Below are 72,089 nucleotides of genomic sequence, written 5' to 3' on the forward strand. Positions count from 1 at the left end.
AGGCTTCATAGAGGGCTGTAACAAAAAAAAAAAAGGAGACAAGGTTGCAACAACTCCTGTCATGGGAGTACAGGTTTCTCTCCTGTTTTGATTTAGAGCTCCATCAGCAGAGAGTTGGAGAGAAACATCTGCCCGCATTCAAAGATCAAGTTTATTTAACGTATCGCTTTCACTGTAAAATATAGAATAAAACTGTGAATAGCAGGATTTACAGAGGGATGGAGGCATGGCCAGATGCAAGTCTGGAGTGTAGGCGTGAACCAAAAGCGCTCTAAAACAAGCGATCACGTAATTGTGAGCGTCCTGAGACAGTAAAGCTCCTTCCAGAAAACCTCAGTTAAATGTGTGCAGAAATAATTCATAAACCGGGCAAATAGTAAACCCCTCCACACCATATGTGACATCGCTGGGAAAAGCAAAACACACAACACTATTCTCCAGCAGGCTACTCAGCAATGGCTGTGCACAACGCAGGCAGCCATCCTGTAAATATTTCCGAGCAGAAAAACATAACAGCGGAGCGAACACTCAATTGTTTTCCCTGCTTATCTCTCTGGGACAGTATCCTGCTTTTTTGAAGGCAGGGCTTTCGGTGACACACAGCTTCCTTCTCAACCTTCTCAACAGCGGTGACTTCACTTCCCAAATTTAGAGGAAAGAAAAAACTCAATCCGGTAAAAGTGTCTTTCTCTCCGCTACATACCGGGGACTGGAATTAATTCAGGAGCGTGTCATGTTTGGGATATTGTCGGGGTCCGCTGAAAATTGCGCAAAATGGACGGAACTATTAAGGTAAGGGTGGAGAACGGGGTGTATGAGTTTTGTGGGAGACTGCTTTTTCGGAGTTGCGCCTCCTTTTTTTAAGCAATGGGTTGAAATGCCCCTCTGTGTCGGTCTGTGAGCTGGGACCTCCAATCTGGCGACGATGAGCGGCTTTTTTCTCTCGGTCTGAAAGCGGTAACCAGATTTCTTTCTTTTCTTCTTTCTTTCAAAGTATCCCTCTTCCTTTTTTTTTTTTTTTTTTTTTTTTCCAAAAAGCTGCCCGGCTGTGAGGATACGCTATTGTGGATTCAAGGCTAAATCAGAATCACGTTTTGGATTTTGGGGGGACCAAGCGCACAGATTACGCACGTTTGGAAAGGCACAAAGGAGTGATTAATTGTTTCAGACAACACAGTGTAGACTGTACTTCCATCTATGTAGAAGCAAATCCGTGAGTTCAACGACTTGGTTGAGTCTGGTCAGCGGAGATTGAGCAATAGCCATGACTGGATACGATGTGTCGACCTGCGCAACAGCGGTGTGGCACATCGCCCGGCTCAGTCCGAAGATCCTGTCGCGGGTCAAAAACACTATGATGGTTTGGTATTTATAAAAGAAATAATCTTTCTCTGTGTGTGTTTCTGTTGGTGGTTGTAACTGCTGAGCCTCCGCTGCCGAACGGAAAGTTTTGTCAAAGTGCAAGGAAAGCTGTCATTTGGTAACTTCGCGCGGTAACTGCACAGTTTGCAACACTTTTCAACCGCAAAGCTTCACAACGATATCTTGGGCTTGCTCTTTATATAGTTACACAACTATTTTTGAAACGGTATGCTGGTAGTGGCAGAACGCTGGTCTACATTAACATCGGCTACTGGCCCCCCGACAGTCAAATTCCAGATGCATTATGGCAGCCACCAGATGTTGGATGGCAAGTCCCTATTAGTTCACCCTGTGATGCGTTCAGTCTGTGTCCTCCGGTTAACAAGTGTAAGCTCACAAGAATGCAGCATCTGTATTTGCTCTTATTGTTGCTGAAAAGTGATGCGATTTGTTTTCTTTTGGAAACTTTAAGTAGCTGGTTTGTGGCGGCTGGGTGTGGTGTGAGTTTTGGAAGCGTGTAAACGTTGGCCAGACAAAAATGTGGAGTTACATATAGTCTCTGACATCCCGTCGTTCATCGCTGTGATTGTTTTGTTTCGCATTTGGGGATGAATGCCATGCTGCATTCATCTGAATGCTGAGAGCTATGAATGTCTCAGCCTGGATTTATTTTTTGTAACAAAGCAACAAGTTGTGACAATTAACGTAATCGTAATTGGATCCTTGGGTATAAATGACTGGCTGCTAGCTGCATTCATGCTCGCTAAAAGAAAGGAAGGACTCTCTAGCCATGAGAGCTTCCTGCTCCACACAATCTTTTCCTGACAGGTTTCCTCTTCCTCCTTAAACAAAAGACAGGAATGCCCCCCACCCCCCACCCCCCACCCCTCTGGGTGGCTCCTGCTAGAAGGCTGTGTGTGAACGCCAAACAGATACACGTGTAGTCTGGATGTGGAGCTATTGCATATATCCAGTCTGCTCCAGACTCGTCGTGACGCATTTACGGGAGATAGACTTGGCTGATGTAAACAGAGCAGAGGTGGCTCCCAGCAGGTGTCACACTCACACAATGCTTATAATGGTGCTTCACAGCTGAGCTATGATTTATTTGCTGCTTTTCTTCCTCTTTGTTCGGGGCACTGCAAAAATAGAACCCTATTTTTAAATAGTTTTCGAGACTAAAATGTGTTTATTTCAGAAGTTTTTTGAGCTTTTTGTGATCCTGGTTTTACACACAGTCTTCAGGAGACGTTCATGAGAGTGTCACACATTTCACGAATTATCTTCTGATGTTGTGAGGCTGACAGAAACCTGAGTCTAACCGCCTTCAGCTCTAACTGGCAGTATGTGTGTGTTCCTCGCAGATACTGGAAAGAAAACAGCAATTTGGCACTGCTCTGTCATCCTTTCAGCTTCTCCTCTGAGAGTGCTCTATTTTTAAGAAAACCACTGCAATCTTGATAGGCGCACACCACTTGCCAATCATGGCTCAAATTGCGCAGGCTGATATGTCAGTGTAAATATAACGTGCAACAGTCATAATAGTTCACAAAACCCTTATCGGGCCATAATGAGACATTCCCTCACTCTTTTAGGCTTTATCATTCACAGACGAGCTGCTGTGCTCTGCTCAGATAGTGGGCTTTGCTGCCAGTGTTCAGACAATGATGGATCCACTGATGAAATCACTGGAAAATCTAATTCTGGCAGATGGTTAAATGCTCTGGAGAGGTTCAGCTATTTAAAAAAAAAAAAAAAAAAAAAAAAAAAAAAAAAAAAAAAAATTATCCACCCATTAACCTAAGGAGTAGTATTTTATGAAACCCCAAATCGTTTGTTTTGTATTTGTCATGTGCCAAAGACCATTTTCAAACTGCAAAAAGGAAACAATATGAAACTATAAATCAAGAGGAAGTTTGACTTGATAATCTAATTCACCGCGCTGTTAAAACACAATACATACAGAGAGCATTTACACCAGTGTTAAAGATGAGTGAAACTACTATACGAAGATTTGTGGGGTAGTGGGTGAGACAGCTTCTCACCCACTACCCCACAAATCTTCGTATTCATACTTTAACTTTACTTGTTTAAAAACAGTTCGTAGTGAGGCATCATGACGGAGGACACTACAGTGCAAATTTCAAGATTTTTACCAACGCAGTGAACATCACAAATATTCGATCAGATTTATATAAAGTACCTGCAGTTGTTTCAGACATCAGTTTTTCACTGTAGTGAAGAAAAGCACGACATGGGCGGATGTCAGTCAATAGGAAAATATACAACGATCAGCCACAGCAATAAAAAAAACTGGAGGGGAAGAAAGAAGTTCAACAGCCCAGCAATACATTTTCCCTTCATGGAGATCATAATATTCAGTTGTTGTTAAATCTGATTGAGAGGTGTTGATTTATTTGAATCGTCCTTTTGGAGACTGTAATCTATGATGTTGTTGAACTACTCTGGGCTATACTGAGCGGTGTTCCTAATATTTTGTCAACCCAATTCATTTAAATGGGAAGAACAAAATATTTGGAACAACTCTTTGAACACAGTTCAATAGTACCATAAATTACAGTCACCAAAATTACCATTAAAATAAATCAACACCTCTCAATCAGATTGAATTACAATTGAACATTATAATCCTTATGAAGGGAGGATTTATTGCTGGGGTGTTGCATTATTCTTTCTGCTTCCCCGGTCAGTGGTTTTAATGATTTGGCTGATCGATGTATGATCCATATTTCCAGTCTGAATATGAGCAAAATATTTTTAGTCTTACCGATGTTTCATGTTTCAGAAGTCAGAAGTCAGAAGATTTACAACAAACGCACAGAATCACTAACCCTTCTTTTTTTTTTTTTTTTACATATATTGATTCAAAGTACAAACATGGATTTTGTTTGTGTTTATAATAAAGAAAGCAGCTACAACTGACAAAAAAGATATTCAGATCATGAATACTGAAGTTAAAGAGACGGTGGCACGCTGTATTATTCAACTCAGTGTTAAAGTGGAGCTGGTGAGGGAACATTTCTGCCACTTAGTCGCTGTAGTGTTTACGTGTTCATCTACCATATATATGTAATAAATATCCAGCCGCACCCTTGAAAGTGTCTGCTACCAAAAAAATACATTTATCATTCAAATAAGGATGAGTGAAAACTTTCCACTCGCATGAAACGTCCCTGAAAGGAATTGTACTTAAGTTATGTGAGATCAGGAGGATTTCACTTTCATAAAAGCAACATTTTAGAGAATGCATGTTGGAAATATTGATCAGTGAATATCAAGTAGCATTTTCCCCCTGAAGCAGATATGTGGCATGTTGGAATGAAATGTCCTCCGGGATTAGACACGTCTCCGTCTAAGCTGTGCCATCAGATCCTATCATATCCAGATGTGCATCGGACTCGAGCCTAATCCTCCGAGCCATATGACTCTAATGATTTCACTTAACTTTTTGACTTGTTGTTTTTTGTATTTGTTTGTTGTACTGTTTTTTGCAATGATGTATGGAACAATTAAGACAAAGGCTGACCCATCAAGTCATTGTTAAGCAGAGTACACATTCTGTGCTAAAAGTTAATGACTGGCACAGATCTGAGCTGGTGACATCGCCTGACTCAAACACTAAGCGGTGACATCTGCATGTTAAAATGTGACCCATCAACGGCACACTGTAATCCATGTTCCACTTCCAAGACATTACACGAGGAGCATGTTGAAACCACGCAATATATTGGCCGGGCCCCGAGTTTCTGCGTTTGTTTTCTTTAATAAACTTACATTGCTCCAGCTGAGCCACAGCAGAGGGGTCAGTGTAGTCGTGACCCGTCCTGCTTCTGTTGAGTCTTCAGCTGTGGAGGGAAGCTGCACGCGCAGACAAGGCAGAAACACTAGTGCCCGACAGGGGATTTTGGGGGCCAGTGAAATTACAGATACTGATCATAAGAGAAAATTATTACATCCCAGGAATCAGGGACGTTTAGATTATTAGAATAATGTTAATTGGCAGCGAGAAGCCATTTTTGTTTGTTCAATTTGCGAACCAATGGGTCATTTCTGGTAGCCGTATGTATTGGGTGTAAATTAGGATGCCTGTAGCACCGTATCGTACAACTCCACTGCTGCGGGCATGATTGAAGTTAGCCTATCATCAACAGGAAGCTACAGTTACTACGTGGGCTGAACACACAAACTACTGAGGATGCCAGACTGCGATATGACCCATAACTGCACATAATTACTGTAAACACAAATACACAAGAGATTGCAATTTGACATCACAAGTTTCTGGGTAGTGTCAAATGAGAAACTTGAGCTGTATTTGCTCATGTTTATGAGAGTTAGATGATAAATCGAGTTCACTGATATCTATGAGTTATACCTATTGCTAGAAGACGGTTAGTTAATAGGTATCCAGAGTAAGTAAGTGGCCAAACTGTCTAAAGATTAAAAAAAAAAAAAACACACGCCTATCAAAGCCTTTAAAGATGACTAATGCAAGAGCTCTAAAGGTGCTCAGTGGCATTTTAGATGTTCTGTATTTTCAGACAGACTTAGAATAGCTATTTGCAAACTTTATCCTGAACCGGTGATTCCCAAACTGTGGTAGGCCAGGCTCCGCCTGGTACGTAACAGTGTTGCTGCAAACGCGATACTAACACGGTTCCCCCTAGTGGACCGACGGGTGTAATACGAACACTGGGGCATGATATTGGACTGAATCCTCAGTCATTGATTTTAGCAAGTGGAATGTCTACAAAAGCTAAAATAAAAAAAATAAAAAAACAGCTCTTTCTATTCCTGCCGCTGTTCATTTTGAGATTTTATTTTAGTGTTCAGATTAATGAAACAGTAGCCTAATATTGTTGATATTTAGCCCTCTGGGGCTGTCGCATATTGAGGGAATTTTACTTTAAGAAAGAAGTAGTTGGTATCTGCAGGGGAAGTTGGTTTGGTGAATAGAGGTACATGGTATGAAAAGTTTAGGAGCCTCTGTTTTAAGATAAGCTGCTGGTTGTAGGTTCAGGTTTATTGTACATATATGAGCGCAGTATTGACCTTCTAATCTAAATCTCAGTAAGAAAAGCAAATAAGCGTATTTCCTAAAATGTTTAACTAACCCTGTAATGTTTGCATTAATTATGATTACAATGTCATTTTACAATTTTGCTCATATTTGTAACATGACTCGAGAAAGACATACCAAATATTTGTTCCTTTCACCTGCAGGAGGCGCTATCAGTGGTGAGTGAAGACCAGTCCTTATTTGAGCCTCCATACGCTGCTGCTGCCCCTCTCCCCAAAACAGACATGACTGCATCTGGCACACAGGACTACGGCCAGACCCACAAAATAAACCCCTTACCCCCACAGCAGGAGTGGATCAACCAGCCAGTGCGGGTCAACGTCAAGAGAGAATATGAACACATGAACGGATCCAGGTATGACGTGACAACCACTTCCTGCCTCTCACAGTCTTTAGTGCTCTGTGAGATGAGTTGTTTTTTTTTTTGTTTTTTTTTTTAAATCAATCTTTATTAGACATGTTAAAGAGTTGCTGCTGTCGTCATTTGTCACCCGACAAGTCGTTTCTTGACCGCAACAAACCTTCACTCTTGTTTCTAATCTTTGATATGCTTGGCCCGGGCAAGTGAAGGGCTTAAATATGAATGCCAAAGTCAATGGCTAGAAAGGAAAGCCAACAACACCCAATTTATCTGCTGATAATATTTTTACAACATTGTGTGTATGTGTGTGTTCGTGCAGCAGGGAGTCTCCAGTGGACTGCAGTGTGGGTAAATGTAATAAGTTGGTGGGGGGTAACGACACGTCTCAGATGACCTATGGAAACTACATGGATGAGAAGAACGCTCCTCCACCCAACATGACCACCAATGAGCGGAGAGTCATTGTACCTGCAGGTAAGAAAGTGGTTTTCACCACCATCAATGTGATAAATAATATAGATTATGTCTGCATTCATAAAGTAGCCTCTCTGTACAGTATATTCACTGCATTATTATACTATATATTACCCTTTTAGTATAATTTTACCAATACCGTAAATGTTTTATGAGTCCTATTTTTGGTGTAATGAGGTAAAGTATTGTTCCAGCGTTTTACATCACTCACGGGGGGCCCGACTTGCATGGAGGTAGAGATGTTTGTTCGTCTGCCAGCCCTATTTATTTCCTCCCTCGTTTCCACAAATTCAGTCTGTCAGTAGATTAAATAATACTGTTCACGGTAGAACAAGTGCAGCTTTAGGGTTAAAGCCTTTCGAAAAGTAATTTCTTTGTTGATTACGCAGAAGCCACAAAGCCAGAGAGAATGACTGTATTTTCCCAAAAATGACCACATGTAATTCATTTAATAGAAATTGAATGGAGCCTGGGTAAATGTTCCATTTTAAAGGCTATTCAAGTGCTAAACTGACGCAAAAGGTCACTCATCTATTAGCTTAATAGGAGCTCCACACGAATGCCACTCCTTAACCACTAGTGGTAAGTTTGGGGTATGGTTTCCAAATTGGCTGTGCAGCATATCAGACTTGGGTCAAGCAATATTGACTGTGTAAGCTTCAGCTTACATTGTTGCCATATGGGACAATGCAAAATATCTTTACAATCTTTACAATCACAGGTATGGATTTACAATAAATGAAATACCTAAAAACTTCATTTAAGGCATCCCACACTGGCAAACTGTTCATGTAGTTAAAAAAGTAAGAACGATATACTGTACTGACTATCTGAACCAGATACTGATCCTAAATTTATCTCCCACCCCCTTTACCTTGGTGAGATATGAGACTTTCCCAGCTGTTTTCCCTGATTGTCAACAACTATGCTTTTCGCAGTAAATAAACTTCCTCTCTCTTCTTGTCTTCCTGCAGACCCGTCACTGTGGTCCCAGGACCACGTGCGCCAGTGGCTCGAGTGGGCCATCAAGGAATACGGCCTGCTGGAGATCGACATGGCAATGTTTCAAAACACAGACGGCAAAGAGCTCTGCAAGATGAGCAAGGACGACTTCCTCCGGCTCACCACCATGTACAACGCAGAAGTGCTTCTCTCTCATCTCAATTACCTCAGGGAAAGTAAGTATGCTTTGTGCAAATTTAAGTATAAAGGTAAAGATAAGAGGCCAATCCATAGACTGGATATAAACATGAACGTAACCTCCAGGTCAGTAAAGTGAAGCCAGTGTGGAATTACCTTAAAGTGCAATACCAATGAGGGCCACTAGGGGCTGGTTCCAAAAGACCTCTGGCTCCAACAGGCTCCCATTAAAAAAAGCATCAACTTCTCTCATGAAATACAAAGCCAGTAAAAAAAAAAAAAATTCAGCAATGTCATCATCATGATGTCATTAACTAAATCAGCGTTCTGATGATCCTTCTAAAAATAATTCCATAATTATGAGTAAAATAAAGGTATGTTTGGGGGCGTGCCTGGTTTGACTGACATTCCAGCGTGGCAGTCAGGTTTCCCGTATAGGTGGGCGGTCGTAGTGTTGTTGGTGAGATGCACCCCTCGCTCCTCCCCAGCTCATCCAAATGTGGTCACTTCTGACTCCAAAAAACTAGGATGGCGACAGAGAAAATGGCAGACTGGAGATTTTAGTTTACAAACTAATGGGTGGCATCACGGCGGGTTATCACAAGGGCAAAGCTAATGAAACAACAGACTGTAATCAATTAACTGGTCACTGGAACAAACTTTAGAGTCCAGAAAAAAAGGTTTGAGAACTGATAGAAAACAGAACAGAACATTATAGATAAATTGAAGACTGGTGATTTTGCTGCACTGTGCTCGCCCTGCTGTTTGTGCTTCAGTTGAAATCTGCACCAGCATTTATCTTTGCCAAAAAATGGAAGTCAAAACCAACTTTAAGTCAAGGCACAAGCCTCTTTTCCAATATTTTTCTCTACTTTTGGATGGGGAGAGTGAAAAAGACCCTGTTTGCCAGACCTAGGAAAACATCATGACACTTTTTTTTTTAGTCGCCACGGTATTTTCATATTACCAACAATAAACAATGAGACTGCTTTTACTGGAAACTCATTTATCCGTAATGGGTACCCTGTCTTAAGCCGAGCTGTGGAAACCGAGTGGGTTTCTCCCCTCTCTCAAGATAACCATCAACTACGTCCCCCACTACACTTTGCAGTGCCTTATTCCACATGGTCCACAGAAAGATGAAGCCCAGGTGCATTGCCTCGGGAATCACGCTAGGCCTGCATGTCCAGCACAGCAAAAGAAAGTTGATCTGCAATTTGCAATGGAGGCCACTAAATTTGAGCCTCTTACCTTTGAAGAATACCTCGGTGTAATCCTGCTTCATATGTTTCCGTGAAGAAACGAAGCCAATTTTCTGAGGCAGTATGCAAATTACATTTTAATGTAAGATGTAACATCTGGTGTGGCTATGGTTTGAATACACAGTGTCTAGTTCAGAGACTGGGTATGTCCACTGTTCACTGTTAAAAAAAAATCTATGTAATTGTTGTGCGTGCAGAGAACAGTTTGTCCCATCTTTGAATACTTTGGATTCTGTACTTCTGAAGAGTGAGAGTTTCTTCAGCTGCATAATATCATGACAGCACGTTGGGTGGAGTGACTGATGGCTCAACTAAATTTAACATTACTCTAAAAAAAAAAATGAAAAAAACTGCGATGGCCCTCAATGTGATGTAATGGGAACTGTATTTTGTGGGTGTCAACAGTTTTCTCTACGCACTGCGTCTGGGCAGCGAGAGATGCTTGTCATGAGTATAACAGCTTCATTGTGCAGCGCTGCAGCGGGTGGATCTGTCTGACCGCCACTGGGCACACTCCGCAGAGCAGTTTTCATTATGGCCACTGGGTGCGGGACTTAGCCACGGCTTAGGCGTGCTGCACCGCGACTCTGCCCATTGCTGCCCTTTTTTTTTTTATTTAGACCTTGTGTATTTTGGAGACAGAAGAGATGGTTTTGGGAATCCTTTGCACTTACCAGTTGAAATTGCTTTGGATTTGTTCCCAAAAATCAAAAACATGAATAGTGAAGAGTGACCTGTTTTGGGGTCAGCTCTCTGGGACGCAAGCAGTGTGCATTATTGACACGGGGAGCCTAATGGCAAGAGAAGCCATGGAAGTAATTGGACGTCTACAGAAGACTGAGAAGGAGGACCAGGAGGAGGGTTGAGGCTTTATGCACACCCTGTAGAGCTGACGATTTGGAAACTAAAGCCATTCTCACATCTCCCCTCTCAGCACAAACAAACACAATCATAGACGAGGAGTACCCCCGTACAGAAAATAGACCTCTGGCTTCACTCGTAAGAGCTGGAGCTGGGGCGAGCATCAAGAATCCAGAAAAAGGGAGAGAAAGGAAAAAACTGAGCCAAGCTCTGGAAGTATTAGTGACGACAGGTCACGTGATGTCCTCCTCCAACCCCATTCACTATTTGTTCCTGTGTTACCCCCCCATCCTCTGCCAAAAAAAAAAAATGAATGGGCCACGGGGTACTGCAATCATTTCATACACATCTGTGTGCACCATGTGTGCGTTTGTCTCTGTTTATTGAACCTCTGATTAACATTCCTCACAGTCATTAAGCCTTGTATGTACACTTGGCAAAGGGCAGGGACACACTTCCCCACCCTACAGCCATACCATAACAAAACATTCCTGCCACGTCATGCACAGAAATATCGCTCAGACACCCACACTGGTGCAACCGCGGGCACAACCTGAACATCTGTCTGCCTGCCAAGCTGCTCGCAGTAACAAGGGTAGTTGCCCGTGCATTATTTTGGCCTCATTGTTGGTCACTTATCCAGATTTTTATAAGTGATGGCCGCCCACACCCCAATGTGCTTTCAATTTGGGGTGCAATTTGAGAATTTGTTCAAATTAGTCTGTCAAGGGAGGGGACCGCGGACTGTTTGCTTTATCGCACCCATGTAGGTCGGTTTGATACCACATGTGCTGGAAACGGAGCCGAGCAACAAACCACAGACAACGAGAGGCTGTATCTTCTGACACTCAGAGATGCAAGAAGAGAGAGGGGAGACGGCAGCGATGAGAGGAGGGAGTGAGGAGGGAACGTAACAAGACAGAGAACTGAGATCAAACATGCTGCAGATCTAAAGAAACGTATAGAAATTGAAGGGAGAAATATATCCTTGACAGTAGTTATTTGAGGACAAACGCACAAAGGTGTGAGCAAGAGAAGCTGTTATAGAAAGGAAGTGTGAAAATGTAAAAAAAAAAAACACAATTGGGGGCTGAACTATTTCTTAGAAGTGAGTGTGGAAACGGTCCGAGATGGTTATGATTGAGTGCCGCTGGAGAATAGCAATAGTTCTGTTTCCCAGCTGTCGCCATTGCTTGTGTGTGTCTGGATGGATTTACAATGAGGGAGTCAAGAGAAAGAGAGAGAGAGAGAGAGGCAGTGTGTGATAAGTCTGGGCTTCTGCACTGCCGCTGCTGCTCTCTCCAGAGTGGGGGACATTCTCGAGCCCTCAATAGTTTATACAGACCATAAACATCTGGGCTCGCAGGCTGAGTAGGGAAAAAGGAGGTCTGGAGAGCTCTCTCGTTCTCTCTCGCTCTCTCTCGCTCTCTCTCTCTCTCTTCTTTCTCCCCTCACAACATTTTTATTGAGCTCCCCTTGCATTAGTTCTTTCTATTGGCAGATTATCACTGGTGCATAGGGGCTCAACGGCCTGGCCCCGCGCCCTTTACTGCTAGCTGTCTGCTGTTAGCCACCATTACAGAGCAGTCTGTGGCTGCTCACTTGACTTCTGGGGTTCAAACACAAAGTGCTACAGGAATTTATGTACACATCACATTAGCATAAGTGGACGTGGGTAATAAGCAGTTGGTATTCATGTAAACACTGAAATGAGCTCAGCTGTAATTGAAGCGAGATACTTGCAACCCGATAGGCAATTCTGCATAACTTGGGTTACAGAGATGTATTAACAGTAATGGCGACATTTTTTTATGAAAATGTGTTCTTTCAACAATAATTGTGTATGGAAATTACATGGTTACGGGAAGATTGTGGTCATGGCAAATTAACTATAGGTAAAGGTCGGTATACTCCAACAGAAGTTCTTGTCGGGTGATTGACGGTCTCTGAGACCCTGTCTCCGAACACCTTTTCAGTCAGATGTGGGCATTCAACTTTCCAAATGGAAAATTCAAAATTCACACCCACTTCATGCGGCTATTGGTCAGATGTGTGAAGGTGAGAAAGGAAGCAGGGTTCATTGATTCGTTATAACTAGTTTTGGCACATTTTACAACGATACAGTAAAAGCCGTCCAGGGGAGTCCGCATGAATTTGTGCACCGTAATGCAATAAACACTTCATGTGGCATGTGTCGTAATGACGACACAGTCAGTTCTCATTCCCAGAATGTTAGCTACTCCTGTTTTGTCCAAGCTGTTGGCGTGATGGAGGAGGAAGAGTGATCAAGTCCAAATTAGGAGGTGGTCAAGGCTGGTTGGATGGAACAAAGACAGAACTTTCCCACCGGAGACTGGCGTTCGAGGGTACGAAAAAGTAAACGTTAGCATGGATTGTTTTAAGCAACACAAATAAGTTAAATACATCATATATTTAACTTACCCCAAAACAGTAACTTACACTGGGTACGTATGTTATTTGCATAAAAATGACTTATTTTAAGCCTAAACATAGCTACGTGATTTTTGGTGCCGAGACCTAAGGCGTCTCTGACACAGCAGCAGGCTGTGACAAAACAGCAGTATTTAAGGCCCTGGAAGGAGAACAGGTTGGACGACGCATCATCACAACACTTTCTTTTGAAGCGTACCCCAATCTTTAAGGGCAAGGTTAAGGCGGTCTTAGTTTTGGTCTTTGGAAGCCCCTTGAAAACAATGTTAACTGTTCGTAGGAAAAGGCATGCAATATCAGCCTCAAGTGCACACACTTTGTCAATCCATCCATCCACCAGATCCTCCAGATCAAAGAATTTGTTGAGCTGTAACAACATCTCTCAGTTTAGGCATTTAAACAAACAGCCTGTTTTACCATTTCTCTGCATGATGAAGGCAGCCTTGTGCAACACAGGATTTGGAAGGAAGTAGTGTGTCCAAAACTACTTCCCTTTGAGTTTAGTCTGAAAACTCTGTTAGCCCTAACATTTATTCAGCCATTCTGAAGGGCAGACCAATCAGAGACTAGCGATACATACAACCAGGGTTGCATGCAATGAAGTTGAAGTCAAGTTTTTTTTCTAAACATAGTCGCAGCGGCGTTAGAGTTTTGGCGCAATGCTGATTGGTCAGTTCCAAAATTATGGCCATTAGGATGCAACGACTGGAAAGAATTCTCTATTGAGGCTGGCGCATATATTCAGGCAGTGAATTTGGGTCTGGAACCACCAGGCTCGTGTCCTTTATGTGGGAAGGTAAAAAGTAAAGTAACGGTCACAATGTGGGACATATGTGTAGGACATTTGGATTTCATATGCAAGTTTGTGCCCAGTCGTAAAACACAGATCTTTTTTTTATCTTACCATTGGGCAGTAAAACAGCACTCAGTAATGCGTTATATATATATATATATATATGAAAACAATGTGTAATGTATTACAGTAGTAAAAAAAGAAATTCAGTCGTGTCCTCCTCTTACTAACCTTTAGTTGCTCCGTGTCTTACCAGTTTCAAATTGGTTTTGTCTTCCTTCAGTTGGCAGACTCGTTGGATGTGAGTTAGCTGGACGAAGGTGTGGGGAGGAAGTTCGCTCTGGGTTTTCACAGTCGCTACCTGTGAACGAAGAGCAAAGCTTGAGCTGCAGTGAAGAGAACAGTAGAGCTGAGTTTGTCGTGCTGTTGCTGAAAAGCTAGAAAATCTGTGGAAAAAGTGGATTTAAGTCCTGGTTTTATCAGGGGCGCTTCTGGAATTTATCAAGTAATATGTTTACTTTTTTCAGTATGAAGTGACTTGCCCAACATGGCTGACAAACAATGCCTTTTTGACAGCTTGGTCATCAGCTGAGAAAACACTCACATGGATAACTTTGGTTGCCTGGCTCTGCTCGCCTATTGTTGACAGCTTCAGTCTTCACAGTGATTATAGTGTGGAAACCCTGTTTGCATGAATATTCCCTCAGATGCTCTGAAGGGCGGCCGAATCAGCAGCCAGTGGAGGCGGCTAAGTGAGAATGTTGAGGTCAAGCGCTTGTTTCGAAATATAGTGCCGATGGTCGAGCTAGATGAAGAGATATGACCTGTTGTACCAAATATCTTAGCAAATATCGAGGAAATGAAGCTGGAGCCAATGTCTAAAATGGTGCATCGGTCATTTACCGACCATGATGCTGCACTTTGCTCACAATGTGGGAGGTTCTCTGTTGTTTACAGCTTGGTAAGTTTTGGTGCACAACATACATGGTATGGTGGTCAATGTCGATTGGTTGAAGGCTCCTCCAACAGATTCTAAATCTACCCGAGCTCTACGCCCATTAGGAAGCAAGGCCTGGAAACAATCCTCAATGAAGCGTGACCAGACTCGTATATTCACATCGTGACCCTGGGACTGGAAAGAACAGGCTATAATTTCGTAGGCAATGACAAATGTTTTGTTTTGAGAACTTTCAGAAACTTTGTGTACAATGCAAGGCTGGCAGCGGGACTTCTAATGCAGCCTTATCCTGTAGCGCTGAAAGGATGACTGGAGTCCATTTGCCCCACTTTAGGTGGCTAGATGCCCAAAACTGGGTGACTTGGACCCTCAGTTTGTTGACAAAGCTCAAACCACATGTTTGAGGCAATGGTATCACATAGCTCTGCAGAATAAACAGCAGAGCCCACTAGAATTCTATCACAATGCTGAACAAAATATCCATCAATATTACGGGCACGTCAAATTGGAGGACGGGGCTTTTGAAAGAGCCACCAGTCATAGGAAGGAGAGAAAAGAAAATTGTTTGTGGATGTTATGTAATCGAACAGACTCCGAGCAGATGTGACTGGAGATGGAAAGAGAGAGTGAGGGTCTTAAAGGCTGAACACTGGCCAGTCCTCCCACTGTGCTGTCAGATTACCGGGACATGTTTGTTTTCCGAGAGAGGAAGAGGCCGTCCAAATAAATAGGCAGCGCAGCCAAGGCTCCCTCCACCAAACTGTCAGCTGTGGTGTCTCTCTCCCTCCCTCTCTTTCCCTCCCTCCCTCACCCCTACGCTCTCACTCACTCTCACTCTCTCCCTGTACAGCAGCCCTGAATTTCTCTGTGGGATGGTTTGAGGTTTTCTCAGCAATGCTGCCTGTTTGCCTGTCTGGGTCAGCCCACATATGTGGCACACAGTAGGAAAAGGGTTAACAGCCCCTTCCTCCTTCCCTCAGTCCCCGTCTGTTCATCTTTCCCTCACACTTTCTACCCTCATTGCAAAGACTTGGTGGCTCGCTTGCCCCCGTGCGCTTACACTCTGTGTGTGGAATTATTTTTGTATGGGGGGCTGCGTTTGATTGCTGTGCAGGGACCCTTCCTCATACAATGGCTCCCCTGTTCTGAGGCCCCCAGCTTTCTAAACTAGACCCAGAGCCTTGGGGGTGCCATGGAGTAGGTTGATCCAGGAGGGGTGGGGTGTTGGGGAGGTTAGAGTACATTTGTGTAGCACCCCACACTCCCCCCACCAGCAACCCCCTAAAAAAAACAGACCCCTAGTTTGCCACCATGGGCCCCAACCGCAGCAGCAGCAGCACAGCTAGTTAGGTAAGGATCCTGCATCAAGTCTCAAGAAAACATCACTAACTTGCCGGGTTTTTCTTTCCATTTGTGTTTGAGGTTGTCTTTCAGGTTGCTCCATTCAAAAAAGATATCCTCCCTACACTCAGCAGCCGTCTCAGTGCTAAATCTTCCCTTCACTCTCCATGTAACTGCTCTTGTGTTTTCTCTGTGCATTTTTGGGTCTGTTTTTCCACTCGCTGATTTATGCCTGGGGGCAGCTAAAATTAAGAGAGCATTTTGGTGCCGCCCAGGGTGCCTGTGTAAGTGGAGGAATGCAGTGCCGAGTTCTGCTCCATAAGGTGAAATGAATAGGCAGCCATATGAGGACTCTCGCCTCCCTGTCTTTTCGCCTTATTTCAGGAGTAGCACTTGCAGTTGTAATACTGACAGGCTACATTTTCCCTCCATTTATAGGACTGACAGGGTGTTAGATTTAATCTATTTAGAACTATATGTCATGAATTATTTTCCATTTGAGATTATTTTTTGAAAGACAAAACAGTTACACAAGTCAAGAAATGAGAAGGGCTATACAGTATTGTGCTGTTTGACAGTAATGAGCTGAACCTTCTACTGCCACCTGCTGGCCATTGTTAAACCCCTTAAGCTTTTTTGTCACAGTGTGGGGGACGCTGGGGTTTCTATGCAATTTCCTGAACAGCAAATGTATTATGATCAACAAACAAATTCCACATAAACACGTCGATGATCTGCAAGATCAAGTATTATGAACCAAACACTAAAAGCCATGCTGAACTGTCTCTGAAAAAGTTGTATGTATACTAATTATCACTTGGTGCTTTTATGTAAACAAATGTTGATTTGTGTTTTTTTATGTACTTGTTTTTGGGTGTCTTTCTTTCCCACCTTAATTCATTAAAGAACATGAAGATCTAACTGTGCTCCGTTTTTTTGTGTCTTTGCAGGTAGCTCATCATTATCCTACAATGCACCATCTCACACAGACCCGTCCCCACGCCTGGCTATCAAAGAGGGTAGGAACACCTATCATTTATCCTACCATCTGTCTGTTTGGGTGTATATTTGATATCAATGCTGTATACTGAGGTGAGAATGCTACTACTAAAGACAAAGGGAAGGCAAAAAAAACAACAACAAAAAACTCAATATGTGCAAGCTTCAGACATGAAAATAAAAACAAATACACACATAGTGCACACACACTTGAAAATACAGACCGCTCATAAGCATATGCAGTTGCCGATTGCCACTGACAAAGCTCTGGGCAGGTGCACCTTTTGTGTTGTTAAAACGGTAGCTGCCAGAGCAGACCGCAGTATTGAGGAGTGCTACCTGAATGCTGGGACAACACACAGCACCTCTGAGGGCCAGTAACAAAAGCAGAGTGCTGATGAGTTCTTTCCATAGCAGCAGGGGCATGAACAGAGTGCAAATGTGATTACAGGAAAGACAGTATGTGAATGAGGCTATTTATGGGAAAGACAGGCATCACAGACAGGTGCTGAAGCAACAATTTGGATGGTAAACATGGAAGAAGAGGCTGATTGGCTGCTTCATCTGGTGTGCAGAGAAAAGGAGCGTGTGTGTTTGTGAGTCTCTACTGAGTGAATTAATGGCAGAGGGGATGACAGAAGGTTAAAGTGAGACTAACCATAAAACATGTGATGGAGAGGCTGGCTTTGATGTTGCTTGTAATTTTGGACTCTTACACATTTTGTATATATACAAATATAAATTTCATCTCATGTAGTTGAGCTGTTTCCATGAGATTGCTATATCAGTTTATAAAATACTATTCAATCAAACATTCAATCATGAAAGCTGAATATGGGCTGGCAAAATATTCATCTTAACACACAATTCCATGTGACATTCATTCCATTTTTTTAAAAAAAACAAGAACAAAAATTGGTCACTTATTTTGATCTAAAATCCTTTTTTGTTATTTTTTCTGTTCATTTGTATTATTCTGTAAGTATTTGTTATGTGTTATTTAACTTGGTATGAACTTTCTCATAAAGCTAGATTACCTGAAATAAATAGAAACAAAAGACATTAGCTCAGCTTACTGGGAGATTTATTGTGTTTGTAGAGATTTTAGGGGCGAATATATGACCGAAGAAACTATTGAGATGAGCTTTTGCTTCGTGTTACCAGGTGAGCTGCTTGGTGATTGTGTTTTATGAAAGTTACAAGCTACAATTAATTTATTCAATCAGCATTTACATTAAGATATCTGTCATGAAGTAGGAAAGCAGCCGTCAAATGAGAACTGTGTTGGTCATGTTGCACTATTCTGTAAAAAAAAGTTTTCTTATTGCTGCATATTGGACGATATATGCTGCTACTACTGATACATCTTTGTTTGGCTGATAACGGGCGATACAATCAGCCAACTGATAAATTGGTTGAGCTTGAATTGAAATTCTTATGAAAGCCACACTGAGTTTCTAGGAACAATACCCACTGCAGCTCAGGATGACTGTCCCTTTCCTCTGGATACCTTTTCACTCTACAAACATTATTTTGTGCTGACACAACTTGAATAGGCTGCGTATCTGTAAAAGAAAAAGAAAAAAAAGCGCCACATCCTTTACATCGGCTATACAGTGTCACCACCAGAGACGGGACAAAGGACTGCAATAACAGTGATAGCCTCGCTCACAGGATGAGGGGCCCTATCAAGACAGCGGCAGAGGAAATACTAGATCTGATAAGTGTCAGAGAATGCCCTCTGCCTCTCTCTATCTGCCCCAGTGGTAAGAGTTACCAGGGCCATGTACTTGTTCTCGCCCAACCTCAAACTAATAGACCAATGGGCAGGCCAGATAAGATTCTGCTCGGTCACCCCCGACCCCCGGTCTTCCTGGTTCTCAGCGCCAGGTGTTTGGACTGGCAGGAAAAGAGGGTCACTCCCTTCAACAGCATTTCCCTTTCGCAAGAGGTGATTTCTATTATGGGCTCCTGAAACACCAACTCTGCCTCGAGTTGTGTCCTCTGTACAGTCTAAAGCTGAGAAAAGGCTTTTATCTCCAACATAATAACTTGCCATGTTATCAGATGTATGCTCACCCAATGAAAACTAGTTACTTTAATGCAATGCAATTTAACAGCCACATTAAATATAACCAAAATGTTACTTCCATGCAGTTTGAAGTGAAAAGTGAAGAAGAAAAAACTTCAATACTGGAGTTGTGAGTTTGTGACTCAACAGTAAAAGGTGTCTTGCTTCAGGAGAAGCCTTTATCAGCCTTCACTCAGATCAGCACTGCCAGATGTTCAAGTTCATATATTGCCTTCTGAGAACAGTCAAATACCATCCAGGCTCTTTGGGGTAGAGTAAGCACTAGCATACAGCAGGAGACAACCCTTAATCTGCTCCAGACTCTGTGGTGTAAAATGCAATGTTATGAATAAAAGAGAGCATATAAAACACGGAATGCAGCAGCTATGAAAGGGTATGTGTCTGTCTGTGTGTGTGTGGTGTGTGGGTGTGTGTGTGTGTGCGTGCGTGTGTGTGTTCCTGCACATCTTGGGGAAGCATGTATTACAGAATGCTTCTCCATTTGGAGGGTGTACTGTGTTATTCACGAGAATAAAAGTTTAGGGCAGTTCTTGTGTTGGGCAGTGTATGTATATCATATTGTGTGTGGGTGTTGCATTTAAACATCCTAGTTCTGGTTGAAGGCTTCTTTATCTGTTCCTTTTTCTCATTTTTGGTTTATGTCCCGTTTCTACTGCTGCCATGAAATTTTGAAGCTTTATAGTTTGCTGCAAGGATGCTCAGATTCTCGCCCTGCTTCTCACTGAATGAGGAAATAATGTATTTATTTTACTGCTAAGTCAAAGACCTTTATATATGTACAAACTGTCAAACATTTATGATTTTTCACTTTCAAAAGACAGTCAAAGAAAGATGAAATTCTTTCTTAAGAAGGTGAGCTAACAAAGGTGCTAAGGTGTTGTCTCCAGTTTTTTCCCCGATGGCTGTTTGTCCTGTCTCCTCGCTGTGTCTAACTCCTGTACTCTGCCATCATTCTCCTCCCCTTATGGCTCCTTCCTCACACAGATGGCTTTTAAAGCACCTGTATTATGGGTATTAAAAAAAGTTTACCCTGTCTGGGTCTCTCCCCTTGGCTCAGACTCTGGGTTAAAAACAGTCCACGGGCTCCACTCTCTCCTTCACCTCTCTTTCTCAGTCTGTCTCACCCTCTCTCTGCTCAGTTGCTCAGTTTCTCTCTCCCACTCTAGTCTCCTCTACTTCTTTTCTTCTTCACTCTTCTTCGGCTTCTTCTTCGTCTCTCGCTCTCTCCCTCTCTGTCTAGCACGTCGGGCCTTGTTTTGACTAACTGGTCCTGCAGTTGAAGTCTCCCAGGAGCGTGCACCACACCCCAGACCAGAGTGGAAACTGGCTCAAGTCTCAGTCAGAGCGAGGCCTGGAAAAATGAAGGCTGGAGGGGGGGGGGGTGAGGGGGTGGAGGGTGGTGGCGGCTCTGTGTGCACAAATTCGGGTCTGTGTTTGCGTGGTTGGCTTCCACGGCCGTACCCCCCACTCCCCGACCACTTAGGCATTGTACATTGTACGTTGCTGCTTCTTCCTTCTTCTGCACTTTCACTTCCACTTCCCTACCTTTCACTCAATCAAAAATGAAGGGACTGTTTTGGGCGAAGAGTTTGAATCGTGCACGTGTCTTGAGAATTTTGGGCTTTCTTATGTCCTCATTCTTGCTTGCATGTGGCTAAAGGGAAAATCGCTTTTTAATACTACCAACCACTCAGGGCGTCTTAAATGAGCCCATATAATAGGGTATCTCCTCCTGCCCATACCAGACAGTAGCTGGGTTTGCTGACATTGTTTTCTTTTCAAATTCCAAAGTTGTGTTTTGTCTGACTCTGACTTTTTTTTTTTTCATTATTTTTCTCTCTTTACTTTTTTCTTTCTCCTTCTGCATGCACTTACTCACTCTGTCTACATATCTGTCTCCTTCTCAGTCTCTCTCTCTCTGTGATTCTCTCTCTCTATCTCCCCCTCATTCGTCTCTGCTCCCCCCCCCCCACCATGTCCCTAACCCTTAGATGGAGGTAGCCCCGTTGTGTTTTTTTCAGGGTGGTGGAGAGTGGATGGTTGGGGGTGGGAGGGGGGGGACTGGCGGTGAGTAGAGGGGAAAAAAGGGCCAGTAAAACAAAGAGAGGTTGTCTGCAGGCGAAGCAGGCAGGAAACGCAAGTCTCCCAGGACTCTCCCCCAGTCACTGCTCCTTGGCTATCCTGCCGGCCCACACCAGATTGAACCTGACAGCCCCGCTGAGCCACGGCAGCCCGCTTGTTATTTGTCCCTCCTCTGCCTCTTTTTCTTTCTCTCGATTACGCGTCTCTTTTCTTTTATACGTTTGATCATATTCTAATTTATTCTTTTTTAGTTGGGAGCCCGCATCCTTCATTTTACTTTTTTCATGCTGTCACCGATACAGCCTGCCACTTTTTCTTCATTCACTCAATTCCTCTACTGATTCAGGGACCAGGAAAAAAAACCTCTCTCTTGCCTGCAGATAGGAATGACTCTTTTGCTGAGGCGTTAAAAGTTGAAAAGTTAGAAATTAGTAAAGAGACTGAGATTTCCCTGAGCAGCAGGACATTTTTCCAATGGAGAATATTCTGCGAGTAGAGAAAGATTAAAACAAAACATCTTCTGAGAGTAGCACAAGACGCATAACTGAATTCAAAGTGATTTATTTTTGCATTTTCAATGGTGGATTATGAAATGAGTTAAAAAAAAAAAGAAGAAAAAAAAAGACTTTGTTTTTATGGTTGCAGTGAGGTTGGAGTATCCATTTCAATTATGTCAAAAGGAGATATAATCATTGATGTGAAATATTTTGTTATTTCCTCTTTATTTGAATTAAAACTAAACTGTGAAGCTCTCCTGATCCACAGGAGGGCAGTGTTGTACAGTGTTTGGAAATGTTGGGCATGGAGTGGAAACTGATTTGGATCTGGTGTGGGCGTATGAGGTCATAAAGGTTAAGCTGGCACCCAAAGAAGTGAATATAATCACTTTCATGTGTTTCAGGCTCATTAAAAGTACTTGGCAAACTTATATTAAGTAACTGTTTAAGCGTGCTTTGTCCACAAAAGGCTTTAATTTCACACAAATGAATATAAATCAATGAAGTCAAGAATAATACAGGGAAATATGTATGTGAATTCAATAGTTTTTTGTTAGTGGTTGATATCTTATCAGCATCTGAATCAATGCACTAGACTAAACACATAAATATTCATGTCTGACAAACAAACACCTGCACACCAATCCACACAGAGAGTGCATTTGTAGTCTGACATCAGCCCACTCACTCACCTACAAAATGTTAAATCATGTTATTCTAATTATCTATTCAGGCTCATAATTAATCTTGCAGATCATACAATATATATGTTTAAGAAAAGGAGCTGATGCTCTATATTAGCCAGTTACCTGGGATCATCCTAACGGTCAATAGCGCCTAACTGGCTGATGAGTGCATCACTTCTGCATTTGTGTTCTGATCCACAAAGTGTTACTAAAAGTAACTCTTGAGTCTAAAAGAAGTTAGAGGTCATTCAGAGGACTACTAAATAATGGATTTCCTGGTAAAACTGGTGCCGCATGTAGAACTACCCTATTAAAGTATGATATATCAGGTTGTGTGTATTAAACAATGCCACCCATACCAATAGGGTCAACTCTACCCCTTTTTGTGAGCACAGGAATTGTCTTGTGAATAGATCTTAATGCAAATTCTAGGCCAGGAGCTTTTATTGACCTTTAGGAGAGGTCCTAGTGGTAAGGTAACATCCACTGTGAGTACATAGGTCACGGTTTTGAACCTTTCAATTTGGTCACTTAGCCTGTTTCTCAAAAATTCAGCCTGCCTTGATGGGAAATGGATTTGCCTGCTGCCCTTCTAACAGCTTGTTGAACCGATCGACGACCTCTTTGTCGTCACCATTACACTGTCTATCTGCTGCTCTCTGGGAGCAACACTGCTGACAAAAAGATTTGCAGCTCATGATAACACTGAATAGCGTGTTGGGCGCAACAGAGAGTAAAGCGTATCTTGCCACAGTACGCATTATATTTCCCTGCTGTCTGACAACTGTTTAAGCTGTTTTAGCTCTTAATAATACAACCCATCAAGGGCGCTGGCCAGGTGCACTTTGAGTATACCTGGGCGGGTTTTTTTTTTAGACATTGCCAGGGGAACGATACAGCTTCTGTTTTATCTGCTTTTGTCAGTGATTGATTGCTACTGGAAGCTGTCCAGATTCACACTCGGTCAGGTTTGAACAGCAGACACACACACAGCAGGTAGAACTCATCCAAACTGGGCCAATTTGGCTGTTTGTCAAGGTTTCATGAAAGCCGCTCCTGTGGGGAGATGGGATGAGGCTGGATATTATGTGCATGTATTGTCTTTATGTGTGTGAGTGAGTCCCTGTTGTACGTTAATTTGCATCAGCCTTTTTATTTGTGGTCAGGGTGTTGCAAGCTGCTCAACCAACTGTACTCTCTGTCAAAGATTGTGCCATCGACACTTTACCCATCACAACGAGCCAAACAAAACCACATCACCATGTCCAGATTTCCTGTGAAGAATATCTTTACCCATGTTTTGATTGATTTATTTGACACTGGGCTTCTGTAACTGTTGCATTCTGGCGATTGGCTTGCCCTGAACGAGACGAAACCCCTACCGTATGGACTAAATATGCAGCACTCTCACAACTCAAGATTCCTTGAGCACTTAAGTGCATCCACTGGCATTTTACAAGTTGTACATATTTCTCTGTGAACTATTCTTTTTAAATACACTCAAACTTTCCTCTCTCTTCGTCAGACCCCTCATATGATGTTGTACGGCGGACAGGATGGTCCAACAACATGCACAGTGGCAAAGGTGAGGACGCAAAAATACACAGAGAGCCTTTTACATTTTTTGACTGGACAGTGCTGGTAACCTCCTGAGAGGGTGGGGTGTGATTTTACATCTCACCTGACGGGGGGGGTACCTCATTACTTGGTACGCCGAAAAAGTTAAAACCACCAAATCATTTCAAAAATACTGCTCGACCAAAGTCTGCTGCACAATCGGGGCCGTTCCAACATCCACAGAGTCTAGATGAGTGGGACAGACTCCTAAAGATTACACAGGCTGAAGAAGTCAGTCCAGCCACCAGCCACTGCCTTGTTTACTTTGGACCTCTGCTGGCATGCCTTCAAGATGTGTAGCTTTGTTTATCTGTCGCCACCCCACTGATGTTTTCTCTGAACCTCTTTATGTCTCTCTCACTTGTCCTCTCTCTCTCTCTCTCTCTGCAGGCTCACCAGTGGTTACTCAAAATGTGACCAAGTCCGCCGAGCAGCCCAGAGCTCAGCCAGGTAACGGCTTACGCGGTATCTTTTCTCGGTCTATGTAATCACAGCACAGACTCAAAGCTAATTCATTATTGCGGATATTAGCTTCCTTTTGGTTGTCTTGACAGAGGTTTCTTTTTCTTCTTTTTGTTGATAGTTGATGCAGTCGAGCTTAATTACTCTTTGTTCATAATAGGATTGTAATCTCGATTGAAACATCCAGGAATTTCAGCTCTTTGTATTTGGTTGCCAGATCGATTCTAGTGAAGCTTCTTTTAGAACAATTGACTAATGCAGCTTAACCCCAAGCAGAGTGTTTACTCCTCTTTTTTTTCTTTGCCTCTCAACCACACATTTATTAACACGTGTAATTGGTTTTCTGGTCACTTCATTATTTAGAGGGTGTGCAGAATACAATAATCCAAACAACCTAGTGAAAAACTTAACAACATAAAACGATTCATTTTGACAGCATTTAGCATATTTAGTTTCATTTACTTCATATGACGTGAGATTGTGCTAAAAGGTTCTAAGAAGAACTTGATTTGCATTGAATTAAGTCATGAACTGTTCTGCTCAGGGACATGTGCGGTCAGTCTTCAATAGTAATTACCACAGGCAACATATTGTCATGTCACCACAGCAATCATTATGTAGACTAACAAAGCGCTCCTTTTTGTCCACAGATCCGTATCAGATTCTGGGCCCCACCAGTAGTCGCCTAGCCAACCCAGGTAAGATTCGCAGCACAGTCAGGTATCTGATTGTTCTAAGCTCCTTTTCCACTCCAGGTACAGGGTCTACTCCAGTTGATTCTATTTCCTTTTGGTACCAGCTACTTTTCTGAATTGCGTTTTCCACTGCAGATGGTACCCCCTCAATGCAACTTTGTTACTATAATGACACCACATAAAACTACCATGACATAATTTTCCATACGATACACACCCTCACTGACTGAAACGTCTGCACCTCCTTGATTAACCACGATGTGGTTTCACGGGTTGCCATTAATTGAATAGTCCAGTAAAATGAAAAATTCAGCTGCAATAGTATCTTGGCTATTCAATAGCGGCTGCTTTAAACAGGATGTCCCGTATCCCAAATGCAGTGAGGGAGTGATTGCCAATCAGTGGTCTGCAATGTTTTCTGGCCACCGTTTAAAATTAGCTCAGGTTGCTTGGTACCAAAAAAAAAAAAACAACAGAAAAGGCGAACGCTGTGAAGTCGAGCTGGTACCAGCAGTGGAAAAGGGGCTTTAGTTGGATGCGAAAGCATCTGTGCCTGATCAAGAACTGTATTTGTGTCAATTATCAGGTTCAGGTCAGATCCAACTGTGGCAGTTCCTCCTGGAGCTCCTGTCTGACAGCGCCAACGCAGGCTGCATCACTTGGGAGGGCACCAATGGCGAGTTTAAGATGACAGATCCGGATGAGGTGGCGCGGCGCTGGGGCGAGCGTAAGAGCAAGCCTAACATGAACTACGACAAGCTGAGCCGTGCACTGCGCTACTACTATGACAAAAACATCATGACCAAGGTGCACGGAAAACGCTACGCCTACAAGTTCGACTTCCATGGCATCGCTCAGGCACTGCAGCCGCACCCTACCGAGTCCTCTATGTATAAGTACCCCTCGGACCTAGCCTACGTGCCTTCCTACCATGCCCACCAGCAGAAGGTCAACTTTGTATCCCCACACCCTCCGTCCATGCCAGTCACTTCCTCCAATTTCTTTGGACCCACTGCTCAGTACTGGAGCTCACCCACTGCAGGCATCTACCCCAACCCAAATGTTCCCCGCCATCCTAACACTCATGTGCCATCCCACCTGGGCAGTTACTATTAAAACAACCCTTCATGACCATTCACCGCCCTTAAAAACCTCCTCTTGCCCAAAAAGGAAGACCATAATTGCTGACCTGCACTCCAAATGATGCCGACTGAATTGATAGAGGAATATTGTCCTCTGAATAAATTTTACCCCTGAATGAAGGATAATTAAATTGAAGGAGTTTTTTTGTATAATTCTATAAACAACTGGATTCTATGGTCCAAAATGGAATACTACTTACTTTTACAAGACTAGAAAACTGTTTTTTTTTTTTTTATGTTTCATGGACGTGCGTCTGAGTTTCCTGTGCCTTTCTTTCCAGTTCTCTTGAAAGCTCCACCTACAAGCCAGTAGGTCTCCCTTCTAAAACCTTCCCAAACCAAAGCCTGAAGACAGCAGACAAACCCAAATCTGTCTGTCTCCTCGTCCCACTACAATACCAGACATGGGCCTATTACTTATGGGTCTCAATCTACACCCTTCGCAGTACATTATGTACATTGTGTTTTAAAGTATTTGCCTTTTCTGCTCGTCTAAAGAAATGTTGGGGTTTCTTATTCCCACCACAGCTAGCCTTGTCTTTCTTCTGTCTACTTCTCTGTTCATCTGCATCTTTTTATGTGTGTGTGGAGAGTCGTCTGGAATTCGCTGGACAAGAAAGAGCTCTCAACGAGATGGACTTTTCTCAGCACTGAATGAAATTTGGCAACTGGAATATGCCATTCAATATGCCATTTAAATTATCCTCCAAACTGGAAGGCTAGAGAAGAGTTTAATGCCGTAGAAGGAAGCGCTGTATGTTTTGCTGTCCTGGGTCAACTCAGTTGCTTAAAATGTTTTCTGTGTGTTTTGTGTGGAGTTCAAGGAGGGGCCGATGTGTACAGTTGACTCGATTGTGCTGGGGAAGCTAAGTCAAGATATAATTGCGGTAATTTTCAACAATAATTCAACCCAGGTCAGATGTTTTCAGTGGGCCACACACTTGGCTGTTAAATGTTTGCCATGTTGCTGCCTTTCAGCCATGCTGTTTCCAGATGTTTTGTTGCTCGACCATGTCAGTATTAATGTGAATGTCTTCTGGTTTGTGAAACACGCGTAAAAGGGATACCCTTTAGCAAAATCAAAATTTGTCAGATGTATTCATTTTGTAAAAAACATTTAACGAAGAAATTAATTCTTTCACACTTCGGCTCATGAATCAAACACATGAAAGTGCCTTTTTGCAGATGTGATTATGTAGATGTGCCGATATTATCTACTGTTGTCTAGTGGATGTTTTTTGTCTATCCAAAATGCCTTGAGTGTTCATCCAGTTTTAAGATGTGCTATAATGAGAATCAAAGCCCTAACCCTGACAGAGTTAGTGCCGAGGTTTAACTGCTGATTCATACCATATCTTGTCTATTAATCAGAGATGAGACAGCACTACACCTTAAAATGCATACAATAGATTATCTTGCCAAAAATCTGACAACTTTTGATTTTGAAGTGCACTCTGACAATAATGGCTGCCATGGTGTCTCTTTCTTCTTTGTATAGGCCAGTCAGGACCGTACAGGTCAGCACAGAGAAGTGACTTGGCAGTAAGTCATGTTAATAGACAGTCAAGTTGCATTTTTACCAGGGCTGGATCCTAGTTTGAGAGCAGCATGTGTGTTTGAATGTTAGTTTCTCACTGATCTTAAAGCCCAGCAAAATGCACATGAATCTCAAGTCAGGATTTCCTCATCAACATGTAACAGTATGTCAATACATATCCATCTTCAGGTGTTCAAAGCTGTTAATATCAAAAGTATTCTTTTCGAGTAACTGAAAATGGACACTTGAAAATAAATTACTTTGGACTAAGTAGTTTATCAGAGAACAAAACCAATAAAATATGACGAGATGAAACAAAGAAATCCTCAGATTCGCAAACGCTGTGCGTTTGTCAGACCTATTTTTTATTATTTTATAAGCATCAGTCAACTAGGCATTAAAGCAACTTACTGTATAAATTATGCAGAGTTATTTTCATATGTGACACAGTATAAAAAGTCAAGAGAATTAATACGAGTTGACCTCGGTCAAAAATGCAAGCCTTTTAAGTCCATTTCTGCTAAGTAGTTTGTTGAGCATTTTAAGCGTTTTTATATCTGTACATTTGGGCAATACATTTTAACATTTTAGTTTTCTTGTTATTGTTATTATTTCTGAAATTTGGTTGTAACATCCCAAGGGCCTTTCAGTGTTAAAGATATTTTCTTTGTATTCCTAAAACCACAAATGCCTGCTTGAATCATAATCCAATAGCCAGGGTTTCTTTTACTCTCTATGCAACATGTGGTAATGATGGATCGCTTCCATCCTCGATCACTTCATGCCAAATAGTCCTGGAATTGGTAGCTTTTCCTGTGCATTAAAGATTTTCAGGTATTTTATGCAAAATAATACCAACAGTATTAATATCCACAACCAGCTTCTCTTGAAGATTTATAGCTTTAAAAGAACAAATTAAAAGGGAACATATAATTTGTACCATAAAGAAATTATTCAAATGTACCCTTGAAAGTTCATGTTTCACAAGCATTATCAATTAAAAGGGATCTGTGCTACTTCATATATGCAATGTATTTTGGATATCAAATATATAAATATATATATATGTGTGTATAATTTTACAATTAACCAGTGTATTATTATTATTATTATTGTCATTCCTGCAATGTCTGAAGTAATACCTTTTGAAAAAGGGATTTTGTATAGGAAAATGTGACAAAATAAATGTTTTTACCTCTTGAGTAATCTCCCATTGCCTGTGGCTTCACCTGAATGTCAGGACAGCTGAAAACAAAGAACACAGAAACCAGATCTACATTAATATAGTAGAACTATCCTGGTAGTGACTTACACATTTGCACAACACTTGTCTCTGTTGTGTCAAGTTTTAAAATTAATCAGCCTAAAGTTGGTGTCAACTCATTACACATTTTCAATGTATATTATTCCCACTTGTTTCTTTAGGGCAGCAGTATTGTGTTACATTTGTTTATTCCATAGAAAAACATTGAAGCCTCGTGATAAACAGCTTTCCTGCTCTTTCTGTGTCCACATCAGTTATGCATCAGACTACAATCACTTCTAACAATACTAACACGTAATATTTCTGTACTGACACTGAAGTGTGCCTTTTTTTTTTTTTTAGAAACACGTGTTTCGCTCAGAGAAACCAACCCTGCATCATGTCAAAGCGTTTTATACACCCATCAGTCCCCTACAGGATACCATGTCACTGTCGTGTTTTGCCTCGCCATTGTGTGAAAAGTAAGAACGACATGGTTAGATTGAGAAAAAGATCATAATTTGGGTTCAAATGAGTAATTAAATAGCGTTTGTCATATGAGTTACTTAACCAACATTATGTAAGTTAAATATATTCCTCTAAGTTAATTACTTACGTTACTAAAAATAAATCCACGTTACCTTTTATTTTTACATGCACTCAAGCACCGGTCTCCCAAATTAAATTTCTGTCTTTTGTCACATCTCCTCCTTCTTTAACCCTGGTCATACATGTGTATTTTTCACACCTAGGTGAGGCAAAACGTGACACTGACAAAGTATTCTCTAGTAGACTGACGAGTGTTTTTCACGCTTTGGCGTGACATGGGGCTGAAGATAAAATAGATGCTATTGTTTATAGGCAACTTTATTCTTATGATCCTCTTGTTATCTAATTGTAACAGAATTAATTTTCAGGCACTACCAAAATATTGTGTCTTATTAAAGAGAACTGAATTCCCTCAGTTACAAATGCAGTTTCATACAAAAGCTCCGCTCTAAATCCAACCTTCCTGAGGGTTGTAATGATCTGTTTTTGGTGAAGACTTGATTCAATATTCAGGTCATTTTAGAGGTTATAGTTCATGGTGCTGATGAAATGTAAGGCTTAATACTTGTGTCACACTTGTAGATATTTCTGATTTGTTGTCCACCCTGTTCACCATGGACTAATGAGGTTAAACAGCTGGCTGTACCTGATAAACTAGCAACAGAGTTAAATGGGACAGTAAGGAAACTGGCTACTTTTTCTTGATGCCAGCTTTTTGCCATGAAGATCACAAGTTAGGTTTTGTCACTGAACAAAAAGAAACAAGAAACTGTGTTAACACCCTTTTAGCTTCTATCAGGCTTTCTAATCATCATATAAGGCCACAAGCTGTGAGCAAAGATCTTGTGCTTTTCCTTGTTTGTAGAGGCTGACACCTGTTTATACAGACTAAAGAAATAGCTGACCTTTGATATTTATTTATTAAGGTTAAGGAAATGCTGTGACCACCAAGATTTTTAAAACAATCACCACTGACCGCTCACATAAAGCCTTATATTATTTGATTATATATTTTTATATATCCAACTGTATCTCCAGATAATTTCTCTACATACAAATGCAAGAATTTTGGATGGTCAAACCGTTGAAATGGAGGTGACTTCAGTAAGGTTCGGTAACTCATGTCATTTTGATAGATTTAGTGACCGTTATGTGTAAATAATTAAAAAGGTCAGTGCTGACGGCATTGGTTTAAGACAACATACAACTACTGCCGTGTATACACCTATCTACTACCCCAACCCTCATCCTGACTGAATGTCACTGAAGCTGCACACGCAGATTTGTTTTATGTGCGCATCAGTCATGAGAAAAACACACCCTGTGCTTTAGAGCAGCAGGTGTAAAATCACTTTGGTTTGATACACGTGTCAGTTTGTAGGACTGCCCAGTGTTTAACCTTTGTGTCCTTTAATTCCCTTTCTGAATGCAGCTTAAAGAGTCAACAGTGAAACAGTTTAGCAGACGGTGTGCATGGTGCCGGTGTTAAAACTAAAGACTATAACAGTCATCAAAAAACTGTTGTTTTTTCTTGAATTTAAATGTCCTTGTGAAACAGGCATCATCTTTATATTATTTTAGTAATTTCACATATTTTTTTAATATTACTCATCATCATTTACTTAATCTTTACTTATTACTCTGTCACTTACTTACTTACTAGAGAAGCATCCCTGGGTACAGCCTCTTTGATAATGGTGCATTCATGAGCAACTGGGAAGTGGGAAAGTTCTGGCATCCGAGTAGGAAAATACACCTGAACGCCTGTCAAACTGGGAATATGCCACTAGGAAAGTGAAAGGTTTGTGAAAGCTTTGAAGTAGATCTGATTGCACTTGACAATGCAGTGTTTGAGGTGAAAAGAACAAATGAACTTGCTCTGACTATAGACAAACACAGGTAGCCAAGCTTACCTAGTCTGCTCGCTGTGTTAAATGTTAAAAAGGGCAGTCCATTAAAACATGTAGAACTGTAGTGTGAAAATAACACTGCTCTCCTGAGCTCTATTTCTTCCCTGTGTTGGTTTATATGGATGATGTCGAGGTTGCTTGCCACTTTTCTGTATTTTCTGTACAGCGGAAATAGAGCACGTGTTCTGGGGGCTGCCGTACTGGCGTTGAAATGAATGCTTTCAACGAGGGAGGGGGACGTTCCCTAATGGCAACTTTCCAACTTCTCGGCTGCCTGAACACACGGTGTGACTTCAAGCATATGTTGTGGGAGGTCCGCCTTCACGAAACCTGTTAAAGCTTCTCGCTGGCATACATGTGCCTTCATTTTTCCAAAGTGGAGAGTTCTGGTTTCACGTTCTGAGCCTGCCGGCAAAATAATGGGCTGTAAGCTCTCAGCTTTCATCTCCCAAACACTGCCACTCTGTTGTGTTTGGACCCCTGTTTGCTGTCACAACTTCACTTCGTTTACAGATGAAAAGTCACGATAGGGGTTGACACCTGTCATTATGCTGCTTTGACCTTTTAGATCACATTCTTTATATGAAACTTTTTCAGTCTGGTTAGGTAGAGAATAATAATTGGAGCTTTTTTTTAATACAAAAATATCCTTTATTTCAGTGTATTTCCCCCCTGAGATCAGATACAAAAAAAGACTTTAAAAACAAAATGGAGTTTCGTACAAGAGCCAGTGCCGCATGCAGCCATATTTTAAGTGTTTCCTGAGAGCTTTGGTCTCACACAACGTCTTCACTCAAGAAGAAAAAACATAACATCACCCACTGTTTGAAAAGACTGGCCCCTCAGCCCAACCCCTTTGCCAGTGGCTCAGTAGCTGAATAGCAAAGCGTACTATAATGGTTCAAGTGCAAATATCTATCTGTGCACAACAGCCTAGAGTAGCCTGAATTATTGAACAACAATTTTTTCTCACCTATGACACAAGCAGGGCCCCCAACACTGGTTCTTCAAGCAATTGTAAGATTCATACAAAGGATGATACATTCCATACTCTAAACCTGCCAGAGGTAAATTAAAAACACCCGTCTTCATCTGAAGCAAGAGCATATTTGTATTTTCCTTGTTCGAGTCCATTGGGAAAACTTTCTGTTCTTGCATTGAAGCTGAAAACAGGTTTTTGGTCAGCAGACAAATGAAAGGTGTGGTTTTTACATACAAATGAGCATACAGAAGGCTTTCCCATCCGTCATCATCACAAAAGAATAACAAACGAGTGGGTTTCTTTGCTTCATATTTGCCCATGTCTGCCAGTAGGTTACCCCACCTGCCTGCAGAACCTGTTTGTCCTTGTGGGGTTCATCAATGAGAAGTACAAACCTCTACCACTCTCTCCACTCTATTGCCAGTCAATGTCTCCACCATCTCATATCTTGGTGACAGTTGGAGGATCATTGATATCAATGACCTCAAAGCCCTGGTTGACATGTCCGTCTCTGGCGTGGTGGTGATGACCCTTGATGTTGTGGAAACAGTAGGCGCAGTGTGCAGTGGCTACCGGCACCACTTTGGAGAAGTTGGAGAAATCTACTCTGTACTTGCCCTCTTTGCTTCGGGAGATGATGGGCAGGAAGTTGTAGCCCCACATAATCTCCTGAGGAATAAAGGAGGTTCTCACTTGGCAGGAGGAGCTTGTGGACTCTGCTGTGCCTTCGAGGAAGACGACCAGCTCGAACTCTTGCTTGTGGAGCGTGTCCACTGCCATCTCGAAGAAGGGACTGCTTTTGTCGATGATGTGGAAAAGCGTAAGAGGACAAATGAAGAAGAGGTTGTCCTTCCCAGCGTCCACCATGAAGTCAATGTTCACCTGATCCATGATGATCGTCTCCCCATCTGGTGTGTTCGTCGTTCTCAACAGCTTGCCGTAGATCTGGCTTCCAATCATGAGGGTCTTGCGTAGGTTGGCCACTCTGATTGACAGGCAAAGAGAGCCTTTTTTGGGACTGATGACAGCCATGTTGCTAAATGTGATGGTTTTAGCCCGCTTTTTAGGTAAGGAGATTTTGGACAGGATGACTCCACACATGAAGCAGTTGATAATTGCTCCAAGGAGGGACTGAATGACGAGAAGGGCCACAGCACCAGGGCATGTAGGGGTGAGCGCTCGGCCTCCATATCCAATAGTGGTCTGGGTTTCGAGGGAGTAGAGGAACGCAGTGGTGAGTCCTACAACATTGTCAACACAGACATCGTGATCTATGGTGTTTTGCCACGTCAGATCTCCGTTACTGCGGGCAATCCAGTACCACAGGAGGCCAAAGATGAACCAGCTGAGGGTGAAGGAGGCGATGAAAAAGAAAAGGACAAAACGCCACCGGATCTCCACGAAGGTGGTCCAGAAGTCAGCCAGGAAGGCAAAGTGTTTGCTGTACTTGATGTTTCCATATTCAATGTTACAGCGGCCATCTTTGGTCACTAGTCTGGTCTTGCAAGTTTTTCTATCCGCCATGCAGTCCTGGATGCGTTTATTCAAGGCTCCAAACATTTTCTTCAAACCACAGACCTACAAGACAATGAGATTGGAAAATATAGATATAGTGTATTTACACACAATAATGCATATTAAGTAAAAAAAAAAAAAGAAAAAGAAAATATTAAGCAGTTGATAAAGCATAAAGTCACTGATAAAGTCCTTACGTTGATGACAAAATACATGTAAAACTACTGATAAAACATAATCTGCTCATTACTGGTAATGGTTGAATGGGGCCACACCACACTTTTGAATTATCTTTAAATAAATGTATAAGTCCACTTTAAAATCACCGAAAATGGAAATGAAAAAAGGTGGATCTATCTATTGAGCTGATGACAAATGTAATGTACTGAATATGTGACAATATATAATAGGGCAAAATAATCGGAGGCTGAAGTGAAAGCTGTTCAATGATTGAATTTTTGTGCCATATTAGTACAAAAAAAAAAATGAAGACACATTTCATATTTCCAGTGAGGACTGTCCTCCTTCTGCATACACTAAGTATCTAAGTATCCCTGTTTACGTGTTTCAAATGCTTTACTCCTCTCCTCATGGGAGCATTGCTGAGTCTCACTGTGGACTGCTTATACACACTCTCACATATTCCAAGCTTCTCTGTCCCACTGCAATTTTAATCATCACTGAAAGGGTATAATCCTGGATGGATGCAGCACAGCAATAAAGACCTGAAGTTAATGAGAAACAAAAGTTTCCACCGAATCGTCACATATAAGTGCTCCAAATAAACCAAATAATTTGGGAATTCTGGTCCCGTGCAAGTGTCTTAACACAAGGATCATCTTTGTTTGTTGGTTCGCAGTGCAGCTCAAACTAAACACGGCATTAAAATAATTTGAATGAGCCCGGCCAGAAGGGCAGCTGCTCACAGCCATTACAATCTCTGACTTTATTCTCCTCGGTCTGGTACTTGATTAATGGTAACTGGCAGTATTGGCTGTACAGAGGTTTCCAAATAAGTGTGGCCTCTGTTCTTGCCAAGTCACGCAAACGACTATTTGGATCATTTGCGTGCTTGTTAGCGAGTGTGAAGTAGCTACATAACGATCACTGCAGTGACTTTATGTTGTTGTTTGCAGTTCTCAAAGCTCAAATCGGGTTATTCTGCCAGAGAAATGTGATAATCACACTGTGTTGCTTGTTTGCAAGCTTTAATCCCTGAAAAGCTGAACCTAGTGGTTCCACACGGCAGGTTTTAATGATGCAATGACACATGATAAGTTACTTTAAATTACTGTTTTGCATGAGAAAAAACAACAACTTTATGAATGGAAATGACAAATGGGAAGAGACTCTTTACTGCCATAGCACAGAGTCCAAACACTTTCACCTCAACAACAATCATATTTAAAATCACAGTTTAAATGTAATGAATTAGGCAATCAAAGTAATAATAGTATGTGTAAATTGCACAGACCTTTTGAATGTGCCTGTATTGGGCCTCCTCACTGACTTAAGTGGAGCTATTATTGCTGTCATTAAAATGTTACAGACAAACTACACTGGTTCTGATTACAGCAGTGTTTCTGTCCTTAGTGGTTTTAGATTTACCTTGGACACTTTGGAGTTCCCTGTCTTCTTATTAAAAATGAACTCAGAATTTGAAATACGTATCTTGGTTGTTTATGGCTGACCCTCTTGATCTAACATTATAATCCGTTACAGCAGAAAAAAATAGTCAAGTAAATGGTAAAGTAAAAATGTTCTGTTGTCTTAGCTGTTGTAATGAAGTACAGAAGAAAACTAAGAATTTCTAAATAATAGTGGATGTTTCTTTCGTTCAAACTCACCCAAGTGAAAACTGTTTGTGGCACATCTAAAGGTTGATGAATGGCAATCTTCTCTTCTCCGTCTCCGTCTCTCTCTCTTCGTTGTTCACAACCGATCTAGTTGTTCAGTTTAGGTGTGTCCCCCTCTTTTGCCTGTTGACCAGCACCTGTGGCCATTTATAGTGTCCTGTCTCTGTGTGCTGGAATCAGCCAGGTGATGTTTACGCCTACAGATGCATGAAGCACCTCTCCGCCCCAAAAGACACACACACACACACACGCACACACGCACGCACGCACACACACACACACACACACACACACACACACACACACACGCACACCCTTCCTGGGCTCTAATAAGATGTGTTTACCTCAGATGCCAGGAAACCAAAGGCTAAGCTGCCCTCTATCCCGTCACACTCTCAGGCTACTATTGTTTAAGTCTTTTGTCAAAGTTGCTCAGTTACTCGTTTCTTGTTTGAATTGCAGCTTCTGCACAGTCGCATTCACTTTCAACTGGATGTTGACACTGTAAATGTGAAGCCTCTATGTGTCCTAATCTGTACATGGTTGTGCGAATCTCGGAGATGACCAAATCGTGCGGCATTATTTACTGTAGACATATGTACACGCACACAGTCTTATTGACACTGTTTGGGGGAAATCGTTTTCTTTCTTTTTTTCCAAAAGTTGCGGTCAACTGGTCAGCATGTTATAATAATCTTGTTGGCCCTGCATACTGTATGTCATCATGATAAACAAATAAATAAATTAATAAAGTAAATAAAAAAATTTCCCCTCGGGGATTAACAAAGTAAATACCTACCTACCTACCTAAATATATGAATCACATGTTTCTAAGCATGCATTCCTCTACTGATTCAAAACTTCTCAACATTAAAATGTTTCACACATCACGACTCTTTTCTTTACTTTACAACCAAGTGCAGCACAACAAAAAACATTTTCCTCTGTTCATCACAACTACAGAGCTGTGTTGAGATGAAATATGGGAACATATAGAACATAAATAGGTGACAGAAGAAGACTACAGAGGCCACAAAGATTAAAAAAAAAAAAAAAAAAAAAAAAAAAAAAAAAAAGAAAATGCTCTAGATCCAAACAGATAGCTCTCAGGGGGTCAGTTAAGAACCACATCGTTTCATGAGCCAAAGAAAAGCTGTGAATTGTTATGGGTGTCATTTTTCAACTCTATTGTTCCCAATAAAGGTGATAGAAAATGCTGCAGTATTACCTTACATGCTGCAGAATGCGTATTCTATTGTGAGCCACAGTACATTACTGTTGACACACAACGGGATTAGGCTTACTTCAGTTATTTCTAAATTTACACTCCTGTAAAGGAACTGTATGCATTTAAACAATGTTTTCAAGAGGTGATTTTCCCTTTTGTTTAAACAACCCCTTTGTTGAAGTACATTAATTTCAGATAAAAGGCCGATGGATAGCGACCAGACCGCATAGCTTTGATGTTTGTGGAGCTGGTTTAGTGATTTGAGAGGCTACATCTGATTGTTAGCAATGCAATCTTGGACAATTACTGCAACTGAATAGTGATGAAAAAAATGGCAAAATATAAGTCTGTCACATAGAGTGACATGTTCTCACACTTAAAAAAATGTGTCAACTGGACTCACTATTGAAAGCCTTCAAGTTCTTTAAATCACATTACAGACTGTGATTTTAGTATATTTTTTTACTATAATGTGCAAAATTGATTCTTATTCAAAATACTCAAAAATAATGTGGTGCATACATTATGTTGCCATTAATATAAATATTGCAGTCTATTTTGTATAGTCTCAAAAAGTGTATACTCTACCTACAGTATATAGTCATAAGGTACAGTACAGAGCACTTTTGTATATATTTTGTGTTTTATTATCTATATTTAATATCATGGAAGCAAAAAAAAAAAAAATAATAATAACAAAATAGTTCAAAATATGTAAACAACAACAACAACATGTACAACTTTTTTTATGCAAACTTGATTGGTAGAAAACTGCTATCTCAGGTCTTTATTGATTTAAAATAAATGTTTGAGGGCTCAACACTTAATGGTAACTTCAGCTTGCAGCCATTAGAGCAACGGTTAGCAGTATCTCTCAATCAAAATTAGGGCAAAGAGATTGGCAGCAGTCAATCCCACATACGGTGAGAGGTACCTGACAAACATACAATAACAGATCAAAAAGGAGGTGCGGCTCTATACTTCTTTTTCATTGAATACAATGCTAACATGTCTTGATCTATAAAATAATCCTGTTACTATGATGAAAGTCATGACCACTGACATTTGATCACGTTTTAAGTTAATATAGCGAACCTGTTTAGCCGACAGTTTTCCTTCCGCAGATACAGAGCGACATTAACAAATGCCCAATATTTAGTCTCCTTTTGGATCTGGGATTGGGTTTGGTTTCCAACAACTAGATTATGTGCTCAGAGGCAATATATACCACATAAGAGTTGTAAAACCAAACGTGAAGGTGCAATAATCTAAAAGACACTAAAACAATAAAACTATAGAGCTGAGAGGGGCTGCAGATAATTCTCGGGTGATAATTCTCTTTCAGTTGATCACGACAAGTGACCCAGTTTACAAATAAATACACACATATACATAGTCATGTGATACATTGCTATAAAATGTTGATGTTCTCCAGAGTCACATGGTCTTCTATTATAGTGACTAAGATTTCTCAAAACATAACAAGAGTAACCGCCTTCCGGTCGTGTGACTCCTCCAAACAGTCAAGCTATTTTTGACATGTTTGTCTCAACTCATGATAGCATGCAGGGAAGACTTTAAAGGAATCCTTGTGTTCACATGCTTGACCCAAAACGTTGATTCTAATAGAAAACAAAGTTGTAGCCATGACAGTAGACAGTGCTTCATTGATAGATGGTAAAACAAAGAAGCGGCAACTTCTAAAACACGGATGCTCCACACATATTCAACCTGACACCAAAGAAAATCTCTGCAGTCGCCACAGTTTGTCTCAAAGTGGACACCAGAGATTAGTGTCATCAATTCAGTATCAGACCAAATGTGAAATATGGTCACAATCTCACTTTTGTTCCTGAGTCATGGCAGCACGTTCACAAGACTGGGACGTACATATGGTAACGGTGCCCTTTGATTTCCAAAATCTAACTGGTCCCTCCTTAAGTCTAAGTGAAAATTTGTGCCAAATTTGAATAGCTTGACAGGCGTTCTTTAAATATCTCGCTCAACGAAAATATAATGCCTCATGCCACTGCTCCAGGTGCCAAGGAATAACAAAAAATATAAAAAGAACTTTTGCATTAAATCTACAATGCCATGATAAGCTGTTGTTACCAGGTCAGTGGAAAAGGCAGAATCGAGTCAGCTTTGTGGATTTGTGTAGATTTTCAGTTCCCCGCCGTTCCCATTGCTCCCATTTTTATTTTTTTTTATTTTTTTTTTAAAGACAGTTCAATTGCAACAGAGAAGATCCATTGCACAAATAATTAATTATGAAAATAGCTGCGTGTACTCGACTACAACTTTTTAATTAATTTAGATGTGAAAAGAAATAAATACTTTTTTCTGTCTTTTTCTTTTCTGATTTGAGATTCAGACGTGCTTCAGCAACACTCAAATAGTTTTAGCATTCACTGCATGGCTTCATATTCTATAATCTGTGTGTGTGTGTGTGTGTGTGTGTGTGTGTGCGTGCGTGCGTGCGTGTGTGTGTGTGTGTGTGTGTGTGTCTGTGAGCAGAAAGGGGGATGAGGAGGCCATATGCTGATGGCAGCCATTTTGCTGGGTCATCATGTCACTAAGCATTCATATTCCATATCCATCACTCTCGGAGTAAAAATGGCAAAGTGCTAAATGCCAAGCTTAGCAATCCCGAGCAGAGCAATGTGCTTGTGAAGCATTTGCCTCTTGTGATAATACAAACGAAGGCCACAAAGCCTTTCTGGGAAGATGTCTGTGCACTACGCTGACTTTGTATCAGCATGCATTTGTCCAAGTGCATCTTGTTTGAGATGTCAGAGATGCAGGAATGCAGGCGGGAGGGAGGAGGGGGGGGGGGCGCAAGCTGTTGTGCTGATATGAGAATCAGTGCATCCACTATTGATGGCTTTGGGTGAAATGTGCATATCAATAGAAGGTGAGGACGACAGCTGTCAGGTGTAAATGAGAACATGCAACCCAGGCAGCAGGGTTTGTGGGGATTTTCCACTACGGAACGTATTTTACACACTTTGATTGTCCTCTGACTGCTGGGCTTCATCATAACTAATGATCTCCTTTACGGTTTTATTTGTGTTTGCGCTCTAACATTACCATAATCTGTTTCAGGTGGAGCAGATGTTTAGGATGTGATTGCTGTCTATTGGAAGTGAAGTGTAAAATGACAGGCATGGCTAACATCTGAAGTACATTGGAGTGCTTACCTTTGACACCCTATTTGTGTCTTTTGTTTCCATAACACCCTGGTGTGAACCCGTTAGTCCTAAAGAAAAAAAAAAGGGACATTTCAGAGATTTAAAAGTCGGAATTTTAAAGAAAAGGCTGCATGTCTTATAAATATAATATGATTAAAAAAAAAAACACTAAGTCAATTTGATTTAACCTACTTTGCGGTAGAGCAATATATAATAGTAATAAATATGGGTGAAACGTGATTTTTGAATTGTCAAATGGTCATTAAGAGGTAAAACAAATTCATATTTTATGTGACTATTGTTTTTCTCCTATTTTAACCTGCCCCTGCTAGTAAAAGTTTACTACTGCCAGAAAGTGGCAGTAAAGCAGCAAAAGGCCGTTTGCCAACCGCCATTAAACAACAGGAGCAGGAGAAGAAGAACATCTTGCGACCAGGTTTCGGTAAAACGTGCGTGGCGCCGTGAGAGTCGATGATGCCGCAGAATCATGCCGAGATCACTACAACCATCAAAAGGTTCTGCGTGGAACTCCTTCAGAAAATGAGGCACAGTGCAAAAGTCTGCAGGTAAAGTGAGCATAAAAGTCTACCGCAGCTATGCACAGTCAAATGAGACCGAAGCACCGAGAAAACGATCAAAAATACACGGACAAAGTAAGTTTGGTGTTTCACGTGCAAACAACAAACCTCATTTCAAAGATGGCAGCGAGCGACGTGCTTCTCATTAGCTTCTTGAGAGGCGAGGGTTTATGAAGTGTGATGGCGTTTGTTGAGCCCTGGATTACAGCACGAGTCTGTCTTTCTGTGCGAGTGTGTGTGGGGGGCAGAGTGTCTTTGAATAAGTCGATCAGCGAATATCGAGTAGTATTTTTGCTGGAAATGCACCTCCCTTGTACTTAACCATGAAGGTGTGTAAACTCGGCTTCCCCCTGCCGGATCAATCAACAGAGGTACTCCCTAGCTCACGGGGATCGCAAATCGTTTTTGTCCTCCGCTCAATATTCTCAGGTCACATTATGATCTTGTCTTCTTGTCATACAGCAACCACTCAAAGGACTTCAGCCTGATTAAGCAGCCATGTAGCCTGAATAACAAACCCAATGAAGGGGAAAGAAATTTCAAAACTCCTTTTAAAAAGCTTTAAATCACTTCTCTTATTCATCATTTCTTTTTCTCACCCCGCCACTCTGCTGCGTCACGGTCAGCGGCATGTGTGGAAAGAGCACTGATTTAATTTCGTATGATGTTAAATGACTCTCGGTGACAAAGCCCACAAGAGAACGCTGAACTATTGTTCCACTTGAGTGATTATACCTTTTCTCAGCTGTGGACACTCTACAGCCATTATATCACATTTCATGCATTTTCACAGTTCTTTATCCTGCTTTTACGGCTACTTCATTATTTATTTTTTTCTATCACACAGACTGATATTCCACGAGTGAAAAGACAATGATCCCTGTGCTGCAAAGACTAATCCCTATGCTATGCTTTGGTTATGATGACAGTACTCCCTCTGCATACTAATTTGTAGCACTGTTAGAAGAAGTGTCTCTAAACTTGCGTATCAAACCCTTCGCATGAATGTCTTGGATGTTCAGAAGGTCCAAGGCTTTGTCCCTCAGTAAGAACACGGCCTGATAGCACCTACCTGCAGACTGTATTGTTTCACACCTCGCCATTAGAAGTGGAGGTTGTTCCACAGTGTGGATGCCAACGCTTTATGAAACTGATGGCCTTGCGCCGATGCAGAGCATAAAAGACAGGAAAAAGTCAAGTGAACACTGACTATTTTGTGCTCTAACTGGGCATTTGCTTTCAAGGCTTTATTTCTTTGTGGTATTTGAATATTTTCCAAAATCATTTCATAAACACACACAATAACACCGTTGTCTGTTTTTGTTGTTTGTTTAAAAAAAAAAAAAAACTTTCCACTATTGTTTAGTTAGTTTTAATTTAATTTAATTATTCTATTTTATTTTATTCTATTTATTGTATATACTGTGCATTTATATATTTAATATTTTTTTTATTGTTATTTTATTGCTTTCTTGTATCTATAAATGCTGCTGTAGCGAAAAAAATTTCCCCTTGGGGATTAATAAAGTAACTAACTATCTATCTATCTATCTATCTATCTATCTATCTATCTATCTATCTATCTATCTATCTATCTATCTATCTATCTATCTATCTATCTATCTATCTATCTATCTAAAAATAATAATAATAATGATACTTTTTTCAATACTAATCGTATAAAAAAACATTGTTACAAAAAGAAAAGTTACATTACATAATATGATACAAATCTTTAGTTTTCATGCAGTTTAGTGGGGAGAGTGTAACCCAGGTTGTTTTCTCTAACTACAATTGACAACACCACATTGTGGCTTTTGCCAGAGGCTAAAATTGAATGATGTTCCCACAACTCCTCACATGTTGTCAGGTTATCAGGTTCCTGGATATTACCAAAACAATTCAGTGGACGTCATAAAAGGATCTACGTCTCTGAATGTCTCAGATGTGACACACAATACTGTAAAGTGACAAACATTTAAGGATGCCTTCAGTTGCAACAACTAAACTTCTTCTGATCATAGAGCCGCGGTCAGATAGTCACTGCCTGTTATACCCTTTACCTCCACACGGTGTCACTGTCTGGACTATAAAGTCAAGGATCAGTCAAATCCTGATCACCTAATTTATAAAAACAGCATGAGAGCAATTATGATTTTAGCATAAATGGTCACAATGGCCCTTACATGAGAGAGACTAATTTTTCAATGTTATTACGTGTGACTTGTCTTTATTACATACCTCGACCTACAAATAAAGATGTGAGTAGCAGTAATACAGTTACAACACTTATGAATCTCTCATCTCTTGTGAAATACGATTCTGCAAATCCACCCTCGGCTTTTGTGTTGTAAATGAAACCATCTGTCCAATAAGCCAATGAGAAGCAGTCCAGGCTGTGTAGCTGTTTCATGTCAGACCTGCCTTACACTAAGTGCATCAATTTAAATGTTGCTTTTGGGAAAGTGTTGAGTGGTTACTGTACGTGGTCTAATAAAGTACTCTGATAGACCTGCTTTATTTCAGGACATCCACCGTGTACTACTTGTCTGCACATGATGAAAACATGCTACAGCATTTATTTCTAAATTATGTATTCACATATAACAGGCGGAGCACTGTGCTGTAGATCTTCGCGCTCACATTATTCATAATTTAAACACTTATAGATGTGTTCGTTCCCAGAATTAACGCTTCTCTTTAAACACCACTCCATCAATATAAAACACAAGGACTGTACAATGGTTGCTGCTACGCTCCGAAATCCTTATTTTTGTTTCTGTAACGATGTGTTCGAACGTAAGGTTGACACGAATGAATTTGTGGAACTTAAAGCAGCGCCAGGTCGCTTCGACAGATTGTTTAATAATTTACACATTTTCCATTGCAAACATACCTTGCCTCTTCATGCATTCACTAGTTTTCTATACTATTAGATGCAGCTCTGCTCTTTCTGAAAGGGCAAAATTTATACTTGGTAAAACAGTTCAATATTTTAGGAGATTCGAGTAGTATAAAAGAGCGGTTTCAAACTTCAGCTAAAGCATTCAGTGCTGAGGACAGGAGCGGGAGACGTTCATGATCATTTTCTGAAGGAATATCACAACACTCAACTTTCCTCATCATGCCCTTGTATAGATGTTTATTGTGGCTGTCCTCTTGATTTTCACTACTGTTCCTGTTTGTTCCAGGATGATAGTAACAATGCAGTTCATCGCTGTGCCATAAGCTCTGACAAGAGGATCAATCAGAGCTAATGAAGCCTGGGAGGAGGTGAGAGGAGCCGAACGGGGGGAGTCGGTGGGAAAGTGAGGATGTTGGTTTTGCTGGAGGAGAAAGAATACTAGAGCCAAGGGAGCAGAGAGGGGATTAAGAAAAATGACACTTCCCTCTCACCTCTTCACTCCATCCAACAAATAACTAATTCCTCCTCCTTCACGTACAACCTCTGAAATGAATATGTCTTCACTCGATGGTATGACATGATTCTACGGTGGGCTGCTGTGGCATTTTGCTGACCCCTGATGCTGTCATCCCGTCGCAGAAGAATGGGCAACCCAATTATTTGTACGTCATGTATTTCCCCTTTTGCAATCTCTACTATTTCTTAAAGATTTAAATTCCAGTTTACACAGTGCAGGTGGTGCATATTTATCTTTGAGCCAGTAGCGAAGACGACTGAGAATAGCACATAGTCGCAGTGAACATAGGAGATACCACTTAGTTTATTTCATATGGAAATGTCTGCATTGATGAATATTAAATCAGACTCTGAACATACATAACACTTCACTATTAGGCGTCCTCACCCTGCAGTTCGCTGCAGCAGGATAATCCAGTTTGATACTTCTAATGGATCATCTATTAATGGGCCAACGAAGAGACTATTATGTTGGTACCTGCACCCCTGTGACATTATGTAAATGTCTCAACAGCATACACAGGTTTCCTCCGAGCACTTGTCATAATAAATGTGCCGGGAAGCTTTATTAATGTATGACGGGATGAATGTGAGGTGTCCACCTTAAAGTGAATGGATTTCTCCACAGGATGAACGGCAAAGGCAATAAGGTGTAAAGGGTGTGTGTGTGTGTGTGTGTGTGTGTGTGTGTGTGTGTGTGTGTGTGTGTGTGTGTGTGTGTGTGTGTGTGTGTGTGTGTGGGGCGGGGGGGGGGGGGGGGGGGGGGGGGGCTTGGCTTGGATCAATAATGGTGTAACCTCAGGAGGGGAAATAATTACACATGCCCCAGATCTGAACAACTTGGAGCCACGCAGGGCTGATCCATACACAGGATCCATGCAGGGTTCTTTTTTTTGTTTGTTTACAATTAAGCTCGCCAACACTGCCATGATCACTGCTGAGATTAGCCCCTGCTACACCTCGGGAGTCGGAGTGAGCGTGGCTCCCGAACTCCCATCCCCACAGCCAAATCCCAAGCTTCTCATTATTGCAGCCTCACTCCTTGATGTTCCATAATCTGCTGTCATCAGCCTCCCCTTGGCTGACGGAGGCTGGGAAAAAGAAGAAGTATATTCCAGCCAATCTCGCTCACTGTGCTCCTGCGACTCAGCGGGGGGTGAGGGGTGTTTGGAGAGGGGGGGGGGGGACGACATGCAGGAACAAAATAGGGCCTGCAGAGTCATAAATCTCCTCCCAAATTCAATGCAGGATGTACATGAAGAGCCTTTCTGGTAATAGCTGCTTCTGCTGCTCCTCCCCCACTTATCATCATCTCCCTATCTCTCTCTCTGACTCTCTCTGACTCTCTTTGCTCTCATTCTCATTACTCCTCCTCTGTTGTGTCGAGTCTACATTCAATTTTCTCCATGCCATGCTAATAACGTCTCAACGTCAACTGTCCATCTATCTGTCTCTGTCTGCTGTGTATCCTGTTTTATGCACACACAACGCAATTGAACTTAAAAGATGCGGAATAAAAACCAAGCAGACTCCCTGCTGATAAGATATAGAAATGCATTGTCTATTTGAACGTTGCCTTACGATCACACTCGGCCGATATGACTGTAACGTTGCCACGCTGGAAGATATTTCGGGAAATTGACACCAGGCCTGATTCGAAGGTGAACTCAACTTTTCACTCTTCTCTTGTACATCTTTGTGACTTTCTTCCCCTTCTGCTCTTTCTTTGTCTTGTTTCGGATGTTTTTTTTGTTTTTTTTTCTCCTACAAAGCCTCTTTACTCTTCTCCCACGTTATATCTCTCTTAAATCCTCGGGGCTATCCTTCAACTGCAGTTTTAGAGCAATTGATTACATCACACTCCTCTTCACCATTGTTCTTTCCAAGCCTGCAGCCACAACACACACATCTCTCCTTGCCTACCTCTTACTGTACTTGACTTATCTGAGCATATTTCTCTGTGGCATGCAGCAGAGAAAAAAGAAAACAATGGGATGCGTATACACACATATTCACATATATATATATATATATATATATATATATATATATATATTTATACACACCTACACACACACACACACACACACACACACACACACACACACACACACACACACACACACACACACACGCTCTGTGGAAGGAAGCATAAAGACACACACTCTGGTGCAAGAAAAATCACGAGAGACAAGAGGTCCAATCTCTGCATGGAAGTGAGAAAACAGGAACGTTCGAGAGAACACGCATATTAACATCCTTTCCATCGCTCCTCGCATCCACACTGCCTCTCTCTCTCTCTCTCTCTCTCTCTCTCTCTCTCTTTCTCTCTGTCTCTCTCTTTCCCTCACACACATGCACAAACAGACCCCCCTCTCACACAGGAGTAGATAGAGCGCGGTGAAGAGCAGAAAGGGAACTGGATGGCAGGAGGGAAGCAGGAAGGCTGTTGTTGATTGAACAAAGCCAGGAAAAGGAGTGCGCAGTCCTGGGGAGAAGAGCAGCTGTGAAATGCCTCGAAGGGAGCCCGCCAGCTACTCCTGCAGAGACCTGAAGGTAAGCCTTGTGCACGGCCAACGGAGGGGGAAGAGAAAAAAAAAAAAAAAAAAAAAACAATTGAGGAAGAGCTGGAGAGAGAGGATGGCAAAAGGAGGAGAGGGGAGGTTTTTTAAAGCCGCTGATGCATGATACGACCGTGGCACCACATCCGGGCTGCCTCCTCTCAATTTGACTGTGGATGGCACTGCATGCTGTGATTGCGTTATGTGTTTCATTGCGGAGTCAGAAATCCCATGTGGAGTGGCTTGCCAGATAGAAAGTGTGCATTACTTGCAGAGAGATCGAAAACTATGAGAGTCGGAGATCTAGGACGAGAGACACGATGACAGAGAGCGAGAGAAGATGTGAGATAACGCAAAGAGACTTCAAGAGCAAGAGAGCCGGAAAAGGGAAAGTGTTGATGGAAAAAGTGGACAGATTACCCTCCTCCATCAACCTTTATCACCACATCTTGCCCGCTTCATCTTATGTCGCTGCAGAGATATATAGATCATCACCATGCGTCACTTTTGCCCTCACGGCGGGGGCAGGGTAATCAAAAAGGCAATGAATTTCTCTGACGCAAGCAGAGAGAAGCCCGTCAACACTCCCGCTGTATGTGCCTCCTCGGGCGCCGTGCTGTAGTTCTGTCAGTGCGATGCACGAGTTTTTACAAGCGCAGCAATGTGCATCTGTGTGTGTTAAGAGCAATGTGACTGTGTGCCCGGAGGAGGAAGTCTCGTACTACCGACACACACCGCGGCGTGTTTCGGTTCCATACCCCCCCAATAAAAGCTGGAGATGAAGCGATAGCTGTTGGCGCTGTTTTCATGCATATTGTAGACCACACCGAAAAGCATTGAGAGAAAAATCATTTATATTGATTCCCTTGAAACACACTCTTCTCTTGGCCTGAGGATTAGGGCTGCTTGCTTTAAATTGTCTGATGTACACCACAGTTTTCTCCTCTCGCTGTTACTCCAGTTCGGCGCACTCCGCAGGACGCACGTCTGGAGGAGTTGTTGCTGTAAAACTTTGATGATGACGCAGCAGTCACATTAATCGAGCGCAGTTGTCCCACAGCTCCTGTCCATCCCGGTATTGTCTCATCGGGCAGTGTCGAAGCGACGTGTGGACTCGATCATCGTTTTTTGTTTTTTTTAATATCTGCTCTTGGGCACGAGGAGGAGGAAGCCATCTCTGCTCTCGTCATTAAGCCCATTTTTACACATCACACATTCTCACGCTCAAATGGAGCAAAAGAAAAGGCCAGTAAGACAGACTGACTTCTTGCTACAGACTTTGTGACAAAAACCTGCCTATTTGCCACACTGCCTGCTACTTTTATCACAGTAATTGACCCTGACCCTGCTCACAGCTGGCTGAACCGTGATTGGCTGTTTGAAAAGTGCATGGGTGAGAAAAGTGTGAGCCGCTAGGATGTAACGCCTTTTGATAGATGGCCTTTTGACCTTATTATCAACGCTATCATTGGAGCTCCTGGCATGTGTACCTCGCTCCCTTCCCGCTAAGCTGTCGTGCTCACCCTGATATCCCTAGCAAGAGGACAAAAGAGGGCAAAGGGCACATGTGATGCTCAGCGGGATCTGAGGAGACTCTCAAAAGAGAAGACACTGTGAATAATTAATTGGATCCGTTTAGTTAGCCAAGACTGCTTGTCTCGAAGGGATGTGGGGAAAGCTCCGTTCTTCGAGCAGATCCACATTCTCTAATACTGCAGCAGTGAATTTGTGTCAAAAGCTTAGTAAGGCGTGAAGATTTTTTTTTTTCTTTTTCTTTTTTTAAATAAATTTAGTCCCCTGGAAAATATGTGTGCACGTCAGAGTATTGCATCATTTTTTCTTGTAGGGCTGCTGATAGACCTACATGCAGATCCTTTAATTATGCAGCTTTTCTAAATTAGTTGTCATCTATATGTTCTCCTTCAGTTCTAGTCTGTACACTTCAAGAGTAACTCTGCATATAATTCAAAAGTCAGAGCACTTCATGAGCTGCGTATGAATACAATCCAATCTCGTGGTATTTGCGTGGAACAGATAAGCAGTATAACATTTTCTTCTCATCTTCCCCCAAGGAACATTTTTCTGTTTATTCCCTCATAAATCTGTAGCCGATGCAAATTGGTGCGTGTCTACTGTATTTTCAACTGTCACCTACGTTGCTTGGGTACCAGATTTATGGGATGGCCCACTCTCTGTTTCTGCTGCAACTTCACAATGCCTGTTTTTCCACCTAAAGTTCTGTCACACATAAAGTTAATACAGTACATGGAGCTGCTGCTTCTGCCTGCATGCAGCACAAACAAACCTTCACCCTTCTGAGTGCTTCAGGGAACCCCTCTTTGTTCTCTGGCTGTCTTGTTTGTCCAGCACACCTACAGACGCACAACATGGACATTAAAGTGCACGTGCACTTCCACATACATCCAGGGCCTCCCATCATGGATGAGAGATAAGGACAGAATGTGCTGTTTTCAGGGTTTCTTGCAGCTGGCTTCTGTATCCATAATTCTATCAAATAAGTAAAATTGGCTTCCTGCATGAGGTCACCTAGCTCTTCGCATCTGTCAGTGAGCTCATCAGCAACACTGGTGCGCAGGTTATGTGGCAGAAAATGGAAGTTTTACGCTGTCTCTTGCTCCAAGCTTAGCCAGAAGGGTTAAAACAGCTTTTATCTGGAGTTATTTTTATAATGAAGGATCCCTTCTACTGTTCACGAGGACTCCTTTGTTAAGCATTGCAGAATATGGAGGAGATGTGATGATGTCTCATGTCTGACTGATAAGCATTCTGGTCAGGCCAGCTAAACCAAATCACATGATGATGAGAATATTGTATTAAAAGGTGCCATGCATTTAAATAGTGCATGCATTTGTAAATACCTCACCTCTAGGGTTGGGTCTTGTTCAAAGATTTTTGGTACCAATTCCTCAACTTCGATATCGGTTCCTGAACAATCTTTTTTTTTTTTTTTTCTTTTTCAAACAAATTAATTCAACTGTATGAGAAATAAATTGAAATCAAACATTACAGTACAAAGGATTTTTAGCCAATTTAGAGGGGGTGAGTTTAATAACAATAAACATATTTTAATTGATTTATTATTTATTTGTATAGCACCTTTCATACAAGAACGCAGGTTGTTTTCAGTTGTTGTCCCCTAAGCACCTCACACACAAGTTATCATGAGAATTTACTGATGTAGTTTTCTGGTGTTCAATCTAAAAAAAAATAAAAAAAAATAATAATCCTTTCATTAACTAGAAAATAGGCCTCAAAAAGCCATGTTTTTGGGGGTGTATCTGTTTGGTTGACAGGCCTGTGGTGCAGTCAGGTTTCCATTATCGGTGGACGGGGCGTAGTGTCATTGGGTTTAGTTTCTTCATAAACCAAAACACTACATACAGTCACTTTAATTTTGCCTAAGAAAATGTCTTAATGATTGATGTGGAGACACAATGGCAGCGCCACACTGATAAAATTATTTGTATTATGTATATTTGTTTATTTTTTCCAGGGACAATGAACGTTAACCCATATCACTGTAAATGTGCCAATTTAGCTGCACATACAATAAAATTGCAAATTCACTGCAGTATCATTAAGACATCAGATGCAAACACATCAAGTCTCCACCACATGTGGATGGATTTTTTTTTTTTTTCCTGGCTTTACATCTTTGGAAAGTGAGCATTTATCACCCGGGGGAAGTACATTCACACACATTTGCAATTCATTAGCACAGATGGAGACACGAAATACTATACGGTTAATAAGGCCCGTGGAGTGACATGTTTCTTGAAAGACTGCTTTCTGATTAAGGGATTGCTGCGTCTTTTCCTTCAACACCAACTAACTTCACATTCATACAGATAGGACTCATTCACACCATGTCATCTGCTGGCAGCAACAGAAGCTTAAGCTTATCACTGAAGGACACCTCGGCCGTGAATGCACCGGGCAGAGGGTGCGTTCCTCGGCTGCTCTGCCAAACACACTTGGTCTGAGGATTTTTAACATGCAAACTGGCGGGTCATAATCTCATTTCATTCCGATTTGGTATGTGCTGACTATAGAGAAGGAGGATCCTCAAAGGGACAAGCACGGGTACACAGCGAAGCATGTCAGGAATTCCAATGAAGATCATTTGACCTTTGGCTCCACCAGCATTTGCCATGCACTGCCATGCACCCCTACACCCTCCACCCCCCACCCACCAACCCACCACCTCCACCCACCCTGCGCTCTCCTGTCCTCTGCAGCGAGCTGACGCAGAAGATTAATGAACCACATGCACTATATAGTGGGATTAAGTTGGATGCTTGGGGATCTAATATATAAACAATCACCAGATTAGTTTGTGCGGAAGAAGAAACGCGGTGTTGGAGAGCATGTCCACCCACACAACCTCGCACATCTCACATCTCTCTCCCATCACATCTCTCATGCTCATGTTTGAAGAGGGTGCTATTTGGCACTGGTAAGGTGTTGGGTTTTAATCCCATCCACTCCCACTTCAGGAGCAATGTGAAATCATGGCTACCACTTTTGTTAGAACTTATTCCTCTCAGTGGAGGATCGAGGTCCTAAAATGTGCACGAACAACTCGTGGCTTGAACAACTGTAAGTTTTTTCCAAGGATGTGCTGTAAGGGAGAGAGGACAGTATTTGAGTGTGTATATGAGAGAGAGAGAGAGAGAGAGAGAGAGAGAGAGAGAGAGAGAGATGGACATGTCATTAGGGAAATTGTTTCTCCAGTGTGAGCCGAACGTCTCAGTACAGCAGTGTCACTCCAGAGAAGGTCACTCATGAGAAGAACACAACTGGATACACTCAGCTCACTATCGGGCATAATGGGAAAATGGTAGGCATGGGAAGTTTGTGTGTGGATCTGAGTGTGCGTGCGTGCGTGCGTGTTTGCGGGTGTGTGTCTTTGCTGGGCCTGGAGCCAAACTAGCTCAGGACGTTTTTAGTCATTTGACCCACCCGACCTCAAAGTGTCATAAGTGAGCAGAGATAGGGATGAAGCCATGTTATTTTATGGGCCAATCTTAGCCTGGGACATAATCATGACAGGTCCAGTGACCACGACTCAAGGGGAGGAGTGACGGAGGGCAGGGAAACAAGGAAATAGAAAGTTCTTAAGCTTCCATGGCCATGGAGACATCAGATAAGCTGGATTGACTCTATCAGTAGTATTAGATATCTATCTCGTGTAGTGGCTTACTGTTTCAATCATCCTTAACACTGCTGCAACATTTGTTTTTCACTTCGTCGTCTTCAGTTTCTTCGTATTTTTCTCTTTTTCTCTGGTGTCAGCACTGTATGTGATGAACCAACGGAAAACTGCAAGCCATGACCTTAAAAATCTGTGGATGAGTGCCCACTACTAGTTAAATTTGTATTGCAAACTAAGGCATACTGCTGAGTGTGCGGCATCATACTGCCATTTGTAACCCTGTCATGCTCAGAGGCAGGGTCAGACAGTGAAAACATACAGTAAGCACTACTGTCAGCTGAGAGTCTGGTTTGCAGAAGTTACCGAAATACCAAAACATTTAAATATATCTTTCAAATTTTTTTATTTTTTTATTTTTTTTTTCTATTACCGAAAAGTTACAGCCGACTGTGGCAAGCAGCATCCTCAGCATTTGCAAAACATCTGGAAAACAGTGTTTCTCGCCAGACTAGCAATACAAAATCTATTATTTCCATATAATGGGAAACATAAAAAGGAAGCAAACCGGTTTACACTTATCATAATAAAGTACGAATTATAATTTATGTAATGCATCTGTTTCAAGGGCTTTGCTTTATGGGTGTGGCAGTGATTAGTATTGATAAAAGAAAAAACCTCTCCTGGTTCAATTGCGAGGCAGCTCTCACTTCTCAGAACTGCACACAGCTGACAACACAAGTTTCTGAAGTTCTGAAAATGTAGAGAATTAAATCACAGAGCAAGTGCTATTGAGTACAATACAAGCCCTTAGGGAAAATTATGGCACTTGCCACAGGCTAGAATGGAAAAAAGGCACATTTTGCTGTGCTCTGGACAGATTATTGTTTACAGCCTGCAGTGTCAGCAAATAAGGGAAATATATGTAGTGTAGATATCCCTTAGGAAGCAACTTTCCCGGTTAGTAGTACCCCTTGGCTTTAGGCACAACAGATGAGTGCTCTTGTTATCAGGACAAAACACAATTCAGCCAAAGCATCCTGTCACTCTCCTGGTAACAAGATAAATGCTTGTTACTCTCTTAAAGCGGTGAGATAAAACATGCCAGCTGGTATCCATGTTCGAACACCTCTCATCGAGGCTTGTTGGCTTGTTGACTGCTGCTGCCAACAGACTCTGCAATTACGGCCTCGCTGAAAATACACACAGGTCTGGAGTTCACAAATCTCTAGGGAGTCATGTTTAATTCATGAGAAAACCTAAAATGAGTCAGCAAGCGAGACCTTGCAACCCCTGAAATGTATTCAAGCAAGGTTTTTTTTTTTTCTTCTTTTTGAAAAGCTTTGTGTGTCCCGTGCCTCTGCTCCTCCGTCTGTCTGTCTTTTCCCCTGCTCAGATGCCCGTCACGTCACTCTGCCCTTTGCTTTGGACCATCAATGTCAACACCACATTCCTGTGTGGATCCGATTTGTGACGTGGTCCTCTCACTTCTCCGCGCTCGCTTTTTGCATTCCCTCTCCTCACTTGTCAGCGATCAAACAGAGGAACATCAAAGACAGATGACAAAGAAATGTCAGATGTTGTTCAGGTCAGGTACCAGCGACAAGACTAATTTACCCATGTTCCTTTGCTGGGTTAGTAACAAGGCCCTGTGTATCCCTTTTTCTTTCAGTAAATTAAAAGTTGTTGATTTTCCCACAACACTAAGGGGCTCTATAAGTTAATTGCCTCTTGTGAAGCGCCAAAGGTGTTGTAAGATTGCTGCTAAAATTATAGCTTTATCTGAATCCCCCACCCCTCCCACACACACACACACACACACACACACACACACACACACACACACACACACACACACTCACAGCCCCACTCCCGTCTATAACTGTAGCAGTGGCTGTTATTAAATCCCACATCATTCAGGAGACCTTGAAAGTGTTCCCTTTCTACTTCTGTCACTTTGGACCTCACATAACAGATGTTTAAAAATACCTGTTTCAGCGTACAACTCTGAAGCAGAGCAATACTCTTTAAAAATCACATCACAGTATGGTGTGGACTGTCAGCACATCACCTGGTTGCTTCATTGGAGCTAAAAACAACTACAAAGATAATATGTACGCTTGTTTTATATTAGACTAAATGTAAAGTAAAAGAAACAACTGGATTTTCTGTGACAGGGGGAGTTTATTTCCCTTTCTCCACCTGATTAAGAAAGCAACGGCTGCCTTTGATTGTGAGGATGGTGCGGCCATGTGTGTTTGCATGAAGAGAGGTGTGTGTCTGTGTGTGCATGTGGGCACATGTAATCGAAACAACTGGCAAAGCTGGCAATGAGGAGACTGCTCTTTGGGAAGATGACATCATTAAAAACGCTGCAGCTGAGCCTGCTTCATCATACAGGCAAATTAGCCAACAGTGGACACTGCGTCATCTCCCATGTGATGTTGTTAGTTCCTCCCTCACTTAGGTCTTGCTTAGCATTGTGAAACTGCGGCCGTTCTGAACTCCGATAATGAGCTAACGTTTTATAATTTACATGCTAAAATTTTACTTTCATACTAAATTTTAAATGATGCTTTTGTTTGATCTTAGTTAATTTTTTTCCCACTCTGATAGCTAAAAATAATTTGAATGAAACTTTTGAATTTATGTTAACAGTTGTGTTTTATTTGGATACAATATAAACTGGCAGCGGGACAAACATCGAGTCAAAGTCAATATTATGTGCAGTCGATTACTTCAATTTTCTTCAGCGATACAGTTGTATTTTTACAATGGGCTGTAAATGCATTAAGTGGTCATCCAGGGTTTCAAAGTTGTTCAAGTGCTACCCTCTGCGTCCAAAAATCCTAAAACGAATTTGCTTTGCTCGTGCGATTTTGAGGGAAATGCAATTCTTGGAAATACTACTTTCTTTTTTGTACCTCAGTTTCGTGTATGCTTAGGTTTCGACAACAAGAGCTCGCATTCTGTCTCAGGAGTCAGTGTCGACCACAAATGTCCCCTAACCTTAAAACAGGTGCTGTCAATACCAACATAACCATGAATAAATCATTCATGCTGGAGTAGCTACAAGCAGATGGCAGAGAAAGTGCGGCTATTGTTGGGAAAACGAGTAAAGCACATTGTCTGTAAACATTTGGCATGTTCTGTGCGTCTGTGTGAGCAGTCTTCGTTAACAAGACTAGCAGTCGACAGACAAGATAATTGCTCTGTCAGGCTGGTCAGTGCTCCGAGCTAAATGCTATTGTCGGCATGCTCACAATGACAGGGCTAACATATTGATGTTAAGCAGGTACAAAGCCTGCCGTGTTCATCATCTTAGTTTAGCATGGGAAAATGTGCTGATTAGCTGTAAAAACAAGGTGCAGCTAAGGCTGATGGGAATGGCTTTTAGGGGGATAAAGGAAATCCTTTATCACTGCTGAACACAATTTCTGTACAAAATGTAAAGCATTTTCATATAATAGTTGTTGTGGTATTTCAGTGTGGACCAAAGTGTTGGACTGAGAGACTGCCACTGTTATTCCCAGAGACATGCAAGCATCATTGCTATAAATGTTTTGTCACAATGTTGGTGAAAATTATAATAATGTCTGGTTAAAATGGTTCTTTGAGTGACACCCCTGTTACTGTGGTGACAGAGTTGAATTGAAAACAGTTTCATAAATAGTGAACGCAACAAAGTTGGATTGATATTTATGGCCCCTTTTAATGGATGAAAGCACAGTTGAAGCACTATTTGAATATTTAGGTCTAACATTTACATCTCATGATGTTTTATGCGAGCGCTGACTGGTAGCCTCGTCCCAGCCACCATTTATCTTCAGATTTGCTTAAATATGCTCATTATTTCATGGACTGTGGTGATGAACAGAGAGGCTTATGGGAGGTTTGCGCATTTCTTATGTGTCTGTTGTTGAATCAGCTGATTACAGCATAAAATGTAAGTGATTTTGGTTAAAGTTGAAGAAAAGGGGTTCAAAACTAAATTCTTTATTTACCCAACAATCCTATCCCTTGAGTTTACATGTGAGCTGTCGTGGCAATAATAGCAACTTCCTGGATTCGCCTACGGCCCTGGACATGCCTGTGTGACAAAAATCTTTATTTAGACACAATATTACAACAAGTACAAATCCAAACATCTGACCTTTCAAACCTCATAGTTCAAACTGACCTCAGGGGTTTCTGTGAGTTCTGATTACGGCAGCAGGCAAATATTGACATATTGACAAATTGAAGCAATTTACATGACAGGTAGAAAATAAAGTGCTTGGTGGGTTATGCTATACATCAACACAATGCTGGTAGCGTAGACAGTACTTCAAACAGGATTATAATTTTGATTGCTGGGGGTTGAAAGGTTGAGAGGCCCAATGGACGAGGCTTGAATATTTGCTGTGCAATCTAGCTTTGACCTTTTATTGTCTTGTTATATTGGTTCATTTTAATGTTGGTGATCAACTAATTGAACATCATTATGATACGGAAAATTCCCACGATGTATATTACAAATACGAATGTTCTTTCTTATGTCCTGCAGGTGAGCCTCAGCTGAGGATGGCAGGAGATTCCCGAGTCCTGATGGACCACAACATGGAGATAGGAGTCACACCTGCACAGGTAAACTGCACAGACACTATATTTGCCCAAACTTCACTATTTACTACAGCGGGGGTCTCCGACCCGTCGTAGCTCGTTTCTGAGCAGCTCACAAAAGGCTCAAACAGTGCTTCCTATACATAGACTTACTTGGGCGGGCGGCCCTGGTGTGTCTATGGCCGCCAAAGTATATTTGCCGATCAATTTCAGCATTTTATTTATTTTTTTTATTTTTTTTAACTTATGAGAGAACAACGCTATCAACGTGATCGATTAACGAGTAGATAATCTCCCCTCCAGAGCTCCACCCTGAGTGACACATAGAGATCAGAGGACAGAAACAGAGCAGAGACCCAAATTGAGCTGAAAAGAAACGGGTGTTCATAAATTAGGTAAATAACATATATGCAATCTTTTTGGCTGTAACGCAACAGCGGGGGCAGAGCTATAAGAGAGTCTGTCACTGAGTGAGTGAGAGATGAAGGTTACACTGCAGGTCGGCTACTTTTCAAATTAAAATCCCCCTCTAGTTTCACACAGTTCACACAGTTAAAGCCATGAACTAGGTTTTGACCTAGACATGTGGGGAAACACTGGATTATCCTGGTTACCCCCCACCCCCACCCCAACCCCCCCAACCCACACCACACACACACACACACACACACACACACACACGTGAAGAAATGTAATGTAAAGAAATGCATACAGAAGAAAGTATGCACATGCTGCTAAATTTAAGCTGTTGTAATACAAAATGTGTGTGAAGAGTATCAATTTGTTATTGTTCACATAAAAGAAGCTTATTCAGCTGGCTTGGGTGGAGTCCAGCTATGTGAATAAATGTAACTAAACACAAGCAGCTCGCAGACCCACTTTGGCAAAATGAAAGTGTCTAAGACGAACGAAGGTTGGAGTGTTTGCACAACTGTGAGATGTGATAGGTAGGGAGACAAGGAGAGAGAAAGGTAGTGTGATGGTGTCGCTTCATTGAGGGAGCAAGGGAAGAAAAATAGATGGAGAAGATACACAGAGATGAGACTGCTTAGTGGGGACAGAGATGTGTGCATGTGAAAGAAAATTAAAATTGTGGGAGTAGGAAAGGCACAAATACTGTTGGATACACAGTAGATCTCCCATACAGATACTTTATAGATTAAATACGCACTGCGTACTATGAAATAAGCCTTACAAGGTGTTACAAAATCTGTTTCTGAAGTTGAGATAAGTACAGGTAGTGGAGATAATAAGGAAAAGACACCTCACTCCCTTCCAATAAAGGATGGTGAAGTTGTGCTTGTTATCTGTCCTGACTCCCCCGCTGATTGGAACTTATACAGTTTACTCAAGCCTGACCACAAAGGCTCAATGAGAGAAAACCTCCACCACTTGCTACTGCCACGCAGAGACGGCTAATGAATTTGTTTATGGCCCATCACCCCCAGGGACTGTACTGACTGCAAAGGCCAAAGATTGGGCAGCACTGCTTGTGACAGCTTCATCTATCACTCAATTAGCACAGCACAAAGAGTGGAAATGAATGGGCACATTTTGGCCATCATTCGTTTATAAAAGCTGTGTCGTAGTGATTAACAACAATTCAAAGAACAACTGCGCGCATTAACTGTTCCTGTCAGTGAGGAAGTTTGAAAGTTGGACTGTGCTCTGAGTGTATATCCGTTCCAGTATCCCTGAGCATGGTCTGTGATAAGGGAGCCCATTGACATTTAGTGAAGGCATTGTTATTAAGGCACTAATTGCAATGCAGGTCAATAAGCATCGTCTTTCAATTCTTCTTTGTCAAAACGTTCCTTAAACTAGGATCAGTCCAAATCAATGTCTGAAAGATCAATCCTGTACATGCAGACCTGACTGAATATGCTTATACACAGGGCAGCAGTGAAAGAGCACCTGACATCTTAATGAAACCATCTTTAACGAACTCGTCCGATTTTATTTGGCAGGCTCTACAATGGAAGCCACTGCGAGGGCATTGTAGTGTCTTGGATTATGTTCCTCCCCGGCTGAACTGTGAGAGTGATCGTCTTAGAGCCGAGGAGCAGCCAGTGTAAGCACAATAGGATGTAACTTTCTCGGTGATGTGAGCATGGCTCTGGAGAGAAATGGATCACAGGTGTCCGATTAGCAGCGTGAGACTTAAAGGACAGGGGAGATCGTTTTGTTTTTTTTCTCCACACAATGCTGTTCAATTATCAACTGAGATTGAAAGGTGTCAGTGTATCGCTAAAGTGCCCTTGGGCTGTCTGAAAGGTGCCTTACAACTTTGTCCTGGCGATTGTCGTGGTATACTATGTCTGCATGAATGGATGCGTCCGTCCAAGAAGAGGCCCAAGAAACTGAACAAATTCTATGCTGCTCTTGCTTGACTACATTGCCAGACTGCGAGGCATTCATTGTTTCTCACTACACTAAATGCACTAAAACATACAATATTATAATCATGTATGTATGTGTATGAAAGCCGCTTTCTAGATAAGTGCAGGGGGCCTCCCCAGACAAATAACACTTTTTAGTTTTTTTAAAGGGATATCATCAGGGTGTATTGGGAAAGGGTGGAGGATGTGTTCCTATACGGGCCTGCCATTGTCCCCTAGGGCGCTTGGGGAGGGACACGGGATAGGGAGGGAGGCAGGGCACAGCTGTGGAGCCAGATCGCCCCGCTGGAGCAGGGCCAACATCGACCAAGACCTGGGTGTCCTTGTTGTGTCCTTCCTCTCGGTTTCCTTTTTGCCCTGTACGTACACATACATACAATGACAGCGCCAATGTCATTGTCGAGCAGCACGGAGAAGTGACTTAATAACGTCTCTTAATTTGATTTGCCTCCCCACCAGCAGCGTAGAGCAGCTTTGCAATGGCTGAAAGAAATTCACATAAAAAGGTTAACACCTACATCCTCTGGCACAAACTCAGCATAGCTGCAAAGAAAATATTTACTGAAAGGAATCAGTGTGTGTACTGTGAAATGCACCCATGTGGATACAAAATTGTAATTGCTGATAGTTTCTTTCACCCCCTTCTTTTTCTTACTTTGCCACTCCCTCTGTTTATCTCTCCTCTTCAACATAGGTGAAGAAGCTTCCCAAACACTTGAGGGAGGCTCAGATCTCGACAGAGCGAACCCACTTGATTTCCGACCCGGCAAAGAAGCCACGTCAGCGGTACGTGCAGAAGGACGGCAAGTGCAACGTTCATCACGGAAACGTGCAAGAGACCTACCGTTACCTCAGTGACTTGTTCACTACGCTGGTGGACCTACGCTGGCGTCTTAGTCTCTTCATTTTCACATTGGTCTACGTGGTCAACTGGCTTTTCTTTGGGTTTCTGTGGTGGTTGATCGCGCTCATCCGTGGGGATCTGGTGCACGGTGATGAGGAGGGCTGGACCCCCTGTGTGGAGAACCTCAACAGTTTTGTCTCAGCTTTCCTCTTCTCCATTGAAACGGAGACCACCATTGGGTACGGTTATCGTGTAATCACAGAAAAATGCCCCGAAGGTATTATACTGCTTTTGATACAGGCCATCTTGGGTTCCATTGTTAACGCCATGATGGTAGGCTGCATGTTTGTCAAGATCTCTCAGCCAAAGAACCGCGCCGAGACCCTCATGTTCTCACACAAGGCTGTCATATCGGTGCGAGATAACAAGATGTGCCTGATGTTTCGGGTGGGGGACCTGAGAAACTCTCATATTGTGGAGGCATCAATCAGAGCGAAGCTGATCCGCTCACAGCAGACCAAGGAGGGGGAGTTCATCCCGCTCAACCAGACTGACATCAACATCGGCTTTGACACGGGAGACGACCGACTGTTCTTGGTGTCGCCACTCATCATCTCTCATGAGATTAACGAGAAAAGCCCCTTCTGGGAGATGTCGCTGGCGCAAATGGAGAAGGAGGAGTTCGAGATTGTGGTTATCCTTGAGGGCATGGTGGAGGCCACAGGTATGAAGGGGGGTTGGATTATCAAAATAAAGGGAGGGAGAAAAAGAGGATGGGAAGACATATGGATGATAGATAAATGGATAGAGAGAAAGACTGAGGAAATGTTGGACGCAAGAAGTGAGCTGAGTGGGAGGAATGGAGGATGGATAAATGCATGGAAAGGAAGGAGAGGCTTCCATGGAAAGACGCATTGCATAATGATGGGGTACCTGTAAGTGCTGCAGATTGGAAATGTTGTAATGGATGGAAAGACAGAGAGACTAATTGACTCTCTAAGTGAGACATAAAAGATATAAATGCATTTCAGTTCAGCGTTAGAACAGGTTTAAATGAGGAGTTTTATTTCACTTATTTCATAACTGCTGACAAATGTTTTTGAGGAAGTTGGTGATTGTTCCTTTCAGTGCACTCAACAACTGCAATTCTATCTTAATCTACACATTAAGTATTTGCTACTATAACTGAGGCAGACGACTCCAAGCTACAACATCCTTGCTAATGTTTCTGTGCATTCGGTGCACCTCGCATTTCCACTGTTGCTACGTCAAGGTTGTCTTTGATATTGTTTATTTCCAAATGAATGAAGCTACCCACACCGCTGGTCTGTGTTTTGGGTAAAGGCCGGGCAGTCCTGGAAAGTCCCCCAGGCTGGTTACATTTAAGAGGCAGACATGACCAGGTGTTTCTGTAAAGTTCCACAAAGCTCCAGTTTCCCAGCTTGAGACTTTAGTCGAAGTTCAAAGTGGAAAAATGTAGCAACTTTCAAAAGGAGATTACAGCAGATGATCATGATTATGTGCCAAAGTTAGTGTTTTGTGATTGAAAAACGAAATTAATCTCTTTCTCGTCATTATAATGCTCGGACTACGATAACCTTGACAGCCTGACAGCCTACAGCTAGCTGTTGATTTGCTCTTCTAATCGGTTTTCTGTTTGGTGTTGGCTGAATCCGGTATTGTTTATGTTCCTACGCATTTATAGTTGGATCTCCTTTGCTGAAGAACTAATTACAATCCACTCATTTTAAATACAATGCATTATACATGATACTAATTTAATTTATTGGATATCATTATAATTTACAATAGTAAATGAGGCGCACTGGTTGATTAGGAGCTTTAAATCTTAGTGACACTCATGAGTTTTCAAGGAGACAACAAACCATCAAACTCCCAAATGTAATCAGGCATGGCTTTGCATTCATCTGAACAATTCTGCTCTATTTAATTTTCTTTCTTTATTTATATATATATAACTTTCTTCCCTCAAAGCCACAGCAGTCATCATGCTTCCTGCTCATGCTGCTGGATACTTGATTCAGGCTTTAAACCACCTTTTACTTCACTGGCACAAACCCACGGCATCCCAGGGGTTATGTCGTCACTGTCCTTGACCGCTAGGCAGTGAACTAATCTGACCGTCCACTCACCTCCTTCCTCTGCTGAACCTAAGGAGAAATTATACAGCGTGTACGCCTGTAAATTAAAAGACAACAAAATTACAGCATTTTCAACTGGCTTTGCTATAATATTTGTCAACTATTTTGTCATCAGCTGTATTAAAATACTTCCACCTGACACAAATAAGAAAGTCAGGATGTTACAAAAAAGACAATACCCCAAACTCTTGGAATTTAAGCTTACTACTAAAGTACTCAAAGTACTTCTGGTCACAAAAATACTATAATGCCACTATTTCAAAAGTGATGATACCCCGGTCAGTGGAGCTATATATCTGTGAATGGATGCAATGCTGTGGTACACAAAAAATGTTTTATCTGATCCAACAGAAAATATATTTTCTGGGGGAAATAAACATCAACCAATTATTAAGCAAGTAATGAGCTCATGAACTAAATTCAGCTAAGACAGATCAAAAATAGCATCTGAAGATGTCCATGAATTGAATAAGCTTTAAATGTTGTGGGTAAAAGCTCACTATTGAACCAAATATCTACCACCTTCTGAGTTGGATGCTGTCACTTGTTTTGGAAGTGACAGATAAGTGGGTGTTGAAATGGCTTCATTCTCTGCTTAGCCATTACTTGTTTGCTACATTGAAAATCAGCCTGTGGCTTTTAGCATAATTGTGAGTCGGGCTGTGGAAATCACAAACAACAGGCACTCCCACATTATTTAATCTGTGCTTTTTATTTATCAGTATAATCCTGAAGAAGTTGTTTTATAATGTTAGCTAATCACAATTTTGTTCAATACAAACGGTGATTATGCTGCAGGTTATTTTAAAGTTTCCAGTACTTGCTCTGCTGTGCCAGAGGCAGTGTAACGTGCCCCATGTTGCCGACAACAAATGTTGCTTTCTGAAGTGTCTCTTAAATGGAGACGGCTGGTTAAAGCTTTTCCATTTTTAATAAAATGAGGTCTGTTTTCTGCCATTTCTCAGAATACGGAATGCATCTTGCATCAGTACTGTTACTGTGTAAACAAGAGTGTCTGCACTGCCGCTTTAGGTTTTTTACTCTCCACTGAAACAGACACCTGTAGCAGGTCCCATAAGTAAGCTTTAGTTACTAGCAGAGGATTGTTCGAAGAGAAAAGTCAGGATAACTATACAATGTCTGAGCTGGCCACAGATCAGATACCAAAATGCATAGGGCTAACAGGCTTTTCAAACGGAACAACAACAATGTTAATATGAAAATATTAAGGTTTAACATAAATAAGTTGAGAATAACATTTCAATGTTGCTCTTTAGCAATTTTAATTCACAATTCAAGCTTGCAAAGGGTACGAGTTCTGTTCACCATAGCGTATTGTTAGCCACAAATTGAGAAGAGTTTACACATCTAAGTGTCATCCCAGACTGCCCATGTAGTCTGGGTACAATGGTTGTTTATTATCATCAGGTTTCATTTCAGTCCATAGAACAAAACAAATAAAAAATTTAAAAAAAAAGTCACAGGACAAGCCCAGAGCATCATTGTTTCGAGTATCCGAGTACAAGGATTTGAGTTTCCTGATCACATGCGAAGTCTCACTTAGTCAGCACAGGACATGCGAGCATGGACAGGAAGCCAACTAAAAAACAACTTTGTAATCCACAACAAATGAACAATAATGAATTAGGTGTCGATACAAATGATCAAAAAACGGTCTGGAGACATTTTTCATTGCAGAATATGCACAGATGTAATAATAGCTCACTAGAACCCAAATATTACACGAATGCACATTATGTCCAGGTAATATTCTGCTTTAAAGCACCAACCTTGTCACTGCTTACAAGGATATGCCAAGTTCAGCACTGCAGTAATCGGGGAACAACAACACAAACTTTGCTCCAGGAGAATTTAGAGTCCGGGTATACAGGTGGGTGCTGGGTGGGGTTTTATGAATATGAAAAACAGCCGCCGCGGCAATGAGGACAATGGTATCAGCATGTGATGGTAGCATATACTGTACACCTGCAGTGACGCTCTGACATTCTGCCGTGTCAACATGTGTAAGACGCAGGCAGAACTAATAACATCAATGAGAGCCCTTTTCCATTTTGTGTGCCAGTGCCGCAGTGTGCACAACAACACAACCCATAGAGCAGCCATCATAAGGGCATACAAATACACTTGTGTCCGACAAGATAAAATTGCCTTTTTTAAGAAATGCATGTTGGTTACGAAGTTGTAAATGCAGGATTATGCTGGTACTTTTGTTGTAGAGAAAAGTGTTCTGGCTGCTCTAATTGTTTAGGCGACACTAAACTGTGTGCTATGGAAACGCTCAGCTATGCCTTCTCTGATGCAAGAATCAACCAAATTCACTTTATCTTGGTTAAGACGTTTGCTTATTGTTTTTTTGCTTCGTCGCTGTGTGTCTGGTGAAGACAGCAGCAATAATAGCAAACTGACTGCACTTAGGTCATGCATGCGCACACACGGTTGTCGGGAATAAATATAACTGAATTCTGTAACCTTTACTTATTACAATGGCTGCTGCTCATATGCCAACTCTCAAGTGTTGAAGCACATGAACACAGCACAGTACAAGTGTCTCCTACGCACACAGCAGACTACTGCAGACCAAATGTATAAAAAAAATTAAAATAAAAACATATTTTTCTCAAAAGATGCAAGAGTAACAAAAACAAAAACAAAACAAAAAAAAAACACCAATTTAGGGTTGTGGAGCAGCTTGTGAAAATGGAGAGTGCGTTTCAACTATAGATCTGTAGTATCCCAAAAACTTAACCCGTGTATGTGTGTGTGGTAGATGGCAGGGCAGAACTTATTTGTCTTTGTGCATTGGTTCAGTCAGTTAAACAAGCACATCTTTCCATCTTATTCCTCAGGAAATAACTGCCCTTAAAATGTATTTTCATTGAAGTGTCTGTCTTCCACAGGACGTCTCGACGCTCAAAGTTTTAAGAAATTGGACTCTCATAATGTGACAAACCCTTCATAAAAATGATCAAACTGGGTGCTTCATCTTTTAAATGCTAATAGGACAAAATACTATAGATCCTCACAAAGCAGCTTTTTGTATTTTGGCTTCATTACTAATAATTTAAAGACAACACCTCAAATAATATGCCAATAACCTTAATAGACACTATAGACACCCTTGTCACTTGAAAGTGAACATTTCAATATTGCCTTTGATGATCTAGTCACAGAAATAACAAACATTTCGCAAGTTAAATGTGGAAATTAGGCCACTCATATCCAGAGGGAAAGCTGAAGAAAATGTGCAAACACCCCCTCCTCTCACCGTGACATCAGATACCATATCAATTTGGCATCTACATCTATTTGAGAACACATGCTTGATGTTAGTGGGGATGTTTCATATTTACAGATTATGTAACTCAACAGTTGGGTGAGTAAGGCATCCATCGAAAGTAAGGTGTTTGCGGTTTGAAGTGATCAAGCATCATATCACAACACTTGAAAGGCAGCCAGCTGATAACATTGTGGCCGTGTTTACTTTGTGGAAACTGGAATAGCTGCAAGTTCTCAGAACCTGTTGTCTATCTGTCTGAAGATACTTTAGCCTCTGGAGGCAACAGCCGGTATTTCAGAGGTTCCGGTGTAGCCATCAGATATCCAGGCAAAGACTTCCTCTTCAATGCTACGGTCATTGTTTACAGTCCAATTAGCAGTTTGAGACAAATAATCAAGTTGAGAGACGACGTTTATGTCCAGACAGTTTCACAAGTGGCCAGTTTACAGTCTATTAGCCAATGCGGTGACCTTCGCTGTCGACACGGACTGTCAAAGTAGTATTGATCAATCACGTTTGAGTGAGCTTTGGTTGCATGTTTCAGGAAAACAAACTCCAAACAGAAACCAGAACTCTTCTGGAACTAAAATCTTGTCCCGTTGCCTCCACCTTCAGCATTCAAATGCAGATATATCTTTACATAGATTATTAGCTATTGGTTCAATTGTCTACGGTAAATATAAAAAACCTTGTGTGAGCTGGCGATAATCAGGTTAAAGTAGAGTGAAAAATAGAAAAACAAAAACAAAACATCATGTATCTTCTTAGGAAGTTAGGCATTTTAGAGTTTGTAGGAAGTTATAGGTGAGAGTATGCACTACATGTATTTTACATAATTCATGCTAATGTTGAAACCACATGACAGAAGATAGCACCAAGCCTGCAAACCATTAATGAGAGCATCCATTATTTGGACTAAACCTTAGATTCACACCTTGCAGTAACAACGGCCTTTCTTATTTGCGATTAATGGTGTGATTGTATATTTGCTATTTGTTACTTTAGTACTTAATTCTGTTTGTTTCAAACTAAGCCATTGGCTGCGCAGCTAACTTTCAGCTGTATTAAACCATTTCACACCAGATATTTTGTCACTGCAGGAAAAACACGTGTTATTAATAACAGTAATAACGACTGCATTTTGATTAGGTTGGCCAATTTCACAGCTACGGTATAATTTTAGATGTGTACAGAAAATTTGGCACCACCAAAGGAAAAGCAAAGGTGACGCAAATTTCATTAACGATGGCACCATTCCATTGCGTGTTCCAGTAAACCACGCCAATGACCAAACAAGCACAATGCCAAGACGCTGCTCACCTAAATGCAATGTGACAATGCTTTTACAGCCATTACAAGCCAAAACGTCTGCTTCACAAGGCATACTGTTACACTTAATGCAATTCAGCGATTATTAATCTTTGATTTGTGTCACCTTACATTCAAAATGGCGCACCTGTGTTACACCCACAAACTTTCCCAAGGCATTGTTTAATGTGTTAAAATTCATATGTGATTGAGTAAAAAAACTCAAATCTTATGGTAAAGCTGTGCCTTTAGTGTTTACATTACTCGAGGCTAAGCCTTTCTGTCTTTCCACATCCAAAGAAATTGCAGTTGCGAGACTGGGCTGCCAAATGTGCTATTTTTACTCAAAAACACACCCAAGAAAATAAGTACTGACATTTGTGTACAAATTTGGCACTTATTTTAACAGTTCATGCCGTCTGAAAAGAAAGAATGAAAAGGAAACCTGTCTTTTTACATTATTAGTGTAGCTTTCACAAACACGATGGAGGTTTGTAAAAAAACACAGTGAAGCCCTTACTGTGTTTAGTTCCTGTACAACCACGAATGAATAACTAATGCTAACTCTCTCTTTTCCCCTACACTTCTTTCCATCTTTGTGTGTTTGATTACCCGTCCACTCTGATTGTATGCGTGCATCTTTTCATACCTTCTGTATACGTGCTACATTTTGATGATGTGTGTGTGTGTGTGTGTGTGTGTGTGTGTGTGTGTGTGTGTGTGTGTGTGTGTGTGTGTGTGTGTGTGTGTGTGTGGACACATACGCCTATGCATATACCTGTGACAGGGATGACGTGTCAGGCCAGAAGTTCCTACCTGGACACAGAGGTGCTGTGGGGCTACCGCTTCACACCGGTTCTATCCCTGGAGAAGGGCTTCTACGAGGTAGACTACAACAACTTCCACGATATCTATGAGACCAACACCCCAGCCTGCAGCGCAAGGGAGCTAGCCGCTAAGCTTCGGGACGGGCCCCTGTTGCCACAGCTTTCGCTCCTCAGCCCAGAGCCCAAAATGCATACTTTTGACCCCCTAAATCGCCTATCGAAACGGGATCCACTAAGCCAGGATGAGGAGCAGGAGGAGCAGGATTCAGGGGACGACAGAGGGGCAACCAATGGCTCGGCTGCTGCTTTGGAGGAGCTGCCTCTTGCTGATGGACTGCCTGACTGATTGGCCACATCAGCTACAAACCCAGGAAAGACTGGACAAGAGGATGTGACAGTATAATGCTTCATTTAGTCAATGGCCAGCTTGTTCCATTGCAGTGTTTGGAGATACCAGGCATCCGTCTCCAGCCCCCCAAATCATGCAATACTCCTCTACTAGGGTGTCAATCTATAGAATAGATTGGTTTTGTAGACAAGTAAGTACACATACACAGACACACTTGTACAGTATCTATATCTATACTCAAAGGTTGGTGGTTCAGATTGTCTTTTTATAATCGTAACAACCACTTACTGCTATAACTCAGCAGCTCAAGTTGTATTATGTAAACTTGAGCTGGAACTGGTAGCCATGACAGCATACCATGGGCTTATTATGGAAACTCCAATATTCTCATTTTAGAGTGTGTTAACTCAGCTTCATCCGACCAGAGTCTCAACTCAGCTCATGTGTCTGACAGCAGCTTCTGCGTGCAAATGGAACCTTGCTATTGATAATGTTGTTTTTTTTAAAATGTGGGAGATTATGATTTCCTTTCTCTGTCTGTGTTGTTCTTCTGTGTCAGAAATCCCATTCACCTAGGAGGAAAGATATAAGGCTTCTAGTCTGCGTAGGCAAGGCGAAGACGTAGGAAATTATTCTATAAAAAGGCAACACAAAACTGGCAACCATAATCCAGATTGGCTTTCTTTGTTCACACCTGTCCTTATGGTCGTGCTGTCATAAATACTCTCATTGTGCGTGTCTGATTATGCCCCCAACACAATGGTAGTCTTGACCCAAAAGAAGCCAGCTAGTACCTCCTTTTATATTCATTTATTTTCAAGGTTTTAAATTAATAAAAAGAAATAGGCAAATGCTGGTAAAAGCTACTGACAAAACCATCTTGGCTGGTTAAAGATTTAATTCCCCTTCTCATTGCAGCAACTGAAACAATAATTCCAAGACCCCTTTTCTTGGTACATAAAGCACAATATCCCACGAGGGGACTCCACACTGGCCTAACCACCCACCTAGCCTCCGCTTCAGGCTGATGCATGTCAGTCCTAGTTAAAAGTGACATTCAAATGTAGATTTGAATATTTATATGAAATATTTATGCTCAACTTCTATTTGAAATTTTCTTGATTTTTATACACCATACATATGAATATTTCAAATGCTCCACAGGCAAAAACTAGAAACTCAATGTTGTTCTGTTTGTTTTGTTTTAAATGTTTAAAGAGGTATTCAACCTTGATATTTGTTTTTCAGTTGCATAAAACCTGAGTGTACTAATGATTGGAACAGATTTGCTATCTTCTCTCATGGGTTCAATATCTGGCCAAGTCACAGCTTGTCTTTTTTTGTTATTATCTCTTCTGAACGTCACCTTTAGCCTGATGATTTGAAGTCTCTTTTGTCCACACACACTTGGTTCGATCTGCACTCTGGCCCTATTACACAAACCACCCTTTGGATATTTTTGCTTGATATACAGTATTTTAAGGCCCTTGGCTTCTCATTTAGGAAGCTAACACTTCACCTATGAGGGCCATGACCTACAATATTCTTTGACTTTTGATTGAAGGACACAGAGCTTGCATGCATGAATCAACCCTTATTCCCCCCTATTGTTAGAGTAAGTTTAATACAGTAAGAAATACAGGGTATTTTCTAGGCATGCAAGTTATGAGATTTCTACAGTATATTATCAGATGATGTATTAACACCAAATTATCATTTGTTGAAAGAAAATGAGATTCCTGATACTTTAAGCTCCCCTTCTCTAATTTAGTATTAGACTGTTTTTTTTTTACAGGTGTTTGTCCATTCAATGTTTTTATTTTCACTGTGACATTTTAGCACCTTACTATGTATACTATTTGCTAAACGATACGTTTGTCGTTAGAGAAAGATCATCTTTCATTGCTGGAATGTCATCTGTTTTCTGTGTTCTCATGGGAATAAACATAATATGGCCGAAAGAACAACATGTTCTGTTTAGATAATGTGTACATGCATGAACGAGTATACGAAGGTGTGTGAATGTGGTCATTTTACACATAACTTTGCAACTAAGGATTTGAAAGTAGCTTTATTCAGAGTGAGACAATGCACTCTATCAGCTGTATCCTCACAAAATGAGCAGTTGAACCTACGTGGCTGTGGATGAAACAACTTATTCAAATGCAACATTTAAACTTGATTAGCTGTGCATCAAATCATGAAAAGGAAACTTCAGCAACCTTTAATTATCAGCACAGAACAATCTTGTCTTGCACTAAAGCTCGAGGCAAAAACTACTTCACGCATGATAAGGAAACAGGAAAAGATAATATCAAGCACTGTGCTGCACCCCTTCATTGTGAATTAAAATGATTGAATTAAAATAACCACTGGTTTGTCATGGATGAACATGACTGTGGCTGCTGGAGTCCTCAGGACCTAAACTATATCCCTGAATCTGCTTTTGTGTGTTTACAGCCTGCAATTACAAGACACAATTGTGCACACAGAGGAAGACGCATTACAGAAAACAGCTGGCAGACTGATTAAGACAACCACCGCGGCTATTAACTAGCGACAGAGAAAACACTGTACAAGTCACAGGGGTGATCGCATTTATCCAGCGTCTACAAAGCACCGGCAGTACCAGAAAAATGAAACATGATGTTACATTTGGTGTGCCACAGACATTCACTGAATCACAGCAATGTGCTGTCAAGGCTATTCTTGTCCGAGCTATTAAATTTGGAAGCTGAATCGTCAGCAAGCTGACAGACCCTGATTCAAATCTGAATAATGTACGATGATGAATATAATGCATCCATTGAATGGTGCATTGAAATAGGTACCCAAGGCAGGTGCATGGCTGTGTGTGTGTGTGTGTGTGTGTGTGTGTGTGTGTGTGTGTGTTTGTGTGTGTGCGTGTGCGCCTGTGTGCGTGTGCGAGAGGGGAATAGACACAATCAGTCATCACAACCTCAAGCCAACAGGCCACATGTCCACACAATGACACACAAAAACACAAAACAATTTTGGCCTTTGCCAAGTTAAACATGCCCTTTTTACCGAGAGAAAATTCTGAAAGGCAGAGGACAAAGACCGACAACATTTCTAAAGCTGATTTAATGGCACCACACCAACAGAGTAACTAGCTATTGTTCTTTCCTTTGTCATGGCTAGCTCATACTCTTCCCTTCTCTGTTAAATAATGTATGCTTATGACGAAGAAGGAAAGACAAAGGCCATTAACAACTGTGTAGTCAGAGTAAAACATCCTGCATAAAAAAGGGAATTACACTCAGAGGAAAAAAGCAGGTGGGAGGAATTGCACATTAGTATTCCATATTCTTGCTACATCCATCTTGGCCTCTACATATTTTGTTCTTGTTGCGAGTTGACCCAAGTCAAACATTTCGTGCTCCCCTGGAACGTGCCACTGATGAGCAAAGTGATTGAGTACTTTTTCTAATTTGCTGCTTGGCAATGCTTTTCTTCAGCATCCATCCAAACAGTAAAAGGCAAGCTCCTAAACCCCCATTGTGCCCTCTTTAACAACTCTGTCTCCGTGCTGGAATGATATCTTATTAAGCATTCAAATCTCCTCTTACATAGTAATGTAATGGTCCCCCCTGTCTTCATTCCCTTACAGCTCCCACTGGAAACAGAAGGTTTAATGTCTGTCATTTATTTCCTTTCTTTCTTCTCTCTCTCTCTAGTTAAAGCTTGCAATTTAACTCCTCTCAGTTTGTATTAGCCAATTTTACACACGCATGTTCAGATGCAGCTTTGCAAAGACCTGGTTGGTTTCCTGAGAATCTATCCCTGCAGTGTTTCTCTGAAGAGAAGCTGTAAGCCTCCAGAAATCCAGCAGTGAACATGTTACAAAACCTTATGTAATACAGCTTTCACACAGAGCAAACGAACCAACGAGCTGTGAGGTGACGTGTTTCAGTCTGCTGTTTGCTCATGCTGACATTTTTTGTGGAGCAGGTTGGTTAAATAGTCTGAAGCAGCTGCAGTAAAGTGAATGAAGAAACATTTTTTCAGAACTTATTTCAGAAGCCACATGGGAGCAACTCATCCATCAACGTTAGTCAGGACAGCATTGTCACCACACACGTCGCAGACTGACGTGTGAGAGCAGAAAATGTAAAAATGGTGGCTAAAAGCATGCAAAGAGAAAACCACTAGCACTGCC

General features: G+C 41.6%; 3 protein-coding genes across 4 annotated transcripts; 2 read left to right on the forward strand and 1 right to left on the reverse strand.

Annotated features, from left to right (window-relative positions):
• The first annotated feature begins 634 nt into the window (after positions 1-634).
• fli1 (Fli-1 proto-oncogene, ETS transcription factor) lies at positions 635-29,115 on the forward strand. 2 transcript variants are annotated; one of them, XM_069147697.1, is made up of 9 exons: positions 635-792; positions 6,607-6,818; positions 7,144-7,298; positions 8,273-8,476; positions 17,055-17,123; positions 23,986-24,045; positions 24,468-24,527; positions 25,190-25,237; positions 25,821-29,115. In XM_069147697.1, the coding sequence occupies exons 1-9, from the start codon at positions 775-777 to the stop codon at positions 26,348-26,350; spliced, it is 1,356 nt and encodes a 451-aa protein (XP_069003798.1). In that variant the 5' UTR covers positions 635-774; the 3' UTR covers positions 26,351-29,115. The 2 variants fall into 2 exon arrangements, with proteins under 2 accessions (XP_069003798.1, XP_069003799.1); XM_069147698.1 differs by having other exon boundaries at positions 7,147-7,298.
• A 3,127-nt stretch (positions 29,116-32,242) lies between these two features.
• On the reverse strand, positions 32,243-36,077 carry kcnj1a.1 (potassium inwardly rectifying channel subfamily J member 1a, tandem duplicate 1). Its single transcript, XM_069147292.1, has 2 exons — positions 35,960-36,077; positions 32,243-34,175 (listed from the first exon to the last, which is right to left on the reverse strand). The coding sequence occupies exon 2, from the start codon at positions 34,155-34,157 to the stop codon at positions 33,039-33,041; it is 1,119 nt and encodes a 372-aa protein (XP_069003393.1). The 5' UTR covers positions 34,158-34,175; positions 35,960-36,077; the 3' UTR covers positions 32,243-33,038.
• Positions 36,078-46,643: 10,566 nt separating this feature from the next.
• kcnj5 (potassium inwardly rectifying channel subfamily J member 5) lies at positions 46,644-69,876 on the forward strand. The gene is made up of 4 exons (XM_069147699.1): positions 46,644-46,942; positions 56,667-56,746; positions 59,816-60,689; positions 67,521-69,876. Exons 2-4 carry the CDS (start codon positions 56,684-56,686, stop codon positions 67,904-67,906), a joined length of 1,323 nt encoding a protein of 440 aa, XP_069003800.1. The 5' UTR covers positions 46,644-46,942; positions 56,667-56,683; the 3' UTR covers positions 67,907-69,876.
• The last annotated feature ends 2,213 nt before the right edge of the window (positions 69,877-72,089 follow it).

Source organism: Embiotoca jacksoni, unplaced genomic scaffold (genome assembly GCF_022577435.1).
Source record: "Embiotoca jacksoni isolate LCO1_2020_lvr unplaced genomic scaffold, fEmbJac1.0.p SCAF_14, whole genome shotgun sequence".
NCBI lineage: Eukaryota > Metazoa > Chordata > Actinopteri > Embiotocidae > Embiotoca > Embiotoca jacksoni.

What these genes read in the sequence shown, in the direction of transcription:
- fli1 (XM_069147697.1), top strand. An exon ending in GAACACATGAACGGATCCAG is followed by an intron (nt 6,819 to 7,143) that starts GTATGACGTGAC and finishes GTGTTCGTGCAG; the next exon opens with CAGGGAGTCTCCAGTGGACT. An exon ending in CAACATGCACAGTGGCAAAG is followed by an intron (nt 24,046 to 24,467) that starts GTGAGGACGCAA and finishes CTCTCTCTGCAG; the next exon opens with GCTCACCAGTGGTTACTCAA.
- kcnj1a.1 (XM_069147292.1), bottom strand. Translation starts at nt 34,157, where the DNA reads ATGTTTGGAGCCTTGAATAAACGCATCCAGGACTGCATGGCGGATAGA.
- kcnj5 (XM_069147699.1), top strand. Translation starts at nt 56,684, where the DNA reads ATGGCAGGAGATTCCCGAGTCCTGATGGACCACAACATGGAGATAGGA. An exon ending in TAGGAGTCACACCTGCACAG is followed by an intron (nt 56,747 to 59,815) that starts GTAAACTGCACA and finishes TCTTCAACATAG; the next exon opens with GTGAAGAAGCTTCCCAAACA. An exon ending in GGGCATGGTGGAGGCCACAG is followed by an intron (nt 60,690 to 67,520) that starts GTATGAAGGGGG and finishes TACCTGTGACAG; the next exon opens with GGATGACGTGTCAGGCCAGA.